The sequence below is a fragment of the Oncorhynchus masou genome, chromosome 32 (assembly GCF_036934945.1).
Source record: "Oncorhynchus masou masou isolate Uvic2021 chromosome 32, UVic_Omas_1.1, whole genome shotgun sequence".
In the NCBI taxonomy this organism is placed as follows: domain Eukaryota; kingdom Metazoa; phylum Chordata; class Actinopteri; order Salmoniformes; family Salmonidae; genus Oncorhynchus; species Oncorhynchus masou.
Window position 1 is genome coordinate 64353240 of NC_088243.1, and position 72089 is coordinate 64425328.

Below are 72089 nucleotides of genomic sequence, written 5' to 3' on the forward strand. Positions count from 1 at the left end.
AGGCAGAGAGAGAGAGTGCGTGTGGATAGGCAGAGAGAGAGTGGATAGGCAGAGAGAGAGTGGATAGGCAAAGAGAGAGTGCGTGTGGATAGGCAGAGAGAGAGTGGATAGGCAAAGAGAGAGTGCGTGTGGATAGTCAGAGAGAGAGAGAGTGGATAGGCAAAGAGAGAGAGCGTGTGGATAGGCAGAGAGAGAGAGAGAGAGAGAGAGTGGATAGGCAAAGAGAGAGCGCGTGTGGATAGGCAGAGAGAGTGCGTGTGGATAGGCAGAGAGAGTGCGTGTGGATAGGCAGAGAGAGAGAGAGGCAGTGGATAAGCAAAGAGAGAGAGCGTGTGGATAGGCAGAGAGAGAGAGAGTGGATAGGCAAAGAGAGAGAGAGAGTGGATAGGCAAAGAGAGAGAGCGTGTGGATAGGCAGAGAGAGAGAGTGCGTGTGGATAGGCAGAGAGAGAGTGTCGATAGGCAGAGAGAGTGTGGATAGGCAGAGAGAGTGCGTGTGGATAGGCAGAGAGAGAGTGGATAGGCAGAGAGAGAGTGCGTGTGGATAGGCAGAGAGAGTGCGTGTGGATAGGCAGAGAGAGAGAGAGAGAGAGGATAGGCAAAGAGAGAGTGCGTGTGGATAGGCAGAGAGAGTGCGTGTGGATAGGCAGAGAGAGTGCGTGTGGATAGGCAGAGAGAGTGCGTGTGGATAGGCAGAGAGAGTGCGTGTGGATAGGCAGAGAGAGTGCGTGTGGATAGGCAGAGAGAGTGCGTGTGGATAGGCAAAGAGAGTGCGTGTGGATAGGCAGAGAGAGAGTGGATAGGCAGAGAGAGAGTGCGTGTGGATAGGCAGAGAGTGCGTGTGGATAGGCAGAGAGAGAGAGAGAGAGTGGATACGCAAAAAGAGAGAGCGTGTGGATAGGCAGAGAGAGAGAGAGTGGATAGGCAAAGAGAGAGTGCGTGTGGATAGGCAGAGAGAGTGCGTGTGGATAGGCAGAGAGAGAGTGCGGATAGGCAGAGAGAGAGTGCGGATAGGCAGAGAGAGAGTGAGGATAGGCAGAGAGAGTGCGTATAGGCAGAGAGAGTGCGGATAGGCAGAGAGAGTGCGTGTGGATAGGCAGAGAGAGTGCGTGTGGATAGGCAGAGAGAGAGTGCGTGTGGATAGGCAGAGAGAGTGTGTGTGGATAGGCAGAGAGAGAGAGAGAGAGTGGATAGGCAGAGAGAGTGCGTGTGGATAGGCAGAAAGAGAGTGGATAGGCAGAGAGAGAGTGCGTGTGGATAGGCAGAGAGAGTGCGTGTGGATAGGCAGAGAGAGAGAGAGAGTGGATAGGCAAAGAGAGAGCGTGTGGATAGGCAGAGAGCGAGAGAGAGTGGATAGGCAAAGAGAGAGAGCGTGTGGATAGGCAGAGAGAGAGAGAGTGGATAGGCAAAGAGAGAGAGCGTGTGGATAGGCAGAGAGAGAGAGTGCGTGTGGATAGGCAGAGAGAGAGTGGATATGCAAAGAGAGAGTGCGTGTGGATAGGCAGAGAGAGAGTGGATAGGCAAAGAGAGAGTGCGTGTGGATAGGCAGAGAGAGTGCGTGTGGATAGGCAGAGAGAGTGCGTGTGGATAGGCAGAGAGAGTGCGTGTGGATAGGCAGAGAGAGAGAGAGAGAGAGTGGATAGGCAAAGAGAGAGAGCGTGTGGATAGGCAGAGAGAGAGAGAGAGTGGATAGGCAAAGAGAGAGAGCGTGTGGATAGGCAGAGAGAGAGAGAGAGTGGATAGGCAAAGAGAGAGTGTGTGTGGATAGGCAGAGAGAGAGTGTGGATAGGCAGAGAGAGAGTGTGGATAGGCAGAGAGAGTGCGTGTGGATAGGCAGAGAGAGAGTGGATAGGCAGAGAGAGAGTGCGTGTGGATAGGCAGAGAGAGAGAGAGAGAGAGTGGATAGGCAAAGAGAGAGAGCGTGTGGATAGGCAGAGAGAGAGAGAGTGGATAGGCAAAGAGAGAGAGAGAGTGGATAGGCAAAGAGAGAGAGCGTGTGGATAGGCAGAGAGAGAGAGTGCGTGTGGATAGGCAGAGAGAGAGTGGATAGGCAGAGAGAGAGTGGATAGGCAGAGAGAGAGAGTGCGTGTGGATAGGCAGAGAGAGAGTGGATAGGCAGAGAGAGTGTGGATAGGCAGAGAGAGAGTGGATAGGCAAAGATAGAGTGCGTGTGGATAGGCAGAGAGAGAGTGGATAGGCAAAGAGAGAGAGCATGTGGATAGTCAGAGAGAGAGAGAGTGGATAGGCAAAGAGAGAGAGCGTGTGGATAGGCAGAGAGAGAGAGAGAGAGAGTGGATAGGCAAAGAGAGAGCGCGTGTGGATAGGCAGAGAGAGTGCGTGTGGATAGGCAGAGAGAGTGCGTGTGGATAGGCAGAGAGAGAGAGAGGCAGTGGATAAGCAAAGAGAGAGAGCGTGTGGATAGGCAGAGAGAGAGAGAGTGGATAGGCAAAGAGAGAGAGAGAGTGGATAGGCAAAGAGAGAGAGCGTGTGGATAGGCAGAGAGAGAGAGTGCGTGTGGATAGGCAGAGAGAGAGTGTCGATAGGCAGAGAGAGTGTGGATAGGCAGAGAGAGTGCGTGTGGATAGGCAGAGAGAGAGTGGATAGGCAGAGAGAGAGTGTGTGTGGATAGGCAGAGAGAGTGCGTGTGGATAGGCAGAGAGAGAGTGGATATGCAAAGAGAGAGTGCGTGTGGATAGGCAGAGAGAGAGTGGATAGGCAAAGAGAGAGTGCGTGTGGATAGGCAGAGAGAGTGCGTGTGGATAGGCAGAGAGAGTGCGTGTGGATAGGCAGAGAGAGTGCGTGTGGATAGGCAGAGAGAGAGAGAGAGAGAGTGGATAGGCAAAGAGAGAGAGCGTGTGGATAGGCAGAGAGAGAGAGAGAGTGGATAGGCAAAGAGAGAGAGCGTGTGGATAGGCAGAGAGAGAGAGAGAGTGGATAGGCAAAGAGAGAGTGTGTGTGGATAGGCAGAGAGAGAGTGTGGATAGGCAGAGAGAGAGTGTGGATAGGCAGAGAGAGTGCGTGTGGATAGGCAGAGAGAGAGTGGATAGGCAGAGAGAGAGAGAGAGAGAGTGGATAGGCAAAGAGAGAGAGCGTGTGGATAGGCAGAGAGAGAGAGTGGATAGGCAAAGAGAGAGAGAGAGTGGATAGGCAAAGAGAGAGAGCGTGTGGATAGGCAGAGAGAGAGAGTGCGTGTGGATAGGCAGAGAGAGAGTGGACAGGCAGAGAGAGAGTGGATAGGCAAAGATAGAGTGCGTGTGGATAGGCAGAGAGAGAGTGGATAGGCAGAGAGAGAGAGCGTGTGGATAGGCAGAGAGAGAGAGTGCGTGTGGATAGGCAGAGAGAGAGTGGACAGGCAGAGAGCGTGTGGATAGGCAAAGATAGAGTGCGTGTGGATAGGCAGAGAGAGAGTGGATAGGCAAAGAGAGAGTGCGTGTGGATAGTCAGAGAGAGAGAGAGTGGATAGGCAAAGAGAGAGAGCGTGTGGATAGGCAGAGAGAGAGAGAGAGAGAGAGTGGATAGGCAAAGAGAGAGCGCGTGTGGATAGGCAGAGAGAGTGCGTGTGGATAGGCAGAGAGAGTGCGTGTGGATAGGCAGAGAGAGAGAGAGGCAGTGGATAAGCAAAGAGAGAGAGCGTGTGGATAGGCAGAGAGAGAGAGAGTGGATAGGCAAAGAGAGAGAGAGAGTGGATAGGCAAAGAGAGAGAGCGTGTGGATAGGCAGAGAGAGAGAGTGCGTGTGGATAGGCAGAGAGAGAGTGTCGATAGGCAGAGAGAGTGTGGATAGGCAGAGAGAGTGCGTGTGGATAGGCAGAGAGAGAGTGGATAGGCAGAGAGAGAGAGCGTGTGGATAGGCAGAGAGAGTGCGTGTGGATAGGCAGAGAGAGAGAGAGAGAGAGAGGATAGGCAAAGAGAGAGTGCGTGTGGATAGGCAGAGAGAGTGCGTGTGGATAGGCAGAGAGAGTGCGTGTGGATAGGCAGAGAGAGTGCGTGTGGATAGGCAGAGAGAGTGCGTGTGGATAGGCAGAGAGAGTGCGTGTGGATAGGCAGAGAGAGTGCGTGTGGATAGGCAAAGAGAGTGCGTGTGGATAGGCAGAGAGAGAGAGAGAGAGTGGATACGCAAAAAGAGAGAGCGTGTGGATAGGCAGAGAGAGAGAGAGTGGATAGGCAAAGAGAGAGTGCGTGTGGATAGGCAGAGAGAGTGCGTGTGGATAGGCAGAGAGAGAGTGCGGATAGGCAGAGAGAGAGTGCGGATAGGCAGAGAGAGAGTGCGGATAGGCAGAGAGAGAGTGCGGATAGGCAGAGAGAGTGCGTATAGGCAGAGAGAGTGCGGATAGGCAGAGAGAGTGCGTGTGGATAGGCAGAGAGAGTGCGTGTGGATAGGCAGAGAGAGAGTGCGTGTGGATAGGCAGAGAGAGTGTGTGTGGATAGGCAGAGAGAGAGAGAGAGAGAGAGTGGATAGGCAAAGAGAGAGAGCGTGTGGATAGGCAGAGAGAGAGAGAGAGTGGATAGGCAAAGAGAGAGTGGATAGGCAAAGAGAGAGAGCGTGTGGATAGGCAGAGAGAGAGAGTGCGTGTGGATAGGCAGAGAGAGAGTGGATAGGCAGAGAGAGAGTGGATAGGCAAAAAGAGAGTGCGTGTGGATAGGCAGAGAGAGAGTGGATAGGCAAAGAGAGAGTGCGTGTGGATAGGCAGAGAGAGAGAGAGAGAGTGGATAGGCAAAGAGAGAGAGCGTGTGGATAGGCAGAGAGAGAGAGAGAGAGTGGATAGGCAAAGAGAGAGCGTGTGGATAGGCAGAGAGAGAGTGTGGATAGGCCGAGAGAGTGTGGAGAGGCAGAGAGAGAGTGGTTAGGCAAAGAGAGAGTGCGTGTGGATAGGCAGAGAGAGAGTGTGGATAGGCCGAGAGAGTGTGGATAGGCAGAGAGAGAGTGGATAGGCAGAGAGAGAGTGCGTGTGGATAGGCAGAGAGAGAGAGAGTGGATAGGCAGAGAGAGAGCATGTGGATAGGCAGAGAGAGAGAGAGAGTGGATTGGCAAAGAGAGAGAGCATGTGGATAGGCAGAGAGAGAGAGAGAGAGTGGATAGGCAAAGAGAGAGTGCGTGTGGATAGGCAAAGAGAGTGCGTGTGGATAGGCAGAGAGAGAGTGTGGATAGGCAGAGAGAGTGCGTGTGGATAGGCAGAGAGAGAGAGAGTGGATAGGCAAAGAGAGAGCGTGTGGATAGGCAGAGAGAGAGAGAGTGGATAGGCAAAGAGAGAGAGAGAGTGGATAGGCAAAGAGAGAGCGTGTTGATAGGCAGAGAGAGAGAGTGCGTGTGGATAGGCAGAGAGAGTGGATAGGCAGAGAGAGAGTGGATAGGCAAAGAGAGAGTGTGTGTGGATAGGCAGAGTGAGAGTGGATAGGCAAAGAGAGAGTGCGTGTGGATAGGCAGAGAGAGAGAGAGAGTGGATAGGCAAAGAGAGAGAGCGTGTGGATAGGCAGAGAGAGAGAGAGAGAGAGAGAGAGTGGATAGGCAAAGAGAGAGAGCGTGTGGATAGGCAGAGAGAGAGAGAGAGAGAGTGGATAGGCAAAGAGAGAGTGCGTGTGGATAGGCAGAGAGAGTGCGTGTGGATAGGCAGAGAGAGAGTGTGGATAGGCAGAGAGAGTGCGTGTGGAGAGGCAGAGAGCGAGCGTGTGGAGAGGCAAAGATAGAGCATGTGGAGAGGCAGAGAGAGAGAGAGAGTGGTTAGGCAAAGAGAGAGTGCGTGTGGATAGGCAGAGAGAGTGCGTGTGGATCGGCAGAGAGAGAGTGTGGATAGGCCGAGAGAGTGTGGATAGGCAGAGAGAGTGCGTGTGGATAGGCAGAGAGAGAGTGGATAGGCAGAGAGAGAGTGCGTGTGGATAGGCAGAGAGAGAGAGAGAGTGGATAGGCAAAGAGAGAGAGCGTGTGGATAGGTAGAGAGAGAGAGAGAGTGGATAGGCAAAGAGAGAAAGCGTGTGGATAGGCAGAGAGAGAGAGAGAGAGTGGATAGGCAAAGAGAGAGTGCATGTGGATAGGCAAAGAGAGTGCGTGTGGATAGGCAGAGAGAGAGTGTGGATAGGCAGAGAGAGTGCGTGTGGATAGGCAGAGAGAGAGTGGATAGGCAGAGAGAGAGTGCGTGTGGATAGGCAGAGAGAGAGAGAGAGTGGATAGGCAAAGAGAGAGAGCTTGTGGATAGGCAGAGAGAGAGAGAGTGGATAGGCAAAGAGAGAGTGTGTGTGGATAGGCAGAGAGAGAGTGGATAGGCAAAGAGAGAGTGCGTGTGGATAGGCAGAGAGAGAGAGAGAGAGTGGATAGGCAAAGAGAGAGAGCGTGTGGATAGGCAGAGAGAGAGAGAGAGAGAGAGAGAGAGAGAGAGAGAGAGAGAGAGAGTGGATAGGCAAAGAGAGAGAGCGTGTGGATAGGCAGAGAGAGAGAGAGAGAGAGAGTGGATAGGCAAAGAGAGAGTGCGTGTGGATAGGCAGAGAGAGTGCGTGTGGATAGGCAGAGAGAGAGTGTGGATAGGCAGAGAGAGTGCGTGTGGAGAGGCAGAGAGCGAGCGTGTGGAGAGGCAGAGAGAGCATGTGGAGAGGCAGAGAGAGAGAATATGGAGAGGCAAAGATAGAGCATGTGGAGAGGCAGAGAGAGAGCTTGTGGAGAGTCAAAGAGAGAGTGCGGATAGGCAGAGAGAGTGCGTGTGGATAGGCAGAGAGAGAGTGTGGATAGGCAGAGAGAGTGCGGATAGGCAGAGAGAGAGTGTGGAGAGGCAGATAGAGTGTGTGTGGATAGGCAGAGAGAGAGTGGATAGGCAGAGAGAGAGTGCGTGTGGATAGGCAGAGAGAGTGCGTGTGGATAGGCAGAGAGAGAGTGTGGATAGGCAGAGAGAGTGCATGTGGATAGGCAGAGAGAGAGTGGATAGGCAGAGAGAGAGGATAGGCAGAGAGAGAGTGTGTGTGGATAGGCAGAGAGAGAGAGAGAGTGGATAGGCAAAGAGAGAGAGCGTGTGGATAGGCAGAGAGAGTGCGTGTGGATAGGTAGAGAGAGAGAGAGAGAGTGGATAGGCAAAGAGAGAGAGCGTGTAGATAGGCAGAGAGAGAGAGAGAGTGGATAGGCAAAGAGAGAGTGCGTGCGGATAGGCAGAGAGAGTGCGTGTGGATAGGCAGAGAGAGAGTGTGGATAGGCAGAGAGAATGCGGATAGGCAGAGAGAGTGCGTGTGGATAGGCAGAGAGAGAGTGCGTGTGGATAGGCAGAGAGAGTGCGTGTGGATAGGCTGAGAGAGAGAGAGAGAGAGAGAGAGAGAGAGAGAGAGAGAGTGGATAGGCAAAGAGAGAGAGCGTGTGGATAGGCAGAGAGAGAGTGGATAGGCAAAGACAGAGAGAGAGTGGATAGGCAAAGAGAGAGTGTGTGTGGATAGGCAGAGAGAGAGTGGATAGGCAAAGAGAGAGTGCGTGTGGATAGGCAGAGAGAGAGAGAGAGTGGATAGGCAGAGAGAGAGCGTGTGGATAGGCAGAGAGAGAGAGAGAGAAAGTGGATAGGCAAAGAGAGAGAGCGTGTGGATAGGCAGAGAGAGAGAGAGAGAGAGAGAGTGGATAGGCAAAGAGAGAGAGCGTGTGGATAGGCAGAGAGAGAGAGAGTGGATAGGCAAAGACAGAGAGAGAGTGGATAGGCAAAGAGAGAGCGTGTTGATAGGCAGAGAGAGAGAGAGTGCGTGTGGATAGGCAGAGAGAGAGAGGATAGGCAGAGAGAGAGTGGATAGGCAAAGAGAGAGTGTGTGTGGATAGGCAGAGAGAGAGAGAGAGAGTGGATAGGCAAAGAGAGAGAGCGTGTGGATAGGCAGAGAGAGAGAGAGAGAGTGGATAGGCAGAGAGAGAGTGTGTGTGGATAGGCAGAGAGAGAGTGGATAGGCAAAGAGAGAGTGCATGTGGATAGGCAGAGAGAGAGAGAGAGTGGATAGGCAAAGAGAGAGAGCGTGTGGATAGGCAGAGAGAGAAAGTGGATAGGCAAAGAGAGAGAGCGTGTGGATAGGCAGAGAGAGAGAGAGAGTGGATAGGCAAAGAGAGAGTGCGTGTGGATAGGCAGAGAGAGTGCGTGTGGATAGGCAGAGAGAGAGTGTGGATAGGCAGAGAGAGTGCGTGTGGAGAGGCAGAGAGAGCATGTGGAGAGGCAGAGAGAGAGAATATGGAGAGGCAAAGATAGAGCATGTGGAGAGGCAGCGAGAGATCGTGTGGAGAGGGAGCGAGAGATCGTGTGGAGAGGCAGAGAGAGAGAATGCGGAGAGAGAGAGTGTGTGGATAGGCAGAGAGAGAGCGTGTGGATAGGCAGAGAGAGAGCGTGTGGATAGGCAGAGCGAGAGAGTGCGGAGAAGCAGAGAGAGCGAGTGTGTGGATAGGCAGAGAGAGCGCGTCTGGATAGGCAGAGTGAGAGTGCGAAGAAGCAGAGAGAGAGTGCGGAGAGGCAGAGAGAGAGAGAGAGCATGTGGATAGCCAGAGGGAGAGTGCGGAGAAGCGTAGAGGGAGAGAGTGCTGAAAGACAGAGAGAGAGAGAGAGTGCAGAGATGCAGAGAGAGAGTGTAGAGGCAGAGAAGGATTTGTGACACTGGGCACATGTCGATGATACCAGTTGGACCCCACATGAATAAACACTGTTAAGCATTTTAGAAGCACTATGTATGAGTTCTGGTATTTTTTGGCACATGTCATATTTCACCTTTTTTCATTATTGATGTATTGCCAAGGCGTAAAGATTCACTCTGCACTGGCAAATGACATTTTCCAGTTTATATTATGATTATTTTTTCTGAGTGTAAATTACTTCTACTACTGTAACCATTACTGCTATGGGGTCAGATATTAGTCAAGGTTATGGTTGGGGTCGAGTGATCTGATTCTAGATCAGTGTTTAAAACCTTTTTTTTCATCCAATCCCAGAGAAGTGTAAGCGAGAGCCAGTAGAGGGCAGTAGAGTGTCAGTTAAGTCATTGTTGTTCACACATAATCACTATGTATGTGTTCAGTCGCACGTGATCAAAGTTGTTACCACATTACACTCATTGTCCAAAAAATGTCAAGTGAGAACTTATGTTGAGGCCCTTAACTTGATGCAACCGTTCCACACTTCTCTCATACAATGTTTCATCTGCATTTGGCGAGAAATGTACAACATTAAAGGCCAACAGCAGCCAAGAGCAGATAAAAACAAATCCAAAGGACTTTTCATTTGACATATTTCATCACTGCACTGCTATATGGCTGGGAAGCAAAAATAACGTGATACAATCACAAAGCGCTGTGTTTTTTTCTCTTCACTTGTCAGGAGTATCTTGATTTACAGTTTATTTAATGGGAAATATGGATAATAAATTAGAAAAAGATGAACCGAACCATGAGAAGAAAAAAAACATGGCACCTTATTCCATTGTTCCTTTCAACTTCGACATCAAAGGACGTTCTAAACAGGAGATGAGTTTTCCTTCCTACAGCTGTGTTGTCGTTTTTATGATTGATATCAAACACACAGAACATAAATCAAATTCAAGCGTCCACAAGCTCTTTCAAGTACCAACAATCTCCGCCACTTTAGAATAACACACAACTGTAGCTGTCAGTCTTCATGCCGAGAGGTGGGAATCTGGAAGTACTATGCAAACACACCAACTCTATAAATAGATCAAAGTACACATAAAGCTCACAGCCACACGCAAGCGTATGCATACATGCACATTTTCATACCCACAGACACACTAATAGACAACAGGTTCCATGATGGTCCTACTCTTAAATTGGACAAACAGGATTCTTGATGACTTCAAAAGGTGACTGTTAAATGCCCCCTGGAGGTTTAATTTAGAATTACATGCAATAGAAACAATAAAGGCAAGCAAGAGACACTACTACTACCATAATATATTCCAGATTCCAGATTGAGCAGCAGCTGCTGAAAAAAAAATGAGCTTCTACAAATATTGAAAGACTTAATTGGAGACAAAACAAGCAACAAACAAAGAAGAAAGATTTTGGAAAAAGTAACTATTTTTCATAAAATTGTACAGTAATCTCACCTAGCTGAATTGTTTACCAGTTGCTAAGCAGTTGCTAGGGACTCTCCTGGAAGACTGGAAGAAGCTTGCTAGCTAACAAATAATATCTAGTTAACAGAAGAAAAGAAAGACAAAATAAGAACAGAAGAAAATGGACATCAAAGTGAAACAGTCACCTAAAGACACAAGAGACAATAGTACACGAAACAACGCTTCTATTGCGTTTATATTATATTTCTATAGCTTCTTCAAGGTTTCCAAGATGGCATAGTAGTCAGACGTCCTTTGTCCTCGTCTTGTCCCGTGTATATATGTTTTGTATCTTTTTGTCTTTTTCTTCGCATATCTTTTTATATATTTTTTCTAATAACTCAACTTCAAAACACTCTCCTGCAGCCCGCCTCAAATGTGGTGCGGATCTTTTTTTCTTCTTTTTCAAAAGTATTATTCACCTCGTATCTGAAATCCACAACAGAAACTAGCCAGAAGTTAGCCAGCTCACTTGCTAATGTTAGTATTCAGCTAACCATGGCTAGCGGTCATCAGCTATCCTTTAGCCTGGAAAGCTATTGGCAGTTTTGTACAAAGCGACTTAGACCAGAGCATACCGGACCTATTTTCTCTCCATATCCCCGGATTTCTACCGCAAACTCTGGACATATACACCTGGATCTTGCAGCTAGCTAACTAGCTACTCGAGTGACTATTGGCTAACTTCGATTCTGGAGCAAACACCAATTATCCCGGAGCTAGCCAGCTGAAGAGTTCCATCAGCCACTCCTGGGCTACAATCACCTATCCGGACATGTTTTACTGCCGATGCGGAGCCCCACCGGGCCTTCACGACTGGAATACTGACGTTATCTGCCCGAGGGAGTTATCCAACTGGCCCATCCATCGCGACGTAAGCTGAACGCCCATCTGCTAACGTTAGCTGTCTTGAGCATATCAGCTGCCCTCTGAACAGGTCTATCGAACAATCTTCTTGGGCCACTATAACTATAACTATTTTGACAGTTGGATTGGTCCCCTCTACCACACGGAACACACTAATCTACTGACGGAAACGCACAAGGTGGGTAAAAACAGACCTCCATCTTCTGCTAGCTTGCTACCCATGGCTCGGCTAGCTGTCTGAATCGCCGTGACCCCAACCAACTTCGCTACTCACTGGACCCTTATGATCACTCGGCTAAGCATGCCTCTCCTTAATGTCAATATGCATTGTCCATTGCTGTTCTGGTTAGTGTTTATTGGCTTATTTCACTGTAGAGCCTCTAGCCCTGCTCATTATACCTTATCAAACCCTTCAGTTCCACCACCCACACATGCGATGACATCACCTGGTTTCAATGATGTTTCTAGAGACAATATTTCTTTCATCTTCACTCAATGCCTAGGTTTACCTCCACTGTATTCACATCCTACCATACCTTTGTCTGTACATTATACCTTGAAACCTGCTCCTTTTACTCTCTGTTCCGGACGTCCTAGACGTCCAATTCTCTTGGCTTTTAGCCGTACCCTTATCCTTCTCCGCCTCTGTTCCTCTGGCGATATAGAGGTGAATCCAGGCCCTGCAGTGCCTAGCTCCACTCCTATTCCCCAGGCACTCTTTTTTGATGACTTCTGTAACTGTAAAAGCCTTGGTTTCATGCATGTTAACATTAGAAGCCTCCTCCCTAAGTTTGTTTTATTCACTGCTTTAGAACACTCTGCCAACCCGGATGTCTTAGCCATGTCTGAATCCTGGCATAGGAAGACCACAAATAACTCTGAAATCTCCATCCCTAACTACATTTTCAGACAAGATAGAACGGCCAAAGGGGGCGGTGTTGCAATCTACTGCAGAGATAGCCTGCAGAGTTCTGTCCTACTATCCAGGTCTGTACCCAAACAATTTGAACTTCTACTTTTAAAAATCCACCTCTCTAAAAACAAGTCTCTCACCATTGCCGCCTGCTACAGACCACCTTCTGCTCCCAGCTGTGCTCTGGATACCATATGTGAACTGATTGCCCCCCATCTATCTTCAGAGCTCATGCTGCTAGGTGACCTAAACTGTGACATGCTTTTAACACCCCGGCCATCCTACAATCTAAGCTTGATGCGCCCAATCTCAGACAAATTATCAATGAACCTACCAGGTACAACCCCAAAGCCATATAAACACGGGCACCCTCATAGATATCATCCTAACCAACTTGCCCTCTAAATACACCTCTGCTGTTTTCTACCAAGATCTCAGCGATCACTGCCTCATTGCCTGCATCCGTAATGGGTCAGCGGTCAAGCGACCTCCACTCATCACTATCAAACGCTCCCTGAAACACTTCAGCGAGCAAGCCTTTCTAATCGACCTGGTCTGGGTATCCTGGAAGGATATTGACCTCATCCTGTCAGTAGAGGATGCCTGGTTATTTTTTTTAAATGCCTTCCTCACCATCTTAAATAAGCATGCCCCATTCAAGGGGCAGAAATTTTGATTTAAGGGGCAGATATAGCCCTTGGTTCTCTCCAGACCTGACTGCCCTTAACCAACACAAAACATCCTGTGGCGTACTGCATTATCATCGAACAGCCATCGTGAAATACAACCTTTTAGGGAAGTTAGAAACCAATATACACAGGCAGTTAGAAAAGCATAAATTTGCTTCCTGCAACAAACTCAAAAAAGTTCTGGGACATTGTAAAATCCATGGAGAATAAGAGCACCTCCTCCCAGCTGCCCACTGCACTGAAGATAGGAAACTCTGTCACCACTGATAAATCCACTATAATTGAGAATTTTAATAAGCATTTTTCTACGGCTGGCCATGCTTCCACCCGGCCACCCCTACCCCGGTCAACAGCACTGCACCCCCTACAGCAACTCGCCCAAGCCTTCCCCATTTCTCCTTCTCCCAAATCCAGTCAGCTGATGTTCTGAAAGAGCTGCAAAATCTGGACCCCCACAAATCAGCCGGGCTAGACAATCTGGACCCCTTCTTTCTAAAATTATCTGCCGAAATTGTTGCAACCCCTATTACTAGCGTGTTCAACCTCTCTTTCATGTCATCTGAGATTCCCAAAGATTGGAAAGCAGCTGCGGTCATCCCCCTCTTCAAAGGGGGGGAAACTCTTGTCCCAAACTGCTACAGACCTATATTTATCCTACCCTGCCTTTCTAAGGTCTTCAAAAGCCAAGTTACCAAACAGATCAAAGACCATTTCGAATCCCACTGTACCTTCTCCGCTATGCAATCTGGTTTCAGAGCTGGTCAAGGGTGCACCTCAGCCACACTCAAGGTTCTAAACAATATCTTAACCACCATTGATAAGAAACAATAATGTGCAGCTGTATTCATTGACCTGGCCAAGGCTTTCAACTCTGTCAATCACTACATTCACATTGGCAGACTCAACAGCCTTGGTTTCTCAAATGATTGCCTCTCCTGGTACACCAACTACTTCTCCGACAGAGTTCAGTGTGTCAAATCAGAGGGCCTGTTGTCCGGACCTCTGACAGTCTCTATGTGTGTGCCACAGGGTTCAATTCTTGGGCTGACTTTCTTCTCTGTGTATGTTACGAATCCCTTTTGGCCCGACAGTCTAGGGGGGGATGGTAATGAGACCCGTAACATAACTCATGCAAATTATTATTGTGACAAAATAAAAGTGTGAACGACATAACCACGACAACAGAAATCTACCGTCAAACTCCAGGTTTATTTATAAACACACAGTAATGGGGGGAGCAGGAAAAGGGGCTGAGCTGGACCCAAGGAAAGAAACAATAAGTATTCAAAAACACCCCTAAGCTAGACTAGCCCCCTTTAACAACAGCTAACTAACTAACCAAAAATACAGTGGGTGGTCCGCCCAGTTCTAACTAGTGTATTTAACAAAGTTCACCTACGGGTAGTGTATGCTCATGGGCGACTTGTCTTGGTTTCCCCCTTTTCCCACCAGCAACAAACAAACACCATAACCAATACTCACAGGTGATGACAAAGTGCTATGAGGTGCTTAAACAAAAGAGAGGTTAAGACACAAAGCGAGAGTGAAACACAGAGACCTACAGACATGGCATTTACAGAGAGATTGAGCTCTAGAACAAACAAATGATGGGGTTTTTAAACCATGGAGAAGGAACTGTGATAGGTTAGGAAATAGGAGGAGGTGTGTCTTCTGATTTATGATTGATTGTTGACTGATTGGGGAGTGATGATTGTCACCTGTGAGGGGAGAAGGAGAGAAAAGAAACACACACAGGATACACACACACACAGGATAACTATATCCGTAACAGTATATATCAATGATGTCGCTCTTGCTGCTGGTGAGTCTCTGATCCACCTCTATGCAGACGACACCATTCTGTATACTTCTGGCCCTTCTTTGGACACTGTGTTAACAACCCTCCAGACGAGCTTCAATGCCATACAACTCTCCTTCCGTGGCCTCCAACTGCTCTTAAATACAAGTAAAACTAAATGGATGCTCTTCAACCGATCGCTGCCTGCACCTGCCCGCCCGTCCAGCATCACTACTCTAGACGGTTCTGACTTAGAATATATGGACAACTACAAATACGTAGGTGTCTGGTTAAACTGTAAACTCTCCTTCCAGACTCACATAAAACATCCCCAATCCAAAGTTAAATCTAGAATCGGCTTCCTATTTCGCAACAAAGCATCCTTTACTCATGCTGCCAAACATACCCTCGTAAATCTGACCATCTTACCGATCCCCGACTTTGGCAATGTCATTTACAAAATAGCCTCCAACACCCTACTCAACAAATTGGATGCAGTCTATCACAGTCCCATCTGTTTTGTCACCAAAGACCCATATACTACCCACCACTGCGACCTGTACACTCTCGTTGGCTGGCCCTCGCTTCATACTCGTTGCCAAACCCACTGGCTCCAGGTCATCTACAAGACCCTGCTAGGTAAAGTCCCACCTTATCTCTGCTCGCTGGTCACCATAGCTGCACCAACCCGTAGCACGCGTTCCAGCAGGTATATCTCACTTGTCACCCCTAAAGCCAATTACTCCTTTAGCCGCCTCTCCTTCCAGTTCTCTGCTGCCAATGACTGGAACGAACTACAAAAATCTCTGAAACTGGAAACCCTTATCTCCTTCACTAGCTTTAAGCACCAGCTGTCAGAGCAGCTCACAGATCACTGCACCTATATGTAGCCCATCTATAAATAGCCCAAACATCTACGTACCTCTTCCCCTACTGTATTTATTTATTTATTTTGCTCCTTTCCACCCCAGTATTTCTACTTTGCACACTCATCTACTGTCAAATCTACCATTCCAGTGTTTTAATTGCTATATTGTATTTACTTCGCCACCATGGCCTATTTATTGCCTTTACCTCCCTTATCTCCCCTCATTTGCTCACATTGTATATAGATTTATTTTTCTACTGTATTATTGACTGCATGTTTGTTTTACTCCATGTGTAACTCTGTGTTGTTGTATGTGTCAAACTGCTTTGCTTTATCCTGGCCAGGTCGCAGTTTTAAATGAGAACTTGTTCTCAACTAGCCTACCTGGATAAATAAAGGTGAAAAAAAAAACATTTAAAAAGGAATGATTGAGGTGAGTTATATGTCACTCCAGGAATAGGTATGATGACAATCTGGGTATGAACCTGCATAAACTGACTTCCATGGAATTGAAAATGACCACAACCTGACCATAGGTTCTGACCATCAGGGATAACGCTCTCCAAAAACATTTCCCTTCAAAACCTTACCTTCTGTTTATCACATCTACAGTCCATCTAGAAAAAGACAAGAAAATGATTTCCCTAAGACATCTTCAGGGATCTTTTTTATTGAAGTTGCAATAGAGTGGCATGTTTTATATAAAGGATCATTCAAATTCTATTAGTTTGTTTTTCAACCTCCCATTGTGGTGGGTCACAAAGTTCCCTCAGAATTCACGTGACATCTTGAGACTCATGAATCTCAACCATCGCTAGGACAGCAATTGTTTATTTGTGAGATGCTATCAGTCACTGTGTACTTTTGTGGACATGGAAGGGAAATTATGCTAGCTTTGTGTCTAGAATTACTTGATTGAGGGAGTACATTCTTATCTCAGATTTTCCTGAAGACAGGAAATGACTCGGTGAAGGAAAAAAAGACGAGCATAATCTAATGGACATTCCAGGAACTGCAGATGTTTTTGAATTTTAGGGGCTGCTCAACCCTTTCAGCAAGTCGTCATGACTACGAGAAATGTTTACTATCTCTAAAACAAGCATAATATCTAGTCTCTGTAAACCCTGTGTAGACATTATCGCAACGCACCTTTTGCCTGCTATGACAATTTGTTGTGGCGCAAGATGCTTTTAATGCCACGTAAAAAAAAAAAATAGATTGCACAACAACAACAACAACAAAAGTAGCCAGCAGAATATGCATTAAACCACAGAAACACATCACTTCACACTCCTCCGAATTCAGCATTAGCTTAGAGGGCCCTGTTTACAGCATGTGTCTTTCTTGGTCCCCTCCGTTGAAAAGATACAAAGCTCCCTCCCAGAAAAACCCTGCCCAGCCAAACAGAGTCTGTTTGTGCCACCTGAAAAGCTACCCTTTGACCGGCTTTGATTGATAGTGACAGCTCTAATCCACTCAGATCCCAGCAGTCCCATTCTGAATGCGCAGTGGCTGCCCCGCTTCTCTGCACTCTCTTTCAGCCCGATTGTATTTACACGTCTGTATGCATAACAGGCGGGAAATGTCTTGGATACAGACAGGAAGTCCCGGGAAAATGTGATTCGCAGCTCTTTTCATAAAGTGCCACTGAGTAAATTCCTTTGGAGTTCTGTGTTCCCCTCCAAACTGCAAAATCAGGAAGGAGTGTGTTGATTACTCAGGAATGATTATGTAATGCCGAGAATGTCACAGCAGTGTGACCTGCAGTGAATGTATAACTACTGACAGTGCGTGTGTGGCATGGCCTCATGTTAATTCTGCCTAGATCCACTACTCCAAGTGTAGACAGAACAGCTCCCATGGGCTATATACTTCAAATGGAGTAACCCATTTTATGACAATCAGGGCATTGAAAAAAATTGACAAAATACATAAAAGTGCAGAACTCCTACACACAACTCAATCAATCACGAAAGCAATTTAATTTCTGTTTACTCCTACCATCAAAGAAACCTGCCACAGAAAGTTGCTTGTCTCTCAAAGGCAATGCATGGCAGAGTCATAAAAAAACATCTTGTTTGCCCTAACCACAATTTTCATTCAACCACAATCACAATTATAGCAAATTGTTACATGAGTAGATGCAGCTATGCAGGGGATTTCCTTTCTCCTATGTTCTACAATAATTACAGGATGAGTCAGTGTTGTATTTGTACTGCGCGCTGTTGTAGATTGACTTCAGATAGACCGCTTGGGAATTCTAAGAAGGCAGAGAGTTGATTGTTCTGCCAAGTCGCAATGACCGAGACCTATAAGATGTCTGTAACACTATGACCCCCCCTGTTTGGGTTATGGTGGTTTCTATCACACCCATAATGCATGATGAGATGTGTTATAAGCATTCATAACAACCCATGGCTGCTTATAACAACTTTTATAAATGCCATTTAAATCAAAATGTTACTTCACATCCGACTAATACAAGGGGTGTAGACTTTACCCTAAAATGCTTGCTTACGAGCCCTTGCCAACAATGTGGAGAAACATTTCTTAAATAGATAAAATTTGTACACAGAGGAGTACAATACACAATAATGGAGCTACTGTGTTTACAGGGAGTTCCAGTACCAGATCAATGTGGAGCTATTTACAGGGAGTACCAGTACCAGATCAATGTGGAGCTATTTACAGGGAGTACCAGTACCAGATCAATGTGGAGCTATTTACAGGGAGTACCAGTACCAGATCAATGTGGAGGTATTTACAGGGAGTACCAGTACCAGATCAATGTGGAGCTATTTACAGGGAGTACCAGTACCAGATAAATGTGGAGCTATTTACAGGGAGTACCTTTACCAGATCAATGTGGAGCTATATACAGGGAGTACCAGTACCAGATCAATGTGGAGCTATTTACAGGGAGTACCAGTACCAGATCAATGTGGAGCTATTTACAGGGAGTACCAGTACCAGATCAATGTGGAGCTATTTACAGGGAGTACCAGTACCAGATCAATGTGGAGCTATATACAGGGAGTACCAGTACCAGATCAATGTGGAGCTATTTACAGGGAGTACCAGTACCAGATCAATGTGGAGCTATTTACAGGGAGTACCAGTACCAGATAAATGTGGAGCTATATACAGGGAGTACCAGTACCAGATCTATGTGGAGCTTTATACAGCGAGTACCAGTACCAGATCAATGTGGAGCTATTTACAGGGAGTACCAGTACCAGATCAATGTGGAGCTATATACAGGGAGTACTAGTACCAGATCAATGTGGAGCTTTATACAGCGAGTACCAGTACCAGATCAACGTGGAGCTATTTACAGGGAGTACCAGTACCAGATAAATGTGGAGCTATATACAGGGAGTACCAGTACCAGATCAATGTGGAGCTTTATACAGCGAGTACCAGTACCAGATCAATGTGGAGCTATTTACAGGGAGTACCAGTACCAGATAAATGTGGAGCTATATACAGGGAGTACCAGTACCAGATAAATGTGGAGCTATATACAGCGAGTACCAGTACCAGATAAATGTGGAGCTTTATACAGCGAGTTCCAGTACCAGATCAATGTGGAGCTATTTACAGGGAGTACCAGTACCAGATAAATGTGGAGCTATATACAGGGAGTGCCAGTACCAGATCAATGTGGAGCTTTATACAGCGAGTACCAGTACCAGATCAATGTGGAGCTATTTACAGGGAGTACCAGTACCAGATCAATGTGGAGCTATTTACAGGGAGTACCAGTACCAGATCAATGTGGATCTATATACAGGGAGTACCAGTACCAGATCAATGTGGAGTTATATACAGGGAGTACCAGTCCCAGATAAATGTGGAGCTATATACAGCGAGTACCAGTACCAGATCAATGTGGGGCTTTATACAGCGAGTACCAGTACTAGATCAATGTGGAGCTATATACAGGGAGTACCAGTACCAGATAAATGTGTAGCTACATAGAGCGAGTACCAGTACCAGATCAACGTGGAGCTATATACAGCGAGTACCAGTACCAGTACCAGATCAATGTGCAGAGGTACGAGGTATTTGAGGTATATGGAAAACAAACGATCTAGAATTAAGACTTTCCTACCAACGGGACATTAAAAACTATTTCACCCAGACGTGGCTGAACAAACACACGGATAATATTGAGCTGGCTGGCTTCTCCATGCATCGGCAGGACAGAGCAGCTACGTCTGGTAAGACGAGGGGCGGGGGCATGTGTCTATTTGTCAATAACTGCTGGTGCGCAATGTCTAATATTAAAGAATTCTTGAGGTATTGGTCACCTGAGGTAGAATACCTCATGAAAAGCTGTTGAGCACACAATCTACCAAGAGAGTTCTCATCTGTATTACTCCTAGCCGTCTTTTTACCACCACAAACCGATAATGTCACTAAGACTGCACTCAAAGAGCTGTATAAGGCCATAAGCATACAGGGAATTGCTCATCCAGAAGTGGCGCACCTAGTGGCCGGGGACTTTAATGCATAAAAACTTAAATCCGTTTTACCTAATTTCTACCAGCATGTCACATGTGCAACCAGAGAAAAAAAAAACTCTAGACCACTCTTACTCCCCACACAGAGATGCGTACAAAGCATTCCCTTGCCCTCCATTTGCCAAATCTGACCATAATGCTATACTCATGATTCCTGCTTACAAGCAGGAACTAAAGCAGGAAGTACCAGTGACACGTGCAATAAGGAAGTGGTCAGATGATGCGGATGCTACGCTGCAGGACTGTTCTGCTAGCACAGAGCACAGACTGGAATATGTTCTGTGATTATTCCAAAAACATTCAGAAGTATACCACATCAGTCACCGGCTTCATCAATAAGTGCATCGACGACGTCGTCCCCACAGTGACCGTACATACTGTACATTTCCCAACCAGAAGCCATGGATTACAGGCAACATCTACACCGAGCTAAAAGCTCGAGCTGCCGCTTTCAAAGAGCGGGAAGTAAATCCAGATGCTTCTAAGAATTCCAGGACAAAGATTGAATCCTACTACTCCGGCTCTGACGCTCGTCAGATGTGGCAGGGCGTGAAAACTATTACACTCTACAAAGGGAAACCCAGCTTCGAGCTGCCCAGTGACGCAAGCCTACCAGATGAGCTAAATGCCTTTCATGCTCACTTCGAGTCAAGCAACACTGAAGCATGCATGAGTTCACCAGCTTTTCCGGACAACTGTATGATCACTCTCTCTGTAGCCAATGTGAGCAAGACCTTTAAACAGGTCAACTTTCACAAAGCCACGGGACCAGGAAGATTACCAGGATGTGTACTCAGAGCATGCACGGACCAACTCGCAAGTGTCTTCACTGACATTTTCAATCTCTCCCTGACCAAGTCTGTAATACCTATGTTTCAAACAGACCACCATAGTCCCTGTGCCCAAGACAGCGAAGGTAACCTTTCGAAATGATTACCGCCCCGTTGCACTCACGTCAGGAGCCATGAAGTGCTTTGAAAGGCTGGTAATGGCTCACATCAACACCATCATCCTAGAAACCCTAGACCCACTCCAATTTGCATACCGCCAAAACAGATGCACAGATGATGCAATCTCTATTGCACTCCACACTGCCCTTTCCCACCTGGACCAAAGAAACACTAATGTGAGAATGCTATTAATTTACTACAGCTCAGCGTTCAACACCATAGTACCCTCAAAGCTCATCACTAAGTTAAGGACCCTGGGACTAAACACATCCCTATGCAAATGGATCCTGGACTTCCTGACGGGCTGCCCCCAGGTGGTGAGGGTAGGTAGCAATACATCCACCACGCTGATCCTCAACACTGGAGCTCCCCAGGGGTGCCTGCTCAGTCCCCTCCTGTACTCCCTGTTCACCCACGACTGTATGGCCAGGCACGACTCCAAAACCATCATTAAGTTTGCAGACGACACAAAAGTGGTAGGCCTGATCACCGACAACGACTAGACAGCCTATAGGGGGGAGGCCAGAGACCTGGCTGGTGGTGCCAGTATAACAACCTATCCCTCAACGTAACCAAGACTAAGGAGATGTTTGTGGACTACAGGATAATGAGGACCGAGCACGCCCCCATTCTTGTCGACAGGGCTGTAGTGGAGCAGGTTGAGAGTTTCAAGTTCCTTGGTGTCCACATCAACAACAAACGAGAATGGTCCAAACACACCAAGACAGTCATGAAGAGGGCACGACAAAGCCTATTCCCCCTCAGGAAATGAAAAAGATTTGGCATGGGTCCTGAGATCCTCAAAAGGTTCTACAGCTGCAACATCACTGGTTGCATCACTGCCTGGTACGGCAATTGCTCAGCCTCTGATCGCAAGGCACTACAAATGGTAATGCTTACGGCCCAGTACATCACTGGGACTAAGCTGCCTGCCATCCAGGACCTCTACACCAGGCGGTGTCAGAGGAAGGCCGTAAAAATTGTCGAAGACCCCAGCCACACCAGTCATAGACTGCTCTCTCTACTGCCGCATGGCAAGCAATACCGGAGTGCCAAGTCTTGGACAAAAAGGCTTCTCAACAGTTTTTACCCCCAAGCCATAAGACTTCTGAACAGGTAATCAAATGGCTACCCGGACTATTTGCATTGTGTGCCCCCCCCAACCACCCAACCCCTCTTTTACGCTGTTGCTACTCTCTGTTTATCATATATGCATAGTCACTTTAACTATACATTCATGTACATACTACCTCAACTGGGCTGATCAACCAGTGCTCCCCAACCACCCAACTCCTCTTTTACGCTGCTGCTACTCTCTGTTTATCATATATGCTTAGTCACTTTAACTATACATTCATGTACATACTACCTCAACTGGGCTGACCAACCAGTGCTCCCGCACATTGGCTAACCAGGCTATCTGCCACCCACCACCCGCCAACCCCTCTTTTACGCTACTGCTACTCTCTGTTCATCATAAATGCAGAGTCACTGTAACCATATCTACATGTACATACTACCTCAATCAGCCTGACTAACCAGTGTCTGTATGTAGCCTCGCTACTTTTATAGCCTGTCTTTTTACTGTTGTTTTATTTCTTTACTTACCTACTGTTCACCTAATACCTTTTTTGCACGATTGGGTAGAGCCTGTAAGTAAGTATTTCGCTGTACAGTCTACACCTGTTGTATTCGGCACATGTGACAAATAAACTTTGATTTGATTTGACAAAATAGTGGTAGGCCTGATCACTGACAATGATGAGACAGCCTATAGAGGTCAGAGACCTGTCATTGTGGTGGCAGAACAACAACCTCTCTCTCAATGTGAGAAAGAGAAAGGAGCTGATCATGAACTATAGGAAAAGGAGGGCCGAACAGGCCCCCATTAACATAGACGGCATTGAAGTGGATCGGGTCGAGAGTTTCAAGTTCATTGGTGTCCACATCACCAACGAACTATCCTGGCCAAAACACACCAAGACAGTTGTGGAGAGGGCATGACAAGGGCAACACCTTTTCTACACTCAGGAGACTGAAAAGATTTAGCATGGGTCCCCAGATCCTCAAAAAGTTATACTGCTGCACCATCGAGAGCATCACTGGTTGCATCACCGCCTGGTATGGAAACTGCTCGGCATCTAACCGTAAAGGCGCTACAGAGGGCAGTGCGTACAGCCCTGTACATCACTGGGGCCAAGCTTCCTGACATCCAAGACCTATATTCTATTCTGCCAGAGGAAGGCCCAAAAAATGGTCAAAGACTCCAGTCAGACTCCCTAGTCATAGACTATTCTCTCTGCTACCGCACGGCAAGCAGTACCGAAGTGTCAAGTCTAGGACCAAATGGCTCCTTAACAGCTTCTACCCCCAAGCCATAAGACTGCTGAACAATTAATCAAATGGCCACCTTGACTATTTACAGTGCCTTGCAAAAGTATTCGGCCCCCTTGAACTTTGCGACCTTTTGCCACATTTCAGGCTTCAAACATAAAGATATAAAACTGTATTTTTTTGTGAAGAATCAACAACAAGTGGGACACAATCATGAAGTGGAACGACATTTATGGGATATTTCAAACTTTTTTAACAAATCAAAAACTGAAAAATTGGGCGTGCAAAATTATTCAGCCCCTTTACTTTCAGTGCAGCAAACTCTCTCCAGAAGTTCAGTGAGGATCTCTGAATGATCCAATGTTGACCTAAATGACTAATGATGATAAATACAATCCACCTGTGTGTAATCAAGTCTCTGTATAAATGCACCTGCACTGTGATAGTCTCAGAGGTCCGTTAAAAGCGCAGAGAGCATCATGAAGAACAAGGAACACACCAGGCAGGTCCGAGATACTGTTGTGAAGAAGTTTAAAGCTGGATTTGGATACAAAAAGATTTCCCAAGCTTTAAACATCCCAAGGACACTGTGCAAGTGATAATATTGAAATGGAAGGAGTATCAGACCACTGCAAATCTACCAAGACCTGGCCGTCCCTCTAAACTTTCAGCTCATACAAGGAGAAGACTGATCAGAGATGCAGCCAAGAGGCCCATGATCACTCTGGACGAACTGCAGAGATCTACAGCTGAGGTGGGAGACTCTGTCCATAGGACAACAATCAGTCGTATATTGCACAAATCTGGCCTTTATGGAAGAGTGGCAAGAAGAAAGCCATTTCTTAAAGATATCCATAAAAAGTGTTGTTTAAAGGTTGCCACAAGCCACCTGGGAGACACACCAAACATGTGAAAGAAGGTGCTCTGGTCAGATGAAACCAAAATTGAACTTTTTGGCAACAATGCAAAACGTTATGTTTGGCGTAAAAGCAACACAGCCCATAACCCTGAACACATCATCCTCACTGTCAAACATGGTGGTGGCAGCATCATGATTTGGGCCTGCTTTTCTTCAGCAGGGACAAGGAAGATGGTTAAAATTGATGGGAAGATGGATGGAGCCAAATACAGGACCATTCTGGAAGAAAACCTGATGGAGTCTGCAAAAGACCTGAGACTGGGACGGAGATTTGTCTTCCAACAAGACAATGATCCAAAACATAAAGCAAAATCTACAATGGAATGGTTCAACAATAAACATATCCAGGTGTTAGAATGGCCAAGTCAAAGTCCAGACCTGAATCCAATCGAGAATCTGTGGAAAGAACTGAAAACTGCTGTTCACAAATGCTCTCCATCCAACCTCACTGAGCTCGAGCTGTTTTGCAAGGAGGAATGGGAAAATTTTCAGTCTCTCGATGTGCAAAACTGATAGAGACATACCCCAAGCGACTTACAGCTGTAATCACAGCAAAAGTTGGCGCTACAAAGTATTAACTTAAGCGGGCTGAATAATTTTGCACGCCCAATTTTTCAGTCTTTGATTTGTTAAAAAAGTTTGAAATATCCAATAAATGTCATTCCACTTCATGATTGTGTTCCACTTGTTGTTGATTCTTCACAAAAAAATACAGTTTTATATCTTTATGTTTGAAGCCTGAAATGTGGCAAAAGGTCGCAAAGTTCAAGGGGGCCGAATACTTTCGCAAGGCACTGTACATTGTTCTCCCCCCTTTGTTTTTACACTGCTGCTAATCACTGTCTATTATGTTTGCATAGTCACTTTACAAATTACCTCAACTAACCTGTACCCCCGCACATTGACTCGGTACCGGTACCCCCTGTACATACCCTCGTTATTTTTATGTACTTTTTTGTGTTACTTTTTGAATATAATTTATGTATTATTTACTAGTTTATGTTGTAAATATTTTCTTAACTCTATTTCTTGAACTGCATTGTTTGTTAAGGGCTTGTAAGTAAGCATTTCACACATGTGAAAAATAAAACTTGATTTGAGGGGGGGTGTCCGTGTGAGTGAGTGTTTGTGTATAGATAGTCTTGTGAGTTTGTATAGAGTCAGTGCAAGAAAGGGTCAGTACATATAGTTTGGGTACCCTTAATGAACTATTTAGCATCTATGGCTTGGGGGTAGAAGCTGTCTCGGAGCCTGTTGGTCCGAGTGCCGATGCTCCGGTACCATTTACCGGACGGTAGCAGAGTGAACAGTCTATGGCTTGAGTGGCTGAAGTCTTCACAATTTCTCAGGCCTTCCACTGACACTGCCTGATGTATAGGCCCTGGATGAGAGGGAGCTCTGCCCTATTGATGTACTGGGCTGTCCGCACCACCCTCTGTAGCACTTTGCGGTTGAGGGCAGTGCATTTGCCATACCAAGCAGTGATGCAGCGAGTCAAGATGCTCTCAATGGTGCAGCTGTAGAATGTTGAGGAGCTGAGGGCCCATGCCAAAAATGTTCTGCCTCCTGAGAGGGAAGAGGTGTTCACGACATCTTTGCTGACATATGAGTTTTTATGGCAATGTAGTCTGGAAGTTTTCTCAAAATGAATGGAAATACCCATACATCTGGTGTATTTCTTAGCACCAGTGCCCACAACTTTGATCCCTAGCCTGAAACCAAATGAGGATTATCACAGTAGGAAAAGGTCTGGGTCCTTGGAGACAATCTTTTCAGGCCTGCTATCGATTGCATCATGTGGAGAACCTTAAGGATAGAATGGCTGGGGCCTAGGGAAGGGTGTATATGGCAGACAATGACCAAGTCACACAGCTGTGGCTCTGGCTGGCTACAGGGACAATCTGCTCTGGTGCATCAGGGCACAGATAAAGGACTGTGGAGCTGTGCTGCTAGGGAACAATCTGAGGGTTCAAAGTGGGTTCCTGAAGCCGAACCTTAAACAACGGCTTAAAAAGGGGGTTGGAGGGGCGGGGGCGCAGGGATGGGGGAACCTGTCAGACGACTGTCATGGTCATTATCCTCGTGGCTTTAGCCCTGTTTTTTAAGTTGACTTTGGAAATATCTTCGGCACACTAACTTCTTATGGAATCGAAAAAACAGGACAAGTGGAATGTGGTAAGGAAATCGGAAAACGCTATAATTTGAGAAATTCAGATCCCTTTTTTTCCCCCAGCAAGAGAGATACTTCATGAAACATGTGGACAAAGGCTCAGTGGAACAAGTCACCCCTAGTGATTCTTTTGATCAGCAAAACGCTTTTGTGTCCTTGGATCTTTACACATTCCGGACTCTTTGTGTGAATGATAAAAGTTAGGAACAATTAGTGTCTGTGGACAATCCCCTTACACATCATCTACGCTGATGCTACTGGCAGTCAGTGCCTTACGATCAGAAACACCTTTATTCACCAAGCACATTTACACATACTCAGTGATATGGTGCTAAACATGATAAACATTTAGAGGCAGAATACAGACAACGGAGTTTAAACCTCTTAAGGATCTGACCTTTTTTTTCAATTTTCGCCCAAATCTAACTGCCTGTAGCTCCGGACCTGAAGCAAGGATGTGCATATTCTTGATACCATTTGAAATGAAACACTTTGATGTTTGTGGAAATGTGAAATGAATGTAGGAGAATATAATACATTAGATCTGGTAAAAGATAATACTAAAAAAAATGTTTGTTTTTTTATTGCCATTTTTTAAATTCAAGAGGCCATTATGTATTTTTCCAGTGCAGGCTCAATTTAGATTTTGGCCACTAGATGGCAGCAGTGTATGTGCACCGTTTTATGCTGATCCAATGAACCATTGCATTTCTGTTCAAAATGTTGTATCAAGGCTGCCCAAATGTGCCTAATTGGTTTATTAACTTTTCAAGTTCATAATTGTCCACTCTCCTCAAACAATAGCATGGTATTATTTCACTGTAATAGCTACTGTAAATTGGACAGTGCAGTTAGATTAACAATCATTTACTCTTTCTGCCAACCACAGATATGTCTATGTCCTGGGAAATGTTCTTGTTACTTACAACCTTTTGCTAATTGCATTAGCCTACGTTAGCTCAATAGCCTGCAGGGGAACCACCAATCCGTGAGAGGTTAAACAAAGTTTCCCTAAAAATATTATATAAAACAATGCCAAGTTAGTCTCTTCTGGGGGATCAAATGGGTATAAGGTACATTGGAGGCCTTATAACAGACTGGCACCTGTGTCACTTGGTCACTCTAAATAGCACATTTGGCGATTTGATAGAGTATTTGGTGTTGACTGCCAACAGGAAACTAACACAAAAAACTAAAGGTCACTCCTTTACAAAAGAGAAAAAACATGGCAGTGAAAGTTGATATACAGTTACGTTGATTGATGCTGAGCTTGAGTCTGCAGAGGAGAACTCCAGATTATGGCTTCTCCATTTGTTTTTTCTATGCTCTCATTATCGCTTCCCCCCGGGGGACACAATCCATTCAGGAATTGGAGGTAGTCCATGCGATGTGCAAAAAGATAATGAATACTCCCATGTCACAACGCACCGTGCTTACCTGGTTGCAGACAGGTTGGAGGCAGGTGGCTTCTGTGTAAGATAAGATGGAGGGTACAGGAAACAGGGTTACAAATCAGCATATTGTTCCCTATCACTGTGTGAGCCCCTATCCTCTATGGATGGGGCAGCCGCGAATCTCTGTGTGTGTGTGTGTGTGTGTGTGTGTGTGTGTGTGTGTGTGTGTGTGTGTGTGTGTGTGTGTGTGTGTGTGTGCGTGCGTGCGTGCGTGCGTGCGTGTGTGTGCGTGTGTGTGTGCGTAAGTGTGTGCGTATGTGTGTGTGTCTAGGAATTCAGTCAGTCAGAGACACATTTACACCACTTTAACCACATCCTCCTTTCTCAGACTGCTCCTTGATGGGATGGAGATAACAGTCCAGCATGTTTATTTGATGCCTTCCAACTGACAGTGGAAACCAGGGGAAAACCCACAGGTGCCCCCTAGCTTTCCGTCTGGGAAGACGTCACCTACTGATGTGGGACCCTAGTCAGATCAAATCATTAATGAAGTGTTTTTGTTCATATGGTAAATCTCATGATTTCTTACACTGTGATTTACGGTTCAACTTTCAATGTCACGGGCACAAGTACAGTGAAATGCCTTTCTTGCAAACTCAAAACCCAACAATTCAGTAATCAATATCAATGAGGCACTCTAAATGACATAAGGGAGAAAAAAACATGAGAAATAAAAATAAGTTTATCTCTTGGGTGATAAGGATTTAGCGGTTATATTGTATCTGGAAATGATAAAAACGTCAAGAGACAGGACAACGTTTCCAGTCAGTTGTATATAATGTGTTTCCTGTTATACACTGAACCAAACATTTAAAACGCAACTGGTAAATTGTTGGTCCCATGTTTCATGAGTTGAAATAAAAGATCCCAGAAATGTTCCATTCGCACAAAAAGCTTATTTCTCAAAAACAATTGGCAAAAATGTATTTACATCCCTATTAGTGAGATGTGGTATATCAATAAGCTGATTAAACAGCATGATCATTACACAGGTGCACCTTCTGCTGGGGACAATAAAAGGCCACTCTAAAATGGTGTCACGACACAATGCCACAGATGTCTCACATTGAGGGAGCATGCAATGTTGAGGGAAGGACTGGCCTTTCTCCTATTCTACCCTGTATGATGAGGGGCTGGTCCTTCCACTACTTTACCCTGCAAGATGAGGAGCTGGTCCTTCTCCTACTCTACCCTGTATGATGAGGACTGGTCCTTCTCCTACTCTACCCTGTATGATGAGGGGCTGGTCCTTCCACTACTTTACCCTGCAAGATGAGGAGCTGGTCCTTCTCCTACTCTACCCTGTATGATGAGGACTGGTCCTTCTCCTACTCTACCCTGTATGATGAGGGGCTGGTCCTTCCACTACTTTACCCTGTATGATGAGGGGCTGGTCCTTCCACTACTTGACCCTGTATGATGAGGGGCTGGTCCTTCCACTACTTTACCCTGTATGATGAGGGGCTGGTCCTTCCACTACTTTACCCTGCATGATGAGGGGCTGGTCCTTCCACTACTTTACCCTGCATGATGAGGACTGGTCCATCTCCTATTCTACCCTGCATGATGAGGACTGGTCCATCTCCTATTCTACCCTGCATGATGAGGACTGGTCCATCTCCTATTCTACCCTGCATGATGAGGACTGGTCCATCTCCTATTCTACCCTGCATGATGAGGACTGGTCCATCTCCTATTCTACCCTGCATGATGAGGACTTGTCCATCTCCTATTCTACGCTGCATGATGAGGACTGGTCCATCTCCTATTCTACCCTGCATGATGAGGACTGGTCCATCTCCTATTCTACCCTGCATGATGAGGGTACCGTTATTGACATAGAACTCTATTACCCAAAAATGGCTTATTACACAAGTCTAGAACCAACGCATAGTTATGGCAGTACCCATTTCGGCTCTAATCTGTATGTTTGTTTCCTGGTATAATATGGGATATTTAGTACCGAGAGAGCAGCTGGATGCTGTGTGTGACAGCTGATCCCTTCCAGAATGTGCCATCACTTCCAGATCGGCAGTTCTCTTGTGACCTAAACCAAACTCTGCTTTCATCCAGAGCTGCCTGCAGGGATTCTACCTCCAGTATAGCTTTTGTGCGTGTCTGCCCCCTAGGCCCTTTTATAGTCTTGCAATATGAGTTTCGGAACAATAGCCACTGGCTAATGCAATAGAACACTTCTGCCAATCCACTGGCAGTGTGCTGTAAACCTGGTCTGGTTAGAGATTGGAGCAATTGTCTGGTCTTGTTAGAGATTGGAGCACGTGTCTGGTCTTGTTAGAGATTGGAGCACGTGTCTGGTCTTGTTAGAGATTGGAGCAAGTTTCTGGTCTTGTTAGAGATTGGAGCTCATGTCTGGTCTTGTTAGAGATTGGAGCAAGTTTCTGGTCTTGTTAGAGATTGGAGCTCATGTCTGATATTGTTTGAAATTGGAGCACGTGACCTACATGGTGATATAAAATGTAATCTCTAAGCATGCTGAAATATACGATATGCGATACCCGTTGAACGTTGTCTGTTGCCTTTTTTTCATGTAGTGTCACTGAGGCCATGATCAACAGCATGATATTCAGAGAGTAATGACAGATAAATAAAGGGTGTTCCTGCCCGTCTCTATGAGCTGCCAGCAAGCTGTACTTATCGGTTTGGCTCCACATTTCACTCTTTATCATTAAGCCTGTTTGAGAACACAAGTGTACAACATTGGCTTACATAAATACACTATCCTGGTGGTAGAGCTGCAACACTGAGGTCAACCAGTTAACCTCATTGTGTGTGTGTGTTAGAGGTTAGGGACAGCTGCACAACTCCTTTTTTCAGACCTCTGCTTCCATTAGTGAACTTGTTTACATTTACATTTACATTTAAGTCATTTAGCAGACGCTCTTATCCAGAGCGACTTACAAATTGGTGAATTCACCTTCTGACATCCAGTGGAACAGCCACTTTACAATAGTGCATCTAAATCATTTAAGGGGGGTGAGAAGGATTACTTTATCCTATCCTAGGTATTCCTTGAAGAGGTGGGGTTTCAGGTGTCTCCGGAAGGTGGTGATTGACTCCGCTGTCCTGGCGTCGTGAGGGAGTTTGTTCCACCATTGGGGGGCCAGAGCAGTGAACAGTTTTGACTGGGCTGAGCGGGAACTGTACTTCCTCAGTGGTAGGGAGGCGAGCAGGCCAGAGGTGGATGAACGCAGTGCCCTTGTTTGGGTGTAGGGCCTGATCAGAGCCTGGAGGTACTGCGGTGCCGTTCCCCTCACAGCTCCGTAGGCAAGCACCATGGTCTTGTAGCGGATGCGAGCTTCAGGTAACAAATGTAACCGGTAGGAGCCAGTTTGACGTGCTTGACACTTGCCATACTTTGAGGATCTTGAAACCCCAATGAGAACTTTTTACTAGCTTGAGGAGCGTAAACATGATTTTTTATTTTTTTAAGAGTGGAAAAAAACTGCCGGCTGTCAGAGCTGTAAATTGTGATTTTGTTTCACTTGTCCATTTTTATCCGGAATCAAAGCCGATTTGTACCATTTCCAAAACCAGCATGTTTGGCCCTGCAATGAGGAAAGACAACCATGTTATTTATTTTCGAGCTAGAGCCTAGAGGTTGTACTTAGCTAGGTGATGATAGCGCTTCACATGCCATATTGTGGCTTGAGAGAAACCGGCTGAACTGCAATGCAGTCCAAACAGTCTCTAGTCCACAGCGTAATTTATGCCGATGGAACGAGTGTTACTTGTCAGCTTAGTGCCCTTGGTGTTTTATGATCTTGTCACATTAATGAAATATTGTGCATGTTAGGATTGCTCAAATTCCAGCTCAACTTTTAAACTTTACCTAGCCTCAACAAATGATGTAAGCAGTTAAATGGAGCATTGAAGTCATTCAAAGGCCACCACTGGATTGAAAACACAAACATCAATGATAGATCTTGTACAAATAATATGTCCACAGCTCTGTTCGAACTCATAGGGAACCAGGTGTTTCAATTGTTGGTTCAATTAAAACGCATGTTATTTTGATCATCGTACCTGAATTGGGAGCAGGCTCGTGATGAATGAAAACACAAACACTGGTAAAACAGACAGGAGGTACTGTGCACTCGCTACTGTGTCCTATTTGTATTTCTCAACATGGTAAACATAAATATAGAAGCAAACGGGGGCATCTCATTTCAAAACCTTGATTATGACCTACTCATTTGGGGAATTACATCACAAAAATCCAGTCACACTCTTGCCATAAGGAATTAATGTCTCATTGAAAGCAGCAGAGCCTATAGTTGCCTGGCAGCCTGGTGTCTCCGAGGCCTGAACATGTTCAAGTTGTATCATGCACTGCTCCATTATTCCTCGAGGTAAAGAAGCTTACTGGGGTAGTCTCAGTGGTGCGGCTTGGTGTATGGTTTCTTCCTCAGGGCTTTCATGTTGTCAGTGGTATTTCCTACTGTGTTGAGACAAGGTCTTGGGCAACAAGTCAGATATAACTGCTTGAAACAATAATATGTGGCGGGGGAATATGTTCGTCTTGTCTTTAAGACAGGATTCTGTTTGTTTTGTGGGTTATTGAATCAAGCCACAGAGAGCGCATGTGTACTTATTAGGCTCTACACGTGATAGGTTGAGGGGTTGGTTGTATGTAGAGCAGATAGCTGTGTGAATATACGTGCTGGGAATCCTGTGAACATTGATATACAGTACAGTGTTGTCCACATGCGTAGTAAAATAGCATTTGAACTCACTCGACTGCATTGCCATAATGGCTTGATACACAGTCAACTCAGTTCAACCACTAGAACAAAATGTATTGCTGTGACAATGTTCGACTTGCGTTTCATAAAGAATATCTGGTGACGAAAGTAGATAGAGTGCATATAATGTGTTCCGTTCATGAAACATCAACAAACAACATCCACTGTCTAAGCCTTAGTGAGCCGTGAAAAGGGAGTGGTTATACGAAGAACAGAATGCCAGGTACCAGCATGAAATGTTCAAGTGAACACAAACAATATAGAAGGTGTCCTGTTCTCGTTTCGATTTCCCTGGTACAAATGCAAATTGACCGTGTTGAAGTGTTTGAATGCCCATGTCGTGTGACCTAAAATGGTTGCTGTGCATGCATGTCCAAAATCACACTTTTAACATGAACCTCGAACACATTGTTGAACACATATTAGGGCTTTTTGGTGAGAAGGCAGGCAGAACACCAGGAAATGGTGATTGTTGTACAGTCCTTCCTATGGCCACAGAATTCTGCCACTACTGTATAGCTTTCTGTTGTGTTCACCCACATTTAGGCAGTGTCTCAAATGACACCCTATTCCCTACATACTGGGATGCGGCCTTAACCTCTTTGCCAGTGCCCTTGACAATCAGAATAGGTGCGACAAGTAAACCCTCTGCTCCCTAGCTGCCTCTGGCTTTCCCTGGCTCCAGTCCACGGAGTGTCAAAGGGGGGAGAGAGGGAGCTGGTAAGTATCCCCATGTTCTGCAGGACACAATGGGGCTCTGACAGGCCCTTTCTGACGGCCTCATCTGCCTTGTCAGTTGTGATAAGTTGCTCGGATAAAGAAGAACAGAGACACAGCTGCGCATGCTAATAGAATAACTGTGGCGGGATCTCAGGCCAGGGCGGAAGCACACTAGGGTACTCTTTTGGAAATGTGTACCCCCCCTACTCATTAGCAGTGCCAAGGACTTGTGGATTTATTCTAACCTGGCGATTTCCCCTCAATAACTCTGACCAGTGTGGAGAAAAAAATATATAAAAAGATGTAGTAACATGTCCGGCCATAGAGACAAAACAACTCTGTGAATACATTGCGGCTTTCACACATTAAAAAATCCATCTTCGGTCTGAAGGCATTTGATAGTTTGGCTTCGGCAGGGGTCTCAGAGGTCTCGTCTGCAGCTGCTCTCGCTCTGCTCGTCCATTTTAGAGAAAGAAATGTGTTCAGTGGAGAGGGCCATATGAAACCTGTTTCCCCAGCACAGGGAAAATACCCTGGTTGACTTACAGCCTATATACCACATAATGGGGACAAGTAATGTATGCAAGCGCCTAAAACGAGTTAGCGCTAAGATTGTATCAATGACAATACCTTCTTAGCTACATACCTCCATAGCGTATTGCAATTCTTTGATGGCCACATGTCCTACGAGCAAAAATGTAGCAAGCAAAGCCTCTTTTCCCAAACTATTGACACAATCCATGCTCTGTGCCGTCTAATTCCCGGATGCCGGATGATCCTATCCCTCAAATCCCCCCAAATCCCATGAACAGTGGTCCCTGAGAGGCCTTGTTTACCCAGAGTTCCCGGCCGTGGCTGTCCCCCGCTTCCCCTCGCACGACACAGTCACGCACTCATCAGTTAATGCGGAACATCTGGCAGGATTAGCAGTGTCAGGCCAATCAGAGCCTAGCTGACAGATCCCAATGAAATGCCATTCTGCAGCTGCGCCCAGCATTCACGTCTCAGTAGACTTCTACCTCTCTTTTTTTCTAATTAGCCCAGCCGGGTCCAGCGCGATCAGCAGAGAGGAAGCGGATAGAGAGAGGGAAAGAATGAGAGAGAAAGAGGAAGAGATCCCGAACTATGCGCCACCTGCTCCAAACGTTTGTGACTATAAATCTCAGGAGATGAACCATGCAGGCTGGAGAGAAGAGGGAGAGGGCAAGTGTGAGAGAGCACCCAGCCATTCCAGGCAGGCTGACGGAACTGTGGATGGGAATTGATGATGGGGATCGGAGCGAGAAAGTGTTGTAATATAATTATACATGTCATTTAGCAAACACTTTTATCCGAAGCGACTTAGTCACACTTGCATACATTTCACGTATGGGTGGTCGTGGGAATCGAACGCTCTACCCTTGTGTTATAAGCACCATGCTCTACCAACTGAGCTATAAAGGACCCTAGCACCTTTGTCTCAACACTGCTGGGGCTCATCGTGGGCTTTGCTTGGCCCTGCACAGACAGTTTGCCAGCGTCTGATCCCCACCAGCTGCTAACCAGACAGAGACCAATCTTTCACTAGCTGCACAGACCCAAGGCCACTCCAAGCAGGATATTTGAAAACATTGTTTTTGTCCACAGAGGTCATGGCCTTGTGTAATTGTATTTCCCAGAATTTGAATGGACATAGCGATAGTACCTGTCTTATGTCTGTTTCTCATAACACCAATTTGTAGCCAATTAAAATAATATATTTTTTATTTTTGAACATTTTGGTTATTTAGCAGACACTCTTATATGAAGTGACAATAAGTGCCATAATCATGCCAAGAAAGAACAAAATATGAAAAAAAGAGTTCCTAGCAACAGGCACAGAGCTAGTAAGGTATGCAGCTAGTAAGGTATGCATTTAAGATGATAAAAAAAAATGATAAAACTGTTCTTTAGTAAATGTGGATATGTTGGTGTTTGACTGAAATATAATTGGAGAAATGAACATGCATGCGGAATGTGGTCTCCTGACAGAGCTAGCGAAAGACTCCCAAAGTGCTTTCAGTTCCCAACCACCTCCTCCACAGTCCCTATCATACACAACCAGATCAACCTCTCAAATGAACCAGATGGTTCCTATTAAACGCGAGTAAGGCTCCATTCCAAAACACTACACACTTGGAAAAAAGATTTCCAAAAGGGTTCTACAGCTGTCCCCATAGGAGAACTCGTATTGGTCCCAAGTTGAACTGTTTTGGAATCCATGTAGAACATTCTGTGGAAAAAAAGGTTCTACATGGAACCAAAAGGGGTTCTTCAAAGGGCTCTTCTATGGGGACAGCTGAAGAACACTTTTTGGTTCTAGATAGCAACTTTTTGTCTAAGACTGTACTGGAGAGCTTTGAAGTCCTAGAACTCTCTCTGCTCCTTTCATCTCTTCTACTTCCATCTCTAATTGCTCAGTTTCATCGAAAGTATCAGATATTGTCCTTTAGAAAATTACAACCAAAAATGTATTTTATTTTATTCCCAGTTGAAACACAAGGGAGAAGGTATTCTGCTCGTGTTCCCCAGATGGTGGGTAAGGGAATGGGTGTGTTTTGGACCATGCCATGCCATCTCCACAGATATTAGATGCTCCATATGCTCCAACTATCAAATGCTCACAAAACCTTTCCCATTCCTAATAATTGTATTTGTCACATGCGCCAAATACAACAGGTGTAAACCTTACAGTGAAATGCTTACTTACAAGCCCTTAACCAACAATGCAATTTGAAGACAAATACCTAAAAAAATATTTAAAAAAATAAAGTAACAAATAGTTCAAGAGCAGCAGTAAATAACAATAGCGAGACTATATACAAGGGGTTCTGGTACAGAGTCAAAGTTCTCATACACTTCACACCTGAATTGTTTTGTTGGTGGTGAAACCCTTGGATATTCACACCTGAAGATGAAAATGTGTTCACAGTTAACAGCTTGCCAAGCATCTATAGGTGCGTTCAAAAAGCGTTAACCCATGTTCAGGACAGCCACTTCTTGGAGGCACATCTGGGAAAGCTCGACCTCAGCATGTGGTATGTCTGAAGGGCCAGGGTGGTAAGCAGGAAGAGCTCTGCAATCTCCCCAGCAGCCCACCTCCACCAACTCCCACTTCCTGACGATGACAGCCCAATTCCTCCACTGACATTCCTTCTACCCCCCCTCCATATCCTCTATACTCATCCCAACATACCTATCATTCCATCTTTGTCAGACCTTATTTCAAATGCTAATGGGTCCATCTCAGTTGGCGGCTGAGCAAAGCCCATTTGCTTATTCTGTTCCCTGCAGTCTTCCATGTAACCAAGAGGACATTTGAGTTGTATGTGAAGTGTACAGTGCATTTGGAAAGTATTCAGACCCCTTGAATTTTCCATATTTTGTTACGTTACAGCCTTATTCTAAAATGGATTAAGAAAAAAATGTCCTCAATCTACACACAATACCCCATAATAAAAAAACGCATTTACACAAGAATTCAGACCTTTTGCTATTTTGTTTGAATTTGAGCTCAGGTGCATCCTTGAGATGTTTCTACAATTTGATTGGAGTCCACCTGTGTAAATGTAATTGATTGGACATGATTTGGAAAGGCACACACCTGTCTGTATAATGTCCCACAGTTGACAGTGCATGTCATAGCAAAACCCAGCATTGAGGTTTAAGGAATTGTCCGTAGAGCTCAGAGACAGGATTGTGTCGAGGCACAAATCTTGGGAAAGGTAACATAAAATGTCTGCAGTATTGAAGGTCCCCAAGAACACAGTGGCCTCCATAATTTTTAAATTGAAGAAGTTTGCAACCACCAAGATTCTTCATAGAGCTGGTCGTTCGGCCAAACTGAGCAATTGGGGGGAAGGGCCTTGGTCAGGGAGGTGAACCGATGGTCACTGACATAGCTCCAGAGTTCCCCTGTGAGATGGCAGAACCTTCCAGAAGGACAACCATCTCTGCAGCACTCCACCAATCAGACCTTTATGGTAGAGTGGCAAGATGGAAGTCACTCCTCAGTAAAAGGCACATGACAGCCCGCTTGGAATTTGCCAAAATTCACCTAAAGACACTCAGACAGTGACAAACATGATTATCTGATCTGATGAAACCAAGATTGAACTCTTTGGCCTGAATACCAAGCGTCACACTGGAGGAACCCTGGCACTTTCCCTGCGGTGAAGGATGGTGGTGGCAGCATCAGGCTGTGGGAATGTTTTTCAGCGGCAGGCCCTGGGAGACTAGTCAGGATCAAGGGAAAGATGAAGAGAGGAAAGTACAGAGAGATCCTTCATGAAAACCTGCTCCAGGGCACTCAAGACCTCAGACTGGGGTGAAGGTTCACCTTCCAACAGGACAACAACCCCTAAGCACACATCCAAGACAACACAGGAGTGGTTTTGGGACAAATCTCTGAATGTCCTTGAGTGGCCCAGCCAGAGCCTGGACTTGAACCTGATCTAATATCTCTGGAGAGACCTGAAAATAGCTGTGCAGTGACGCTCGCCATCCAACCTGACAGAGCTTGAGATGATTTGCAGAGAAGAATGGGAGATACTCCCCAAATACAGGTGTGCCAAGTTTGTAGTGCCTTACCCAAGGCTGTAATCGCTGCCAAAGGTCCTTCAACAAAGTACTGAGTAAAGAGTCTGAATAATTGTAAATGTGATGTTTCTGTTTTTTTTTTTAAATTTGTAAACATTTCTAAAAACCTGTTTTTGCTTTGTCATTATGGGGTACTGTGTGTAGATCGATGAGGGATTTTTTTAAATATCCATTTTAGAATAAGGCTGTAACATAACAAAATGTGGGAAAAGTCAAGGGGTCTAAATACTTTCCGAATGCACTGCATGTTTGTAACTTCAGGAACTGAAGTTGAAGGCTAATGGCCTGTTTTATGGTGTTACGTTTTGTAATGAAGATAAATGTTGAGGATCAGTTGCTTTACTGGGTAAAATGGTGCAGGTAAATGCATTGAGTTTGTTCATAATAATGTTAGAATTCAAGTATAATGTCATAAAAATGTTGTAAGAAAAAAATGTATGTTCAATAGAGAACCAGCCACACCTTTGTATCACATTCAGAGCTCCGTTGTTGAATCAGTAGTAAAGTTTCTGAGAAGTATTTTGGAGCATGGTACATGTTCTTTGTAAGTTTAACCTGTGTCGTGTTCTCTGAACAGCCCCCATGTGAGCGATACCACTGAGTCAAGCCTGAACCAAGTGATCTGCAGTCAAAATGTTGTAAACCTTTTGTAAACAAAACCCAATGTGAGACCCCTTAAAACACTGCTTTCTTCCTCTCGTCTCTTCAGTCAAAGATCATAAAACCCTTATCTGTTCCTCAGCCCCTTTTGTCCAACGCTGACTGGCTGTGCACCGGTGATCAGGTGTTGTAAACACCCATCTCATTTTCCATAGCCCCAAAAGGAAATGCAAGCTGTCTGGGACTTGTGCAATGTGTGTATGATTGTATTTCCAGCAGCGGGGATATATGGGAATTGGACACGGGGGCACACAAGTCAGGACATATGGGCAGTAATGCAAGGCGAACGCTTTATGGGCTTTCAACCTGCAAACATTATAGCGATGTCGCTTTTGCTCTGAAAACAAATTGCATCGGAAATATATGGCCCGTAAAGTTTGCCAAACCTCAGTGCATGTGTGGCAAAGCATGAAAGTATGCCATTAAAAAAAGGTTCATGTCTGGTTGCCTGTGTCATATGTGGAACCGACTTCAAGAGAGGCAGAGCAACCAAGACATGTACAGTTGAAGTCGGGAGTTTACATACACTTAGGTTGGAGTGAGTAAAACTAATTTTCAACCACTCCACAAATTTCTTGTTAACAAACTATAGTTTTGGCAAGTCGGTTAGGACATCTACTTTGTGAATGACACAAGTCATTTTTCCAACAATTGTTTACAGACAGATTATTTCACTTATAATTCACTGTATCACAATTCCAGTGGGTCAGAAGTTTACATACACTAAGTTGACTGTGCCTTTAAACAGCTTGGAAAATTCCAGAAAATGGGTTTATGGCTTTAGAAGCTTGTGATTGACATCATTTTAGTCAATTGGAGGTGTACCTGTGGATGTATTTCAAGGCCTACCTTCAAACTCAGTGCCTCTTTGCTTGACATTATGGGAAAATCTAAATAAATCAGCCAAGACCTCAGAGAAAAAATTGTAGACCACCACAAGTCTGGTTCATCCATGGGAGCAATATCCAAACGCCTAAAGGTACCACGTTCATCTGTACAAACAATAGTACGCAAGTATAAACACCATGAGACCACACAGCCGTCATACTGCTCAGGAAGGAGACACGTTCTGTCTCCTAGAGATGAACGTACTTTGGTGCGAAAAAATGCAAATCAATCCCATAACAACAGCAAAGGACCCTGTGAAGATACTGGAGGAAACAGGTACAAAAGTATCTATATCCACAGTAAAATGAGTCCTATATCGACATAACCTCAAAGGCCGCTCAGCAAGGAAGAAGCCACTATTCCAAAACTACCATAAAAAAGCCAGACTACGGTTTGAAACTGCACATGGGGACAAAGATCGTGCTTTTTGGAAAAATGTCCTCTGGTCTGATGAAACAAAAATAGAACTGTTTGGCCATAATGACCATCGTTATGTTTGGAGGAAAAAGGGGGATGTGTGCAAGCCGAAGAACACCATCCAAACCGTGAAGCACCGAGGTGGCAGCATCATGTTGTTGAGGTGCTTTGCTGCAGGAGGGACTTGTACACTTCACAAAATAGATGGCATAATGAGGATGGAAAATTATGTGGATATATTGAAGTAACATCTTAAGACATCAGTCAGGAAGTTAACGCTTGGTCGCAAATGGGTCTTCCAAATAGATATTAACCCCAAGCATACTTCCATAGTTGTGGTAAAATGGCTTAAGGACAACAAAGTCAAGGTATTGGAGTGGCCATCACAAAGCCCTGACCTCAATCTTATATAACATTTTTGGGCAGAACTGAAAAAGCGTGTGTGAGCAAGGAGGCCTACAAACCTGACTCAGTTACACCAGCTCTGTCAGGAGGAATGGGCCAAAATTCAACCAAATTATTGTGGAAGGCTACCCGAAACGTTTGACCCAAGTTAAACAATTTAAAGGCAATGCTACCAAATACAAATTGAGTGTATGTAGACTTCAGACCCACTGGGAATGTGATTAAATAATTTTTTACTCGGATTAAATGTCAGGAATTGTGAAAAACTGAGTTTTAATGAATTTGGCTAAGGTGTATGTAAACTTCCGACTTCAGCTGTATATCTAGATCTCATATTCTATACCTGGATACATTCGTAAAGTTGCAGGTTTCTCAGTCAGCAATTGGCGTTCTTTCTAAACAGTGATTTACCTCCCACAGTCCCAACATTATGGCAGACTGTTATCAGGTGACCGAGCATTACCAAATAGATTGATGGGGTGAAACTATCGCTTTTAGTTCCAGCCCTGTTGTTACCAGGTCAGAGTTGTTTCCAGATGTCATCCCCCTATGAGTTAGCGACCTCTTCCAAAGAGAAGGGATAACCTCAGAGTGCCTCTAGTTAGCCAGTGCCTACCCACTCCTCATCGATGACTACAGAGGTGGGTGGGCCACACAAATAATGCCCTTTAGCCCTCAGCTAAGGGAGGCGATGCGCATGGAATGTTGCAGGTGTTCACGTGATTGGCCAGTCCCAAGATGAAGCCAGCCATGATGAAGTGGTCTCTGTGAATAGGAGTTGGCAAAGCTAAGAAAATATGCAGCTTCAAAGCAACAAGTTGTTAATAAGACGCAAATTGAAGTGCTGTCAAATGTCTGTCGTTAATGGAGAGTTCCGAATGCCAGGTTTATCCTATAGATCTAATATTGTTTTAAAGTAACTTTTGAAACTAAATTAATTCGCGTGAATTAAAAGTTGAACTTCAAATACTTAAAGCTAACCTAATGTAGTAAACATTGGTAGTATTGGTTGGCTTTGCCTTAGGTACTAAGTAGCTATCTTTTCTTCCACTACACAAAGTGGCACTGGTAACAAATGGCTGCCCTGTGCAGTAAGGCAAGTATGGGGAAGCTACAATGTACATGGTTAAAAGTGTCATTACACATTTGACCGGCTTGGATTTCCCTTCCTGCTATGATTACTGGAAAGATCACAGGATCCACTCTTCAGAGATTATTCACGGAATTATGAGAGGATTTTCTCTTCTGTAATGATTACCACTAGTACAATTACCACTTCAACATCCTTCTCCAGACACTGTGTTAACGGTAGCAAGGAGCAAGCTAAAAACAGCCATCTTTTTTTCCCTCTACATTCTGAATGGGAGGTAATCAATTGGTAGTCCAATTGAAATTCATTTGTCCTATAATCCCAGAGTGTTTGTGTCAAGTATACAATTTGATCCAACTATGCAAACTAAATATGAAAATCCCCTGTGGTCTCCTTTATGACTTTAATTCAACTGTCCCTCAGCACCCTGTTGCCATTGTTGGATCTTGTCAGGACAGGCCAGGACATACTTGACATTGTTTTGCACCTTAACCTTCCTTTGTTGAGGTTCTTAAGGAAGTGACCTGGAACAATTGGCTTAAAATCAAGAAGACTTAACTTAGAAACTTTTGTAAGTGCTTTGTAAAAGCTCCGGAGGGAAAGGGTCTTAAGTCATTAATTCTGTCCTGTATCACCACTGATCCCTGTTTAAAAGATCAAAAAGGATGTTCCTTTGCTCTTTTCCATATACCATGTGGACGTTGTTGATCCTAATACTTTTTTTCTACATTGTGTATCACTTGCATCCAGTCCAACTTCAATTTTCACTATAATTCTGTTCCATAATAACCTGGTTACAGAGATTTACCCGGATTTACCGCCCAAAACCACTCCCTTTCCCCGGGATAAATAACTGCGAGAAACCAGTAAATTATTATATATTATTTCTATGAACAGCATGGCGTGAAATGGAACTGTTAAATGAAATCCATGTGTAAATCTGTCTTCTCTATGGCCTCTGCATGATGAAGCAACGCTCAGGGTGGGGACAGACCATCTCATTTCACAATACATGTAGACCTATCATCTCATCATGGTAACTTTTTTTTTATTTTGACAGGGAAGCCAAATTTCCTGCAGCATATGCTTCAGTCATTTAAAGACCGAATGTGCGTCTAATTTATCCATCTCCATCTGGCTTTCGGGGGGCACTTTGCTTTTTTAAATTGTAAAGATTTGTTTTATTGCTGCTGCAAAGAGTTAGAACAGCCTATCACTCAAATATCATTGCTTTAAATCAGTGCACACGCGACCACTTTCTCTCAGTCGCACTCTCTCTCTCTCTCTCTCGCAGTCTCTCTCTCGCTCTCTCTCTCTCTCTCTCACAGTCTCACTCTCTCTCTCTCTCTCTCTCTCTTTTGTAGTCTCTCTCTCGCAGTCTCTCTCTATCTCACAGTCTCTCTCTCTCAGAGTCTCTCTCTCTCTCACAGTCTCGCTCTCAGTCTCACTCTCAGTCTCGCTCTCTCTCGCAGTCTCTCTCTCACGGTCTCTCTCACAGTCTCTCTCTCACAGTCTCTCTCTCTCACAGTCTCTCTCTCTCTCTCGCAGCCGCTCTCTCTCGCAGTCTCTCTCCAAATCCCTCTCCAACTGCATCCAAAATAGATCATCCTAAATTGATATATATAGCCCTATACAATGCGTTCGGAAAGTATTCAGACCCCTTGACTTTTTCCACAATTTGTTACGTTACAGCCTCATTTTCACTCAATACCACACACAATACCCCATAATAACAAAGCCAAAACTATTTTTTTTAATAGTTGCACATTCATAAAAAACTAAAACTGAAATATCACATTTACATAAGTATTCAGACCCTTTACTCAATACTTTGTTGAAGCACCTTTGGCAGCGATTATAGACTCAAGTCTTCTTGGGTATGACTCTGCAAGCTTGGCCCACCTGTATTTGGGGAATTTCTCCCATTCTTCTCTACAGATCCTCTCAAGCTCTGTCAGGTTGGATGGGGAGCGTCACTGCACAGCTATTTTCAGGTCTCTCCAGAGATTTTAGATCGGGTTCAAGTCCAGGCTCTGGCTGGGCCACTCAAGGCTGGCTGGGTCATTCAAGGACATTCAGAGTCCTAAGGTGAACCTTAGCCCCAGTCTGAGGTCCTGAGCGCCATTCATCTGCCCCTCAATCCTGACTAATCTCATTGCCACTGAAAAACATCACCACAGCATGATGCTGCCACCACCATGCTTCACCGTAGGGATGGCGCCAGGTTTCCTCCAGGCGTGACTCTTGGCATTCAGGCAAGGGAATAATGTTTTCCATAGTCTGAGTCCTTTAGGTGACAAGCGGGTTGATGACAAGCGGGCTGTCATGTGCCTTTTACTGAGGAGTGGTTTCCGCCTGGCCACTCTACCATAAAGGCCTGATTGATTGAGTGCAGAAGAGATGGTTGATCTTCTGGAAGGTTCTCCCATCTCCACGGAGGAACTCTACAGCTCTGTCAGAGTGACCATGGGGTTCTTGGTCACCTCCCTGACCATGGCCCTCCCCCGATTGCTCAGTTTGGCAGGGTGGCCAGCTCTAGAAATAGTTTTGGTGGTTCCGAACTTATTCCATTTAAGAATGATGGAGGCCACTGTGTTCTTGGGGACCGTCAATGCGGCATTTTTAGGTACCCTTCCCCAGATCTGTCCCTCGACACAATACTGTCTCGAAGCTCTACGGACAATTCCTTTGACCTCATGGCTTGGTTTTTGTTATGACATGCACTGTCAGCTGTGGTATATTATACAGACAGGTGTATGCCTTTCCAAATCATGTCCAATCAATTGAATTTACCACAGGTGGACTCCAATCAAGTTATCGAAACATCAAGGATGATCAATGGAAACAGGTTTATGAGTGGTAAGATGTTGGGACTGCTGTTGGGACAGCTTTATCTAGGCCATTTGTGACTGTTATAGTGGAATTAATGTATTTTTTAGTGTTGTGTTGTGTAGTGGCTTTGCTGGCGTGAATCACACTTTTTTGGGCGGGGGCACCAAGATTTACATGCTAAAATCGGCACTGCTTATTATATTTCAAAATGAAAATCAAATCAGCTAGCCTGTATCATGATTTATCATGGTTTGAGCGATATGTGTAATTCCAGTCCATATAATACAGTGCCGTATCACAGTTCACACTCAAAAGATTAGCCTACTGGAGCTAGTTTCATTTATTTACTCAAGAGAGCATATAGCTAGCTACACCTATAGGCTTTCATGTTGTTCTGTCATGCATAATGTGCAGTAGCCTATGTCATATATTTATTGGACAATGGCACAATCATTCTGGCTTTTTTGGGCTTGGGCTCATTAAATGTCAATATAGGGCACCTAAAATGATATTAACATATGGCGCATCAGGCTCAGGTAGCATCAGGTTTGAATTGTCATGTTGAACAAAGCTCTAATCAAATCCAGACATTTATATGCTCCATAATGCTTTTTAATGACACTTCCGGTTTTGGCGGGAAATACCGTGTTACCCTGGAAAAAAGTGATTTATTCTCGGGATGGATTCCCGGGAAAATATTACACCCTACATCAGAGTTTATAAGAGTATCAAACACACTTAATGAATATAAAGACAAAACACTGCTCTCTACAAACGTTGAGCAAGGGGTGGGGGCAATAGGGAGGGGTCACACCGGTGTTGACTTTGCCATGCCAAGTATAGGTAAGCCTTTCCCTTTTAGGCATCAGTTCACAGTAGGCCCGGGGCTGGCCTAGGAAATGTGCCCGAAACATTTACGGTCACCAATATTTAGGTCCAAACTGGACTCATATTCAATGTTCAGGTTTTCTAGGAAACCTACTTTATGGCTGATAAATACAACAATTTTACAAATAACTATGTTGACAAACCCAACTAGCTAATCATTGAAATAATGTCCTCTTTGATTGTTTTTCTGAGATTAAATTACATAATCTTTCCTCTCAAATTACGTAGTTACATAATGAGGAATGTTTTGAAAGAGACCATCAGTCATAATCAAGAAGATGAAATTAATGCGTATCCTACTATATATTCCAAGTCAATCCTTGCTCTAAATTTTCCAGTTCAATTTGTAAAAGGAATAAAAGGATAAAGTCTTTGTGAACGGTCTTGTTGCTGTTTAAATAAATCAGAATTTACAAGCTTGACAAGGAGCTTGTGTTCTTCAATGGGCTGAAGAGGTTGGTTTCTCTTCATTCATTGGCATCTTTTAAATGTGCCCCAGTCTTGGTTGTGCTGTCCCCAACTTCACGACTGCCACCCACCATGGGATCTGTAGTCTGCTACTCTGATCTTCCTCCTCTAAAGCTCTCTCTTATTCTCTTTTATTTGTAGTCGGCCCCGTAAACAAACCCCACAGCAAAAGAATGGGTCATATAAATGAACTAGTAGTCTTTTTATATCCGTTTACTGTTAGTGTTAGCAGGCCCTTTATGATTCCACTGGCTCCAGTGACGGCTGGAATACAGGGCAGGGGAGAACAGCCCGTCTCCTCCACAGCCATTTAACGTCTCATAACCTTGAAGCCTTTATTTTAACGGCCAGTAAATTGTGTCTGGGAGTAAACTCCTTTACGGAGCCCTCTCTGTAATGAGCCTCATTCAGACGACTTCAAATATTCAAGGGTGTTTGAGCACGTTTTTTGAAAACAGTTCTAACACACTTTTTTTGCACGTTCATTTACCAAAACCTTGTGTTAGGAACGGAGGTAGTTAGTGCCTAGGTGCAGGGGTAGACACTTCAAACAGACATTTGGGTCTGTCGGGAAAATGGTGCCAAATAGTAGATGCATTATAGATCACAAACAGTGTGATAGAAAGTACTGACGTCCCGTGCTAAGCTGAGACCATATGATGTGGGGGAAAAGGTGCTACTTAAAAAGGAAAGCAGTTATTTATCTGGGCTGATCATTAGCCCGGCTCATTCTCCCTGTGTTTCTTCCCCTTCAACTCCTCATCATCCCCTTTAACTGCCACATCAAAAGGTCTGTCTCATCCTCTTGCCCCCACCAGGCTGAGTGTGTGTCCCTCCCAGTGCCTTCATGTCAGCATGGCCACTTCTCATTCAACAGTGTCTCCTCTCCCCTGTCACGGTATAGTTAAACCTGGCTTATACGCCCCTTCTTTATCCCTCTGATGCCTTTAGCCCGTCAAAGCTGACCAGGGCAGGGGGGGCAGGGGGGCAGACGTGGGATCAGCCAGTTCAATTTCAGTTCAGGAAGTGTATCTCCAAGATGGCCCATTGGATTTAGGCCCCAAATGGCCCTTTTTGAATCTTGAATTGAAATTTCAGCTAATTCTCCTAAATTAACTTGGAAATGACCTCCAACTTAGTGTTGCACCCTGAATCACTCCGATTTTTCAACGGAAGCTGGTGGGCAATTTAACAGGAATCCCTGAGTGCACTGTGCAAGCTGACTCGCTCGGTTGCTCACGGCTACCTTAAACTGTACTAACATGCCTGTAATGTTTAACTAGCATGTGGCAATATCGCAGCAGAAAGGGAGAGATGGGGGAGTTGTTCATTAAAAGCTCCAAATTGATTATTTCCTTCCCAGTGTTTACTTGTCATACAGGCCTTTCGGGTTTACTTCCGAACCTGAGATAACACAATGACCTTATCTCACATGGAAGCCGATTGTGCAACCATTGCCCTCCAGTTATCGCTGTACCATAGCCAAAGTTAATAGCGTTTCCGTTTTTTCCTGGAATCTGTGGCTGCTAGGCGTTTCTCAGATGTCGGTTTGCGAAATAAAATATTTATTCAATGGAGCACAGAATAGCTATAAGAAAACAATTAACTTTTGCAATAACTATGTTGCAAAATGAAACGTTTTATGAAATGACATTTGAAAGCATGTTCTGCATGTTTATGAATGCTTTTAAGTTATTTGAGTTCCTTCCATACCTGACATTATTATGAATATCCTACACAGAATTAGGATTAGGGCGTAAGAATGGAGAGAACCTTTGTATATTGCACCATACATTATGGTGGATATCAAAGCAACCCGTTTTTCAGCCATGTTAAATCACAGATGGAACCCACCCACGAGCAGCAATTCCACTGTTGGTGTTCATTTGATTAATGTGCGGGTGTGTGTGTGTATGTGTGTGTGTGTGTGTGTGTGTGTGTGTGTGTGTGTGTGTGTGTGTGTGTGTGTGTGTGTGTGTGTGTGTGTGTGTGTGTGTGTGTGTGTGTGTGTGTGTGTGTGTGTGTGTGTGTGTGTGTGTGTATATCAGTGTGATCCTTTTAGATGCCCATCCGAGGAGTTGTTCCTGGCAGACCCATAAGCATTGTGTGTCAACGTGCAAAAGCATTCATAGGTGGTGACATCATTCAGGTACATTATAGTGTTTCACCTTTGACAAAGGTTGATTTAATATCTGTCAACTTATGTTTCGGGGGAGATTTCATTTTTGGGGAGGAAATTCTACACTGCATGGCTAACAATGGATCACAGCTAAAATATTTTGGTATTCAAAGACGTAGTGAGCTGACGTGGGTTACTGAGGATCCATCTTCTCTTGGTTAAAGTTACTGTTTAGTGAGGTTAGGAGCCAGGTAGACCGTTATGTCTGATAGTATAAAACAGATTATATTATGTACAGCACTAAATTACAGCATGTTTCTACTAATGCCAGTAATAGTAATATACTGCGCTACTACCATACCATGCCTAGTTATTCTTTCATATTGCTGAATGTTTTCCTCATTAAGTTTCAAGATTTATTAGTTGTATGTACGGGTTACACATGGTACACACCTTCCAACTAAATGATTACTTGTAGGTTCCTTCTGGACAATGCAACAACAATAAGCAACCATAAAATATAAGCATACGAACAAAAAGTAAATGGCTCAGTAGAATAGAATAAACATTTTAGCATAATACAGGAAGGAAACATTTATAGTCCAATATTTACACGTTTTAATGTAGTAGTTCGTTAATGGGGTAATTGTAAGGTCAACATTACATGGTTTGATTTGTCATCATGAGTACACGTGTCTGTATTCAATTTGTCCATGGGATGAGACCAGTAACCACTTTAAAGTCTTTATATAAACTTTCAACACTCACTTCCCAAGGCTCCACTGAGTAACACTGGTGCCAAGCAATGCTGACTCAACTTCATTGGCCATGAATGCAGCTTGTAAGCGAGTGTGAGAACGAAGTCAGTGGTTTGCATGACTATATTCTCAACTCATGAGAAACCATGACTCCAAGCTACAGAAAAAGGAAAATGTGTAAGGTTATATTGCTCACACGGGAAGTACGATAATTTATTTGTCAGTCATTTAAACATCCATTGAACAAATTCTCTAGGAGATGACAATGGCTGTCTGCGTATGACTCACATTTTAATGCTGTTGTGACTAACAATCTGAAACTGAAATCTAAATGATTAGTAGTTGACAAGAACTTAAACCATTCACATTTGTCACATGTTGATCTAAAGTAAATTGTCAGCACTTCGCACATCTTGAGAGCAAATGCAAACCATCGGATAAATTGAATCCCCTACGAAAGTAGTAATAACTATCTCCTGTAATGGTGCTTCATGTGTCCATATGATGTAAACCACAAGCTGCCATTAATGCCATTTCATGGCAGATACAAAGTCGGGGGACTTGAAAGAGTCTCATTATTCAATATTTACACACGGAGCTTTGTGGAGCACTCAACAGAAGCTTTTTATTTAAACTTGGAATGCATCAAAAAGGTTCCCCCCGTGCCTCTCATCTTGTGGGAACCAATGTAATAATTAATCTCTCGCCATCGGTTATCACTTTTGTAGTGCAGGGAAGTTCTTTTGATCGGAGCTGAAAGGCCATTGTCGACATTAACACATTTTCAGGCCTAGCCGTTGACTCTACTGTACTGCATCATAGACTGTTGTGTCACCATAATGTAACATTTTCAGATAGGGCATATGTTCCTGTACAACAACATATTTTTGGTCACCCGCATTGCTAAAGTGCCTATAGCTCGGTAAGCTTCTTCGTCATAAAAGGTGTCTCTTCTAAACAGTCCAGGCCAGATAAAACATCTATTCACTTCCTTTAAGAAAGTCTCCAATACTGACTAGACCCATTAGGTGGTTTCCTGTCCATAAAACCTGTTTGCAGCCAACTCTCTAACAAACATTACAAATAATGAGTGCTCTCAAAGCTATAAATGCGCTCAAGATATTCCTTCATGCTGGGTGCACATCCTGTGAAAAAGTGTATGTCTGGGCCTAAATTTTCATTAGCACAATAGTTTCTGGCAGCACAGCACCAATATAATAACACGGAAAAGGGCGACGTTAAACTGTCAGACGGGCTGAAATAGATGGGCCGGGCCGAGGGGGCTCAAAAACTGGGTAAATCAATTTGAGCGAGGCTGGAACAGCGAGACGCCACAGGAGTCCGGACTGCAGTGGCTGCTTAACTTGGGGGAGTGTTTGCTTCGGTTTCCTCTGCTGCAGTACTGGGGTTATAGGGGTCCGGAGAGCTGACCCCTGGATCCTCTTCTGGCTCCAGTGGGGCTCTGTGGCTTGGTTAATGGCCACTGGACTGGAGGTGTCCAATGATATCCTGGACTGATAAGGGGAACGGTGGGAGGGGGGGGGGGCTCATAACTAACAGCCTCCTCAGGGACTCCAAGCAGACAATTAAGCATGTCTTAAAAACTGGGAGAGGTGGCAACTGGTCTGGCTGCTCAGGTTGTGGGACAGAGTGTGACAGTGGTGTTCAGGGGGAATATGGACACTCAAAGCTGCTACTTATCTATGGTTGGTAGTAGTATAATACAGAGTTTAACGATTGCTAGGGTAATATAAGTTTAGTGTTTAGTGGTGTAGGGAAGGGAAAAGGAAAGGAAAGGGGATACCTAGTCAGTTGCACAACTGAATGCATTCAACTGAAACGTGTCTTTCACATTTAACCCAACCCCTCTGAATCAGTAGTAGTAGTTCTGCTGGTGTTTAGAACTGTCTGGAGAGTGTATCATTTATTTACTAGTAAGTAGATGGCTTCTCTGTGTCATGGCCTATATGCCTATAAACATGGGTGTCTATCCACAAGCTTGTTCTGGTGGGATAAAGTGGATCTCTAGGCATTATAGTCATATGTACGGGATACACATTGTATACAGCAGGGATCCTCAACCCGCAGGCCCGAATTTGGTCCATGGGTTTTTCTATTTGGCCCCACAAGGTTCCTGCGAAAAGAAAATAGTGATGCTAAAATAATTATTTCCTAGTTTTCTTTTCTTTGTCTTTTGTCTAGCAATGAAAATAAAATAACAGCTCAGTGATTTAAAAATGTTGAAATCTGTTCCCAATGATTCCCACGCATAAGAGAGATGTGATCGTATACAAATGTAAGCAAGGTTTTAAATGATTATGTTTGACTCAAATGTTTTATCAGTTTGACCTTATTGCGGTCAATTTGCAGTCCACAAATTAGTTGTAATTATGTTCCAGCCTGACAACCATTCGCTCAAGAAATAAATAACAAATATCTGCCTGTGGCTGAATCTGGTTGATGATCCCTGGTATTCGCCGTCCAACGAAATGCTTACTTGTCTGGAGGGGGAAAAGGGGTATGGTCATTGTTGTATTGACTAATCAGTTTGTTTATCTCTGTGGTTTCCTTGTTAGCAGAGCCAAGACATCACCAGTGAAGCACACCCCAAACAATCCACCACTGTCCCAACCTCCCCCTTGCTGAGATGGTTTGTTCCCAGTCGCACAGAAGGAACAGAGGGAAGAACAAAGGGGGAACAAGGAAGAGGGGGGCTTTTTCTCAGAAGGGGCATTTTTCTCAGACTAAAACACGAGCTTATCTCAGCGAGTTCTCCATTTTTTTTTAACTTGATGGCCGCTGATAAGGTGATCAAAGAGAGGAACCCCTGGAGGGGCTTAGGCCACAGCAGCATGGCCAGAGAATTGCTTCCTGGTGATTTGTAAGCAGGAAGAGACTTTTGACATGAAAGACAGCTTAAACAGCAGTATAGCCACAATAAACCAGCTGTAAAATGCTTCTTGCTGCAGTTGTATTGATTCAGGGTCGCTTCAAAACTATTTTTCTCTCCATTAATACGGGTGTCAGACATTTCCCACTGTGGCATTTATACAGTCACACTGCACAAAAGGTTGTATTAGTACTAGGTGGGAACATGGGGCATGACGTTGCTTTGTACTGGAAATTGTGAAATCAGACAACTTCCATTACTTTCACTAAAGTAATATTTAAGTCTGGTCATGTTGTTGCCTCAGATATAATATTTTTCCATTAATGAATTTGGTTAAAAATGTGAATTTAATGGATGTACAAGCCAGTTAAAAGGTCATTATGGATTCAATGTAATACCATTATGCAATGTTCAAATAAAAATATGTCATTGAATTTATGTGATGGCAGGAAATAATGCTAAACTCATGATCATATACCATTTATAGGTCCTACAAGCTACGGGCCCCAAAACATCTAACGGCGAACAATCCCAACCAATATTTATGTTTTATTGTCACACACCAAATAGTTGCAGTGAAATGTGCTCTTTTACAGGGTCAGACATAGTAGTATGGCGCCTCTGGAGCAAATTAGGGTTAAGTGCCTTGATCAAGGGCACGTCGACAGATTTTCACCTTGTCGGCTTGGGTATTCATACCGGTGACCTTTCAGTTACTGGCCCAACGCCCTAACCTCCATGGTGGCGGGCTTTTACACAATAGCACATTACATACAGAGGCAATCAAGAGCCAGTCAAATATTGACTGAAGTAAAAACTGGTTTAAAATCTACAAAAAACAGTATCAACATTTTAGTGACAAGTTCCGTTTTCCTGTCTTTTTGGATTGTATTTATTACAGATATACTTTCTGTGTGCATAGTAACCCCCTTTAAGATACCATAGACGGAGAGTAAACAGTACAGCACTTTGTTGGAAATTCATCACCTTTAGCACCCTTGTTTTTGAAGTATAGCTGGTTAGTTTCATCCCCAGCTTGTGACACACGTGGCATGTTAGTGTATTATGCGACAGAGATTTAGGTGGAGATTTAGGTTGATGTCTAAGCCACTGACCATCTTCAAAAGCACTGTCAGGAAAAAGCACCCAGATCAACTTATTCACAAAAGAATGTGGCTGTTACCCATCACAGCTGGAATGAGGGGTCACATATCAGGGGAATGGTAAATATTTAACATTGAATTTCCTCGCTGTCAGGTAGACCGGTCACGGAGTGCGGCGAGGTGGTGCTTCATATAGAGAGAGAAACAGCCAGGCAGACATTGAGATGGGTGTTGACTCACTGGGGAGAAGGGATATAAATTGGAGTGAGCTTCTTAAAATATTTATGAAAAGCCCTCCTCCCTGGCTGGTCTACGGGCGACACTGTCAAGGTTGTTGGTATGTTTAATAAGCAAGGTGTTCACTGCTGTGTACACAACATTGCCAATATATGAACTAAAACTAGCCTCAGCTGTCATCCACTGGTGTTTTCCAGTTGAAATGGTTCAAAGTAGGATCTTCCGTGAACAGGTTGTGATGCATGATTCAGAAATCCCCTGATATAACCCTAACACACGAGGCTACACTATTAGCCTAATACAGCTATTGGTAAAGAAGAAACTTAGACGATATATGATTAGAATTCCTCATCAAAATGAATCAAAAGTCGAACAACTAAAACGGCACTAATGCAACATATCTTTGGAATGAAAACTCTACAGCTTGGCACCCAATGCTTACGTATCCACTTCAAGCATATTATCTGGCGGTGTCTGGCTTTATGAAGAGACTATTGTGCTCTAACCTAGTTTCCAAACAGATGAATCATCATCTGTTATGGCTAGATCTGGAGTGTACACAGCTCTGGGAGACGGTCAAATGACAGACTTGTCCATTGCCTTGTTTAGACAAAAGGAAAACTAAGAACCAAGCCCAGAGGCTTCAAGAGAAGTACTGGAACCTGACAAGGTGTTATAGTCATTTGGCATGGCTTCTTTTAATATCAGGTGTTGTGATGGTTGAGCATATTAATGTCAATGAGTTTGTTGCTAACAATATTCGTTCTAGTATAGCTGGTCTTAATATTGACCACTCATTAACCAATAGCAAACCTAATTCTGCCACAAACACCTATTTGAGGCAGAATTATATATAAACGACCATTCAAAAGTTTTGGATCACTTAGAAATGTCCTTGTTTTTTAAAGAAAAGCACATTTCTTGTCCATTAAAATAACGTCAACAGTGAAGAGGCGGCTCCGGGTTACTGGCCTTCTAGGCAGAGTTCCTCTGTCCAGTGTCTGTGTTCTTTTGCCCATCTTTAATCTTTTATTTTTATTGGCCAGTCTGTGATGTCGACACTGATCAATTTGATGTCATTTTAATGGACAAAAAATGTGCTTTTCGTTCAAAAACAAGGACATTTCTAAGTGACCCCAAACCTTTGAACGGTAGTGTATACATTTGAAGTCAGAAGTTTACATACACTTAGGTTGGAGTCATTTAAAATGTGTTTTTCAACCACTCCACAAATTTCTTGTTAACAAACTATAGTTTTGTCAAGTCGGCTAGGACTTCTACTTTGTGCATTACAAAAGTAATTTTTCCAACAATTGTTTACAGACAGATTAATTCACTTATAATTCACTGTATCACAATTCCAGTGGGTCAGAAGTTTACATACATTAAGTTGACTGTGCCTTCAAACAGCTTAGAAAATTCCAGAAAATGATGTCATGGCTTTAGAAGCTTTTGATAGGCTAATTGAAATCATTTAAGTCAATTGGAGGTGTACCTGTGGATGTATTTCAAGGCCGACCTTCAAACTCAGGGCCTCTTTGCTTGACATTATGGGAAAATCAACAGAAATCAGCCAAGGTTCATCCTTTGGAGCAATTTCCAAATGCCTGAAGGTACCACGTTCATCTGTACAAACAATAGTACGCAAGTATAAACAGCATGGGACCACGCAGCCATCAAACCGCTCAGGAAGGAGACACGTTCTGCCTCCTAGAGATTAACATACTTTGGTGCGAAAAAATGCAAATCAATCCCAGAACAACAGCAAAGGACCTTGTGAAGATGCTGGTGGAAACAGGTACAACATATCTATATCCACAGTTAAACAAGTCCTATATCGACATAACCTGAAAGGCCGCTCGGGAAGGAAGAAGCCACTGCTCCAAAACCGCCATAAAAAAAGCCAGACTACTGTTTGACACTGCACATGGGGTCAAAGATCATACTTTTTGGAGAAATGTCCTCTGGTCTGATGAAACAAAAATATAACTGTTTGGCCATAATGACCATCGTTATGTTTGAAGGGAAAAGGGAGAGGCTTGCAAGCCGAAGAACACCATCCCAACCGTGAAGTACGAGGATGGCAGCATCATGTTGTGGAGGTGCTTTGCTGCAGGGAGACTGGTGCACTTCACAAAATAGATGGCATCATGACGAAGGAAAATTATGTGGATATATTGAAGCAACATCTCAAGATATCAGTCAGGAAGTTAACGCTTGGTTGCAAATGGGTCTTCCAAACGGACAGTGACCCCAAGCATACTTCCAAAGTTGTGGCAAAATGGCTTAAGGACAACAAAGTCAAGATATTGGAGTGGCCATCACAAAGCCATGAACTCATCCTATAGAATCTGTGTGGGCATAACTGAAAAAGTGTGTGCGAGCAAGGAGAATTACAAACCTGACTCAGTTACACCAGCTCTGTCAGGAGGAATGGGCCAAAATTCACCCAAATTATTGTGGTAACCTTGTGGAAGGCTACCCGAAACGTTTGACCCAGGTTAAACAATTTAAAGGCAATGCTACCAAATACTAATTGAGTGTATGTAAACTTCTGACCCACTGGGAATGTGATTAAATAAATAAAAGCTGAAATAAATCATTCCCTCTACTATTATTCTGACATTTCACATTTTTAAAATGAAGTGGTGATCCTAACTGACCTAAGACAGGGAATTTTTACTAGGATTAAATGTCAGGAATTGTGAAAAACTGAGTTGAAATGTATTTGGCTAAGGTGTTTGTAAACCTCTGACTTCAACTATATATATAACATAATTATATAATGCTTGTGTTACTGTCAGTAGCCAAGATTATTCTTTGTCCGCACTTACATAATGTTGAGTAGTTTTCTTAAGAACATTTTGTATTAGTGCTTGAAGGTTCCATTCCGAAATGATAGTGTTACACACAGTCTGCCATCTACCCGGTACAGTTGGAACTGGGATTCATATGTGAAGAGCACACTACTCCAACGTGCCAGCGGCCATCGAAGGTGAGCATTTGCCCACTGAATTCGGTTACGATGGCGAAATGCAGTCAGGTCAAGACCCTGATGAGGACGACGAGCACACAGATGAGCTTCCCTGAGACGGTATTCTAACAGGTTGTGCAAACCCACAGTTTCATCAGCTGTCCGGGTGTCTGGTCTCCGACGATCCCACAGGAAGCCGGATGTGGAGGTCCTGGGCTGGCGTACTTACATGTTGTTTACGGTTGTGAGACGAGTTGGACGTACTGCCAAATTCTCTAAAATGACGTTGGAGGCGGCTTATGGTGGAGAAATTAAGATTCAATTCTCTGGCAATTGCACAGGTGAACATTCCTGTAGTAAGCATGCCAATTGCACGCTCCTTCAAAACTTCACATTTTAGTGGCCTTTTATTGCCCCAGCACTAAGGTGTACCTGTGTAATGATAATGCTGTTTAATCCGTTTTTTGATATACCATACCTGTCAGATGGATGGATTATCTTGGAAAAGGAGAAATGCTAAAATGTTGTGCACAAACAAATTTGTGCACAAAAGTTTAGAGAAATAATCTTTTTGTGCGTATGGAATATTTCTGGGATCTTTTATTTCAGCTCATGAAACATGGAACCAACACTTTACATGTTGCATTTATATTTTTATTCAGTATAAATGAAAATGCATTACAGTCTTTAACAGGACAGGAAATTAAATAGTCATGTCAAGGGGAGGATATAATGCATGTGTCTCCCAGAGCTTTCCTTTTATGCTGCTGGGTTGACTCACTGAGTGACGCAGGAAATAGCATAGTTCCCCACTTCCTGGAAGTCAGGCCAGGGAATAGCCTGAAATGACGAAGAAGGCCATCATCATCAGGTCAGGGGGTAGCCTGAAATGACTAAGGCAATCATCGTGGTGCCCTGGTCATGGAAACACTGAATACACAGACGGATCATCGACACTGAAGTCTGCGACGCCAAACGTGAGACATCTGGACTTTATTTTCAAATCAATATTTTTTTTTAAATTGTGGTAAATTATTTTGGTGCTGAATGTGCAAGGCTGAACCTTTCTGTAAATGTGTATTCCCTACGTGTCAAACTGCTTTGCTTTATCTTTGCCAGGTCGCAATTGTAAATGAGAACTTGTTCTCAACTTGCCTACTTGGTTAAATAAAGGTGAAATAAAAATAAATAAAATAAATTAACATAAGAATCCATATTTTATAAAAGGTTAAAGAAAGTGTAATACCACTGCTAAAAATGGTGGCAGGTGTTTTGAAACACCAATGTTTCGACATTTTACATCATGGGACAGTAAAGGAAGAAAACGAAGGGAAATATTGTTCTGATATAAATGTTTGATAACGTGTTCTTAAATAAAAGTACCTGTTTAAAACCACTAAAAAGAGGTGAGATCAGCTGGGACCATTCAAGCCAATGAGAGGGCAGATACACTTGTGAACAGCAGACATTTCTAAGTTGTTTTTCTCAAAGTTGCCCAAGTGCCACGTGCATCAACTTATAAATCAGTAAACGTTTGAAACAGCCTAAACATGGCATAACTTCTTTTCGATCAAATGAGCCTCACGTAATTCAACATGCTCTCATAAAACCTACTTACAAAAATGGGCTTATCTCACGTGGACAGATTTTGGGCGGAGTAAATCCTCTCTTCGCCTCTTCTACTCTGATGCCTCTCTTGAGTAACATTTTACAACTCTCCATAGTCTGAACAAGAGATGCTACAAACAGGCTAATATCCCAAATTAGTACTTTTATAACACAGTTTGACATCTCGCATATGCATAATATTCATCTGATTAATTAAATAATACTATTTCCCATTACAGAAAGCTCGAAGCAATCCTAAGAAAAAGTACACCGCTTATTCCTTGGCAAACATTGTAAGATTCTGTGTTTCATATCATTACATATACACCATTTAATTCGATGCAACCCAGAAGGGGGAGCATTGCGTCATAAATATCTTTGAGTCTTAACTTTTCAAGCACACTCTTAAATTTAACTGATGCCACTAAGGACCCAAAGCCCGTAAAACTGTGGTGAACTGGAGTTTCTCTCAAACACATGTGCAATCTCACATTTTAAGCATCCTGTTTATGTGGCCATTGTTACTCTGGGATTGGCTGGGAAGCATCGGCATACTACGACAACAGCTGAGAATGGCACTGACCAGACATGTCGTTTCTATGACAAATACCCATAGATCAACAGTAACATGTGTCTTCTGCCCCAGCGAGTCCCCCATACAAAGCTGTACAGTGTTAATGAATAGCACAAGCACACTTTGGGCTCTGGGGTTTGCTGGAACACTGGGGGAAAAACAGATCCTGGTGACCTTTGGAGGCCATCTGAGATAATATATCCATGACCCCGAGTTCCGGAGTGCTTTGGGCAAGGTCTGGGTAGCAAATTTCCCACTTCCACAATATCAAATGTTCACGGTAATTCCTTTTAGCCATTGTGTAATGGCGAAGGAATGTATTTTAGAGCCCCATCTAGGTCCCGTGGAATCTATTGAAAATGTGTGACAGCTGGCAGGCTCTATCCTGTGAATAAATACGATTTGGACGAGGTTCAGACTTCAGAGTCGGGGAGGGATGAGTGTGTTATGGTGAGGCTCCTAACCCTCTCTCTACCTCGCTACCACTCAATCTCTCCGTCGCTCTCTCTCACAGTTTCCCCTCCCCATGTCTCTCTCCCTCCCAGTCCCTGCCTTTCATCTCTCCTCCCACGTCTCTCTCCCCTCGTGTTGGACTCTCACCCCCCAATCTCCCTCTCCTTCCCCCCGTGTCTCTCTCTCTTCCCCTGTGTCTCTCTCCCTCTCTCTTTCCCCCCGTGTCCCTCTCTCTATCTTCCCAACCGGTCTCTCTCTCTCTCGTCCCCCCGTGTCTCTCTCTCTCTTCCCCTGTGTCTCTCTCTCTTCCTCTCGTCTCTCTCCTCCCCCGTCTCTCTCTCTTCCTCCCGCCTCCCGTTCCTCCCACCTGGTCTCTCTCTCTCTTCCCCTGTGTCTCTCTCTCTCTCTCTTTATCTTCCCCTGTGTCTCTCTCTCTCTTCCCCCCGTGTTCCTCTCTCTTTCTTCCCCTGTGTCTCTCTCCCTCTCTCTTCCTCCCGTTTCTCTCTCTTCCCCTGTGTCTCTCTCCCTCTCTCTTCCCACCCAGTCTCTCTCTCTTCCCCCCGTGTTCCTCTCTCTCTTCCCCCTGTCTCTCTCTCTTCCTCCAGTCTATATCTCCTCCCCCGTCTCTCTCTCTTCCCCCTGTCTCTCTCTCTTCCTCCCGTGTCTCTCTCTCTCTTCCCCCATCTCTCTCTCTCTCTTCCCCCGTGTCCTTTTCTCTCTTCCCCCGTGTCTCGCTCTCTCTTACACTGTCTCTCTCTCTCTATTCCCCCCGTATCCTTCTCTCTCTTCCCCCCATTTCTCTCTCTTTCCTCCCGTGTCCCTCTCTCTCTTCCCCCCTAGGTATCCCTCTCTTTCTTCCCCCATGTCACTCTATCCCCTGGTATCTCCCCCCATGTCTCAATTCCCCCATCTCAGTCCATCTCTCTCTCTTTCCCCCCGTGTCCCTCTCTCTCCCACCTGTGTCTCTCACTCTTCCCCCGTCTCTCTCTTCCCCCGTCTCCCTCTCTTTTCACCTCTCTCTCTCTCTCTCTCTTTCCCCATGTCTTTTTCTCTCTCCTCCCCACGTGTCTGTCTCTCTCTCTCTCTCTCTCCGTGTCTCTCTCCCCTGTATCTCATCCCCCGGTGTGTCTCTCTCGCTCTCTTCCCCCCGTGTCTCTCTCTCTCTTCCCCCCGTGTCTTTCTCGCTCTCTTCCCCCCTGTGTCTCTCTCTTCCCCCTGTGTCTCTCTCTCTCTTCCCCCTGTGTCTTTCTCGCTCTCTTCCCCCCGTGTCTCTCTCTCTCTTCCCCCATCTCTTTCTCTCTTCCCCCTGTGTCTCCCTCTCTCTCTTTCCCGTGTCTCTCTCTTCCCCCTGTCTCTCTCTCTCTTTTCCCCCGTGTCTGTCTCTCTCTCTTCCCCCTGTCAATTCTCTCTCTCTCCCCCGTCTCTCTCTCCCCCTGTGTCTCTTCCCACGTGTGTCTCGCTCTCTCTCTTCCCCCCGTGTCTCTCTCTCATCCCCCTGTCTGTCTCTCTCTTCCCCCCATGTCTCTCTCTCTCTTTATTCCCCCTGTGTCTCTCTCTCTCTCTTCCCCCCGTGTCTCTCTCTCTCTTCCCCCTGTGTCTGTCTCTCTCATCCCCCGTGTCTCTACCTCTCTCTCTCTCCCCCCATGTCTCTCTCTCACCCCTGTGTCTCTTCCCCATGTGTCTCTCTCTCTCTTCCCCCCATGTCTCTCTACCTCTCTTTCTCTCCCCCCATGTCTCTCTCTCCCCCTGGTGTCTCTTCCCCCCTGTGTCCCTATCCCTCTCCCCCATGTCTCTCACTCTCTCTCTCTCTTCCCCCGTGTCCCTCTCTCTCACTTCCCCTGTGTCCCTCTCTCTCTCTTCCCCCCTGTGTCTCTCTCTTCCCCCTGTGTCTCTCTCTTCCCCCCTGTCCCTCTCCCTCTCTCTCATCCTCCGTGTCCCTCTCTCTCTCTTCCCCCCTGTGTCTCTCTCTTCCCCCGGGTCTCTCTCCCCCGTGTCCCTATCCCTCTCCCCCTGTCTCTGTCTTCCCGGGGTGTCCCTTTCTCTTTCCCCCATCTCTTTCTCTATGTTCCCCCCGACTCTCTCTCTCCCTCTTCCCCCCAGTGTCTCTCTCCTTCTTCCCCACCATGACCCTCTCCCTCTCTTCCCCCACTTGTCTCTCTCCTTCTCTTCCCACCCGTCTCTCCCCTTCTCTCTCCCCTTCTCTCTCTTCCCTTGTGTCCCTCCCCTGTCTCTCTCCCCCTCTTTCTTCCCCCCGTGTTCCCCTCTCTCTCTTCCCCCAGGTCTCTCTCTCTCATCCCCCTGTGTCTGTCTCTCTCACCCCCGTGTCTCAACCTCTCTCTCTATCCCCCATGTCTCTCTCTCCCCCTGTGTCTCTTCCCCCATGTGTCTCGCTCTCTCTTCCCCCATGTCTGTCCCCTGTCTCTCTCTCCCCCTGGTGTCTCTTCACCCCCGTGTGTCTCTCTCTCTTCCCCATGTCTCTCTCTCTTCCCCGGTCTCTCTCTCTCTCCCCCCATGTCTCTCTCTCTCTTCCCCTGTGTCTCTCTCTCTTCCCCATGTCTCTCTCTTTTCCCCCAGTCTCTCTCTCTTCCCTCTGTCTCTCTCTCTCTCTTCCCGTGTCTCTCTCTCTCTTCCCCCCATGTCTCTCTCTCTTCCCCTGTCTCTCTCTCTTCCCCATGTATCTCTCTCTTCCCCCGTGTTTCTATCTCTCTCTTCCCCTGTCTCTCTCTCTTCCCCCGTCTCTCTCTCTTTTCCCCCATGTCTCTCTCTCTTCCCCCTGTCTCTCTCTCTCTTCCCCATCTCTCTCTCTTCCCCGGCGTGGCCCTCTCCCTCTCTTCCCCAAGTCTCTCTCTCTTCCCCCATGTCTCTCTCTCATATGCATATATAGTTGGTCGATTTGGACAGAAAACACTCTGAAGTTTCTAAAACTGTTAAAATAATGTCTGTGAGTATAACAGAACTGAAATGGCAGGCAAACACCCGAGGAAAATCCATCCAGGAAGTGGGATTTTTTTTTATGTGAGTGGTTTTCCATTGAAAGCCTGTTGACTATACAAGGGTTTAGCACCCAGATTGCAGTTTCTATGGCTTCCACTAGATATCAACAGTCTTTAGACATGGTTTCAGGCTTGTTCTCTGAAAAATTACAAAGAATAAGACCTTTTGGTAAGTGGTCTATGGAATCATGCAGTACTAGTTTGCACTCTCTTTGTATTTTTTCCCTTTCTGTTGAATACGCTATTGTCCGGTTGAAATATTAGCGATTATTTAGATAATTGACAACCTGATGATTAATTATAAACATCCTTTGACATGTTTTGATGAACTTTACCGGTACTATTAGGATGTATTCGTCTGCATGTTTTGATGAACTTTACCGGTACTATTAGGATGTATTCGTCTACATGTTTTGATGAACTTTACCGGTACTATTAGGATGTATTCGTCTGCATGTTTTGACCGCCTTTGAGCAGGTGGATTACTGAACAAACTGCGCCAACAAAACAGTTTTTGGGATATAAAGAGGAGTTTTATCAAACAAAACAACCATTTATTGTGTAGCTTGGACCCTTTGGATTGCCAACAGAGGAAGATCTTCAAAGGTAAGTGATTTATCGCTATTTCTGACTTTCGTGACTCCTCTGCTTGGTTGGAAAATGTTTGTATGCTTTTGTAAGTGGGACGCTGTCCTCAGATAATCACATGGTATGCTTTCGCCGTAAAGCCTTTCTGAAATCTGACAAAGCAGCTGGATTAACAAGAAGTTAAAATTTTAACCGATGATTATTTATTATTATTTATTATTACTATTTGTGTAATTTGAATTTGGCCCTCTGCAATTTCACCGGATGTTATCGAGGTGGGTCATTGCCTAGAAGTTTTAATATTCATATTTTAATGCAGTATTAATCATTACTTGCAGTAAAATTATACATCAAATGTCGGCCCTTCCCCCCAGTGTCCCTCTTTCTTTTAGCATGTTGAGAGAATGTGAATGCACAGTTCGATACCATCTGTAGAGGTGCTATCTTTATCAGCATCATAAAAGCTGATCGTATTTCAGCTACATAAAATATGCATCCAGGCCGAACTGAAATATTATCAGAAACATGTTGGATCGTTTTCACAGCTTTCTATTTCCTTACAACCTGTTGAACTGATTGTATTTGGAAATGTTGCACGGAAAATCTTTCCAGTATTTTTTTGTTTTTCTGTTATTGCATTTTCTTCCCGGTCCCTAAACGTCTTTGCAAAGACGACCAAGAGAACTTTACCGATGTCAACTATAATCAAAGCATTCATTTTTATTGTTTTTTTTTTACATTATGCTGGTGAGCAAGGTTTTATTTAGTCTTCGAGGGCAACATATGACAGAAGAGAAGCTGCATGCAATTATAGATGATAAAAATGATAAACAAACATCTAACATCAGACAAAAAGAAAATCCTGCACCCCTTGTAAAATAAATTGTTCTGATGTCTCTGACTGTAGCCTACAGTGCATTTTCTGTATTAGTGGGTTAGGGTTGGGTGGAGGCCTCAGATTATCTCATATAGTCAGGCTGTTGCGGATGGGTTATTAGCAATTGTGGGCAAAAAGCTGACCCATGCACCACTATCCAATACTGTATGAAGGGGGAGTAATCCTCTGATTATAATGAGGTTGGCAACATGCAATCTAGCTAGACAATGTTGAAGGGCATGCGCCATATTTTACAATGGCTGCTTTTCCTGTTCCGTTGGTGTCTGGTTTGGATTGTTTATATTGAAGGATTTGTTACCTAAGCATGCTTTTTGATGTTGAGCAGATGGTTTGCAATGATCAGTTTCTGTTTCTGGTAATCACTCAAAACCATGAATAAATGATGTAACATTTTAATGTGCAAATAGGGAGGGAACACGATTACAATGAATACAAATTAGTTGTTCATTTTGAAATAAAATAAAAGTTTGTTTCAATCATTGAAATGTCTGTCACAACTGATAGCATCCTTCTCCCACTTTGGGAATCCCAGGTCCTAGCACCCCAGACAGAATTTTAAGAATCAGAGGGCCGTTAATTGGAAATGCCGAGCCAAAATAATTAGTGTGCCAACTCCGACAGCATCCAGATTTTTTTTTTTTACGTTTCCAGTTTGGCACTGATCTGCCAGTCTTGCGTGGTGGTTGTCATGGTAAACCACAACATTGCATCATGGGGGGAGTCGGATTTAAATCAATCTGTACGGATTTGTACTGACAAATCGTCAGTATCACCACAATAGCTTAATGCCAGCCAAAAAAGAGAGCCCAAGGTATTCGTTAAAGGCCAGTTAGATTGAGAATGATGAAAAAGAAACATAAATATCTGGATATAGTCTAAATTAAGGGCATGGATGAATAGAGGGAAATACTGTACAGGCATAGTGACATAGTGGAAAGATAGACACTGGTACGAGACCTAATCTGTGACCAACAAATACCGCTCCTGTATCAAATACATTCAATTCATGAATTATAAGATACTATACTTGTGTCCATTACTAGCAAAGCATTGGTATGATCAAGAATCCTGCCAAGCATGACAACTTGGGGTTGTGATGATATTGGAATGTTACCCATATACTTCCTGACACCATTTTTTGGATCAAATAGCTCCCTAAGCACAGTCTTTGACCCTGGACGGCTGTATAATTGTATGTTTATCGAATAAATAGCATTGTAATGACTTCAGTAAGTCTTTCAGGGTTATTTTGACCTCCTTAACATCAAAGCCATTACACTTCACCCTACAGGGTGGAAAGAAATGCCTCTCCAGTTGCTGTGACTTCTCAAGGCCCTCTAGGACAGCTGTAGCTCTCTGAACGTTATGGGGAGGGGAAGGAGGGATATGTTTCGTTGTCTCTTCACGGATTCCTCTGAGATTAGGAGCACGCTCTCTCACATTATGGCTTTGAAAATTAGGTTGGGGATTACTAATTGGATTAAAAGGGTCTGGTGACATAATATAAATTGAGCTTTTACTGTTTTAGACTGAGCACACCCTGTTTTGAGAGTATATATTTCGTTCTTGTATTCCAAAAAACGAAATGGTAAACGAAAAACTTGGAGCATTTTTTCTTAGACAAAGTACAATGATGTTTTCAAAAAATACATTTTCGACATGTTAAATGGGGTGGATCCGAAATTCCAGAATGCCACCCTCTCGATCTGGGCCCAGTTTGAAAAAAAAAGTAAGTCTATCTGGACCTCGCTTATCGGATAAGATGAAATGAATAGAAGTAGAATGAATAGAACAGACAAATCGTTGACTTGAATGGCGACCCCCATTCTATTCATTCTATTTCTATGCATTTAATCCTATCGGATAGTCGAAATCTGGATAGATAACTTTTGAAAAACTGGGCCCTGGTGACTGTCAACGAATGTTAGAGGACACCCTGGAACAAATGTCAATGGTGCTGTGGGATGTGGTACTGTGGGTTATTTTTCGCCCACCCCACCCCATTGGCGTAATCAGCCCACTGAGAAAAAAAGTTGTTTTGGGCAGTGGCAGCAGATTGTATTTCTCCAGGCCTAAACAGAGGCCTCTTTGTTGCCCCTAAGAATGGCTTTCACGTTGCAATTGTGGAGGTAATTTCAGAGCAGTGCCCCATGGGTTTTCCTCCGAATCGTGACCTGCAATCAGAAAAACCTCTCGGCCACACTTCCCTGAAGCATCAGTCTGTGAGAAAACACTGCAATAATGGGTTTACATTACTCAAGAGGATCATTTTTTATTTTAAAGCAGGAAGCAAAGGGAATTAAGATTGTTGCAAACCTGAAAATTATTTTTCATTATGATGAGTCAAGATTGTAAAAGCAGATTTTTTCTGAAATATATTAACAAGTGGTCACAGCAACAGTAACAATGTTGCAGCACTATCAAAACCATGAAGATTTCCCATCATAATCTTTGATTTGGTTAGTTGACATTGAGTTGATTATGATTCAAACATACACAAATTCTAACACCGTAGCATTTTTGCATGTTGTTCATGACTCCTGAACAGATGTACAGTAATCAAAACCTACTATTTTAAATGTAACCTTTTATTAGCTGGGCAAGTCAGTTAAGAACATAATCTTATTTACAATGACATCCTACCCCAGCAATTGTGCGTCACCCTATGGGTTCCCAAGCATGGCTGGATTTGAACCAGGGACTGCAGTGCTGCCTCTTCCACTGAAATGCAGTGCCTTAGACCACTGCACCACACTGGGAGCCCCAGTGTATTCAAAAACGTGACATTTTCTGTGTTTTACGTGTATATAATTTCCACACTGTGAGATTTGAATAATACTGTGAAAATAATAATGCCCTATTAGTGTAAAGCATGAAACACCGAGAATCTCACTTCCCGATACTTCCGACCCGGTATCGACAAACCTACAGATTCGCAATTCTCGTCAGTGGCCAACAACTTGACTTTGAACCAATCAGAGAGCCCGAACCCCCCATGGGGGAGCCAACAGGAGTGACGACAAAACTTTTTTTTTAAATAAGGCATTTTCTCCATACAGTACCTCCACTGATGAGCCAGTCGCACTTCACATGCAATGTAGGCTATGGGATGGATGGTAGCTAGCTAAGTGCACAGATGCAATGCACACAACACTAAATACTTCCTTCAAGCTAGCCAACCACTGTAGCTAGTGTTGACATTATAATTAAATCACAATGGATTAGCGAGTTTCTGTGAAACATCTGCTTGTGTTAGCTGCCGAGTTAGTGCAGTGTCCTTAGCTAGCTATGACGTGCTAGCTAGTGAATATGCTAACTTTAGCTAGATATTTTAACATTTGGCTATGGCTGGTGTGACAGTATAACTTCAGTCCCTCTCCTCGCCCCTACCTGGGCTCGAACCAGGGACTCTCCGCACACATCAACAACTGACACCCACAAAGCATTGTTACCCTTCCCTCCACAAAAGCCACAGCCCTTGCACATCAAGGGGAGCAACTACTTCAAGGTCTCAGAGCGAGTGACGTCACCGATTGAAACGCTATTGGTGCGCACCCCGCTAACTAACTAGCCATTTCACATCGGTTACACTGGCACTATGGGATTATGGAGAGTGTATTAAATGATTTCTTTGTCATCTTGCTAGGTAGTTATCTAGGCCATCTGGCTAGTATCAACAAGGGCTGTCCACAAAATAGCAACATTAGCACAACTAGCTCTCCAACATTGGAATCAAGACCATAAGCAACACACATGGATATGCATTGCCAAACAACGCTACTGTCACCTTCTGATTTGGAATATTTTAACAAGGCTGAGTGGCTGACGACTTCAAGGTCTTTGCTGTGAGAACTTAATTGAGATTGACTGCCGACACTGTTCAGAGGTGCTAAGTACTGTCGGCAAGCAAACATTTGAGAATCCTACCAGTGTGTCTGAGCTTTAAGATTTTGAAATTTCAGCCTGTTTGAAGTTAGTTAATAGAGCAATAAGAAAGAGAGTTCCAAAACTCTCTGCCAATAACAGCTCGTTTTCCCCTTTCCACTCAGACCATTCCCAGAAAGTCCTAGAAACATTCTTGATTGAGAAAGTGCTCTTTGCTAAGAAGCTTTTTATTTATTTATTTTATATAAAAAAGGTACTTACTTGTTACCTAGAAAGGATTTGATCTTGAGATAAAAAAAATGGATTTTAATAGGCTGATGGGTTATGCATTTGGACCACTGGGTAATCTTGAGTGGTAGTACATGGATGACTTTTGACAGTACCTTGGATGAACTGTGCACTGTGCACTGCAGGATAGAATAGGGCAAGGGAGGAGGTGTTTTGGGGGGAACATGTCTGAGCGTGACTGTGTAAGGGGAGAGAAGGGGAGAGAAGTCGATGGGGAAGGAGGGGGAGGTACAGTGCTGAAACTCCCACCCTTGCTTCGGTGTGCTCCCCTCCATTCAGGATACATTCCTGGAGCACCACACCCTAGATCATTGTAATGAAAATTCCTGTCCCCATGCCTAAGGGATCCAGTTGCTGCTGATCCTTTTGCAGAGCATCACCCGATCCCAGGGGCCTGCCGAGGTTATGACTGTGGTCCTGCCAATGATTGGAGCTGGGGGGTGGGGTGGGGAGAGACCTGGGTTCATGTCAGACTCTTCACTTCTACCTCCTACTCTCCTTCTCTGGCCCCTTGCTCAGACTTGCATTGATTGAGTGCTTTTTCTTTGAGGCATTTCCTTTCTCCCCTGATAGGCTAATGATTTAATGGCCAACACAAAACACAGAAGTGTAAACACGTCATGAGGTTTACTTATAGCCTGTATACACTATGCATTTCTTATGTCGAAGTATGCATTGGAGAGTTTTTTTAAATATGAAGCTATGAGTGGTCTTTGTTTTTTACGTACTCTTAATGTTATAAGGTACAAGCTTTTAACGATATCTACAACACTATGCAGCTCCCGTTACAAACCCTTTTTTTTGGGTGGGAACATTCAGAGAGGGAATTTGATCTGCCATTGCAGCCCAAACACTGGAGAGCTTCTAATGATTCAGTCTGAGTGGGAACCTAGCATCTTCTATGACCTCTGAATGACCTCCGAGGCGATATGTGATTCGCCAAAGCCACCCCAGGTCTCCTGTCATATGACATGAGGTTGTTTGCCAATTGGTCCAAAGCTTTGTGCGGCAAAGATGTGGCGTGAGAACTGACAGGTGAGGGGGACAAGAGACATGGATCTGCATCCACCATAACAACCTCCACCACTAGAAACTGCAACTGTTTATCTTTCCATATCCGAAATGCCCGGTTGCCATTGGTTGTGTCCCAGCCCCTTTGGCACACACTCTTATCTCAGTTTAAATATCCTGTTACTTCCCCTCTCACTGAGGCACAGAGATATGTCATTAACAGCCATATACTATCTCCCCTCCTGGCTTCCTTCCTGTGTGCGTGGTGATGGATTGATTTTCTCTGACTAGGCCGTTTCATCTCCATGCTGGCCTTTGGTGCCCAGGGTCAAATCTCTCCCATACCTCAGTACAACAGACCATTGCCAAAAGTCAGCTATGGCGAGTGTCAGAACCAATCAATTCAAACACTTCCTTTTTGTTGCCCTCTAGACGGGCTAAAGGGGTTTTGTTGGATAAGGTGTATTTCTGAAATAGTTATACATGTCTCTGTCAACAACGCTTCTAGGATGAGCGTAGTGAAACTAGTCTAGAGAACTATTAACTAGCGAACCTTGTCAAAAGTGCACTGAAACAGTTAGCTAACGTCACACCTTGAACGGATCATTATTGAAGTATACCATCATTATCCACGCGTTATCCAAATCACAAATGGTACTGATGGCAGTAGCCAGATTCTGATTATATTCATCATACAGGGGTCATAGTCCTGCAATACAGCTGTGGGGAATGGAGCAGTCTAATATTGCACATTTATCTTGAAGTATGACGTTCTCTCAACACCCTACTCTTCCTCAGCATTGCGTTATGATTGTATTACATATACGACCCCATAGGAGTTTTGCTGCACGTCTCTATCGGAGACACTTCTCCATTCTACAGATGCCCTGGAGTTGAACTCGGGGAGAAAGTCAACAGTAGAGAATGGGCTATGCAGGCCTTTCCTCCTCTTTCAGCTGCCCTAATGATGTTGTGCTGTCCACAGCTGTTTCAAAGTGACAGGTGTGCAAGTGGGAGCAGACTGCAGTCCGTTCAGACAAGAGGAATGCCAAAAACAAGACTGAAAGAGAGGAGACGGGTGCACAGCGAGGGGAGAAATGTATATCTGCACGAGATATGCCTGCCCTGTAGCTATGGCATTGCAGGATATTCCATTGAAAGTATCAAGCCACCTGGCCATCAGGGTAAACATGATATTGACGTGGGTCCCAGCCAGCCCCTAGGCTCAAGTCATTCGGTATCCTTCGACAATTTCATGCAGTATTATAGTCAAGATGCTTGGACAAAAACTTGTCTGGATTGTGTTCTGAGACAGCGACATAGCCAGCATGTCTTAGATACACACGACAGGTCAGACTCCAACTGATGGAAATGCCATAGCAGGATCATTTCCTATTGGGTCTTTACAACGAGACAAAAATCTCCTGAAAGCTCCAGTGGAAGGTTTTCATAAATATTTGTAACTTTAAAAAGCTTGTTGGTTCCAAAACATATTTGGATCACTTTGTAACCAACATTAAAATGTGGGACAGCAGTTACCCTGGTAGTTATCCATTTATGAAACACGATTCAATCTGCAAGAGCTGTGGTGTTTTAAAATTACAGGCATGTTTCTTAGCTGCTCTGCCTGGCCTGGCTTGGTTTATAGAAAAGACCATGAAACACAAAATGGCACATCTTTAATTCAGAAAATGATTAAAAGACGGGGGAGAGATGGTAGAAGCTGTAGCCCCAAAGCGAGGCCTCTGTTCTCCTGCACCCGGCACCCCTGGCTAATATTAAAGCCGGTCGTATGTGGTAAATATTAGCTTTCCTCTCTGATGTTGACAGTGTGTGATTTTCCACACACACGGAACAAAGGTCTGTGATATCACAAGCTCGCCTTTCCTCTCAGACTGAATGGAAGCAGATCATTTTGCTCTGGGGGAAATTATAGGCCTGCTAAATACCCTACAAGAGAACTCGGTAGCGGTTTACTTGAAGCCAACAGGTATAATACATTATAATGCATATAAGGCTTTTCACAAGCACATATGATCATATGGTGCAACAGGAGGATCTGCAATCCACAATTACTATTTGTTTACTTTGGAAGGCTTAACTTTTACTCTGTTATATTATCATAACATCCTTCTCATCCCTTATGGAGCTAAAGCTCTGGCTCCATATGTTGCCTACTCCTGATTCCTTTCAAGATTCAATACCTCAGATAAACATGGAAACATACGTGAAAAATGAATCACTCAGGGGTAAACGTATGACACCCTCTGCTGGCATTGGTTTATGGCAGGAGAAGGGGGAAAGGTCAGCTCCTTAAAACGATACGTAACACACTTTAGAAGGGACTAACAATAATGGCCACTGTATCTTTAAAAGCAACCCAGCAGCCGTATATATAATAAGAGCTCTCTGGCTTCTCCAATTGTCCGAGTGGCAGTTGCCCCCCCCCCTTCTCTCTTGGCCTGCCAGTGTGGTTTCCCTTGGCTGACTGATAATAACAGACACAAGAATCCTCTTATCCCTTTCTCTCTCCAATGAAATGAGTAATTTCTTTGCCAGGCCCGGTAGCTGGAATGTGGCCAAGAGATACCCTGCTATTTATTGCCCGTTTCCACCCAGAGAGAGCTTGGGAAGTATTTTAAAGGAGCCCAACGCTTCCTGCTTGACTTAGCATCCCACAGGACACAGCAATGTTTGGATTAGACGATTAATGTTTGCATTCCCCTCGCTGCCTAGATCTATTTCTCCCATCGATCCCACAGGGGGCCTGACGAGCTTTATGTCCATCTCCAGGGGTTCATATGTACAGCGTTTATGGCCACATGTACATTCACGCACACAAACACCGTCTTGTGAAACACAAACACGCTCATGTGGTAAAAACAGATATGCATAAATGAACTAATGAAGTCACACAGCCGTGCGATGGTGTGGACTAATATACTTTAATGCTGAATGGGTCATTTGTATAATAATCCCACTCACTAAGTCAAGTTTCACTAACCCAAGTTAAGGCGAAGTTGCAGTCAACTGTTCCCATTCTTTCAATTGACAAGAGTTAGTAAATCTTATGGTGTATCCTCATTAATCAAGATGTAAATGTTGCATACATTTTCTTGAGCCTTTTTCCCATAATCTTGACCTGGGGTCACTGTTATCTAGCCTATTCAGTAGTCACATCAGAGTACACACACACACACACACACACACACACAAACACACACTCATTCTTTTGAATCCAAAACATTCCTTCAGCTCAAGTTCAGACACATCCCTCTAATAGAGTGTTTTGTACATTTATTCATGGATCTGCTTTGGAATATGGCTGCTTTATCATTCTAGGGAGCTAAGTACTTGTTAGTGTTTTTGCTGCTGTGCATGTGCATTGTCCTTCCAGCGTCTGCTTGGACCTGCAAAATTGTAATTTAAATGGCTTTTGACAACTTCTAATCCTCCGGAGGCACATAAGTCATACAAAAGGAGCTCCAAAAGTATCCAGCAACTCCACAGAGCAAAGAGGAAGTTTTAAATCCCAGGCTGCCCCTGAATACCGCTGAGGTGACTTATTAATGGAGAGCCCTTGATCCACTGTGATGGACTCAGGTGGTTGGAAGCAGCAATTATGCAGAACGACAAAGGGCTAAGCTTATTCTAGTAGCCATTCTATAGGGCTTTCTTATTGTTGCAGAGGTAATACAGCGGCAGGAGTATTTCCAAGAAGCCAGCTGGTAAATGATGTTGTATGGCAGACTTTTCTATGACGGTATCCATGTTAGGACATCATCTAACATGGTAAAGTCAGATTTGGAATGATTTCACATCCCTCTGCCATCAACGCAACATGAGCAACCATGAAGACGTGGATAAAAACATTGCCTCTGTTTTAAGACCTAATGTGGTTGGTCCCTTCACCTGTGGACATGGACTTCGCTCAGCTTGTATCTGCCAGGATAGCAATATGATAGAACACATTACTTGCCAAGCAAATTATTTACCATATCAACATAAAACTTATGTTTGAAGGCATATCCATCCCCAGTGGCTGTGCAATGAATTGCGTAAACAGTGGTCTCAAACAAAAGCACATACACGAAAACAAACTTTGCTCCATGTGAGGCAATCAGTGCACAGTGCACTCAAAAAGATCCCTCCCCCTTACTGCTGCCAGATCAATGACTAGTACCAGAAATGAAACCACTGACTGCATCTTTAAAACAAACGAATCATACAAGTTTATCCACAAAAATATTGTGGAAACTTTGCTCAACCATGCTGCCACACAGTAATCAGTTACACTAACCCATTGTCACTCTCCTCGTTAAAGAGTGACATTTTGACCGGCGCAGGGCCTTCGTTATACATTTGGGTTATTGTGCGTTTCATGTGCTGAGACAGGCTTTCCTAAGAGCCTGTGAGGA